The 65,171-nt window shown below is 45.1% G+C and overlaps 2 protein-coding genes across 4 annotated transcripts; one reads left to right on the top strand and one right to left on the bottom strand.

Moving 5' to 3' along the window:
* The first annotated feature begins 8,873 nt into the window (after positions 1-8,873).
* On the top strand, positions 8,874-46,521 carry RHCE (Rh blood group CcEe antigens). Of its 3 annotated transcripts, none has more exons than XM_059136819.1 (10): positions 8,875-9,087; positions 18,102-18,288; positions 22,117-22,267; positions 26,896-27,046; positions 27,873-27,976; positions 29,981-30,118; positions 32,363-32,496; positions 37,939-38,024; positions 41,361-41,434; positions 46,276-46,521. In XM_059136819.1, the coding sequence occupies exons 1-10, from the start codon at positions 8,937-8,939 to the stop codon at positions 46,300-46,302; spliced, it is 1,203 nt and encodes a 400-aa protein (XP_058992802.1). In that variant the 5' UTR covers positions 8,875-8,936; the 3' UTR covers positions 46,303-46,521. The 3 variants fall into 3 exon arrangements, with proteins under 3 accessions (XP_058992803.1, XP_058992802.1, XP_058992801.1); XM_059136818.1 differs by having other exon boundaries at positions 8,876-9,087; positions 27,810-27,976; XM_059136820.1 differs by lacking the exons at positions 26,896-27,046; positions 27,873-27,976 and having other exon boundaries at positions 8,874-9,087.
* Positions 46,522-47,705: 1,184 nt separating this feature from the next.
* TMEM50A (transmembrane protein 50A) lies at positions 47,706-63,282 on the bottom strand. The gene is made up of 7 exons (XM_059136826.1): positions 63,136-63,282; positions 61,252-61,358; positions 59,966-60,078; positions 58,503-58,570; positions 56,184-56,276; positions 53,202-53,262; positions 47,706-48,172 (listed from the first exon to the last, which is right to left on the bottom strand). The coding sequence occupies exons 2-7, from the start codon at positions 61,342-61,344 to the stop codon at positions 48,127-48,129; spliced, it is 474 nt and encodes a 157-aa protein (XP_058992809.1). The 5' UTR covers positions 61,345-61,358; positions 63,136-63,282; the 3' UTR covers positions 47,706-48,126.
* Positions 63,283-65,171: the final 1,889 nt, after the last annotated feature.

The raw sequence follows: 65,171 nt of genomic DNA, 5'->3' as shown, positions 1-65,171 counted from the left end.
ATTATGCCTTATTGCGAAGGTACACTGCATGACTATTGAATTGCGTTTCATTGTATGATAATCCATGCTAGAGCATACCGTGCTATATTCAGTGCCCGCTATCACTAGCACCGTATGAAATAAGGAGGCCTGGGTTTGCGGCATGTGCTGTTTCTGCGCTGACATGTGCTCCAGTCAGTCGCGTCATTATGTAAGGGGCTCGCAGCATCCTCCCCCTCCGGGAGCCTCCGGGGTCAGCGCCGGGGGCCCTTCCTGCGGATCCTGGAGCGTTTGCCAGGCCGGCCGCGTCAGCGCGCGACGGGGGTACGAATGACAAAGCAAACCCCCCACACACATAGACACACACACACACCCTGCCAGCTCCCCGCGACGTGGTGACAGGGCGGCGGCCAATCGGAGGAGGTGCGAGGCGGGGCTGCTGCGGTCCCGCCCCCTAGAGGTCGCGTCACAGGGGGCGGGGCCGTGAGTGCGCGCGACATCTCGCTGTGCTGCCGGGTGTGTGTGGGGCGGTGCGACCCTCGCTCCACGTCCGCAGGGCGGGCTGCGTGGCTGCCTCCGCTGGCATAGTGCCTGCTGGACACGGCGAGCGTCAGCGTCGGGGACGTGTCTGTGCCGCGCGAGGGGCCCATGCCGCGGGGACTAAGAGCGGCTGCTCCGCGGCGAGTGCCGGGCTTCTCAGATGTTGGGACACCGGCCAGCGACCCCCTCACCCGACCTTCCTGGAGCTCCGATTTTGTGCCAGGCACCGTGCTAAGTGCTTTACATATACTTACTCATTTACTCCTCATTATTCCCTTGCAACGTAGGTATGAAAAAAATCACATTAGAAAATACAGCAAAGATTCTTTTAAAAAGAATGTCATTAAAGAGAACTGGGCAGCTGTCAAAAAGTAGCTGAAGGGAGAAGAAACACTCATGGATCTCATCACCTTATCACGACCACTATCAGCATTCTAAATTTTTTCTTTTTTTCCTATTTGTCCCCATGGGTGATATTCTTTTTCCTATTGCTGCTATTATTACTAAACAGAGTAGTGATCATACTAGATATTCAACTTTGTGTTCTGTTTGTGTGTGTGTGTGTGTTGTGTGTGTGTGTGTGTGTAGATCAAAAGAAGTTTATTAAGTGAACATACAGAAAAAGCTCTCAAAAGTGCGAGGGGTCCCAACAGGTTGCCACTGAGGGCCTTTAAGGTCCATCTTTTTGTATTCTGTCCCTTAATGTAAACATTGTCCCATGTTACTATGCATTCTCCCTAAATATTTCTGATGGCTGCTGAATCTCCCATCAAGTGGCTGTACCAACTTAACCACACACCAGCAGTGGGACTGTTAGGTGGTCTTCCAGCACATTTTAAAAACTTCCAGGAAGTAGATGGTATCTGGTTTTGTCCTGAAGTGGGTGGACCTCTTCCTACCCTATAATTACCCCCAAGGAGGAACTTGTAATTTGTATCAAATTCGTCATTTTCATCTGCTGTTCTTTGTTATTTTACTCTGCTCACAAATCTTTTTTTTTTTTTTTAAAGATTTTATTTATTTATTTGACAGGCAGAGGTCACAGGTAGGCAGAGAGGCAGGCAGAGAGAGAGGGGAGGAAGCAGGCTCCCTGCTGAGCAGAGAGCCCGACGTGGGGCTCAATCCCAAGACCCTGGGACCATGACCTGAGCCGAAGGCAGAGGCTTCAACCCACTGAGCCACCCAGGTGCTCACAAATCTTTAAAGATCTCCCAAATCTGAAAACCATTCTCTTTGTTATGGCATCCAGAGCCGTCACAAGGGAGACCCAGTGTCCTTTTCCAGCAAGCCTTATCTACTCACTGTCCTCAAACCCATTGAAGCTTTATCTTCCCTTCTTCCTGCCTTTGCTCCCACACAGAGCATCTCCCCAGTGCTGCTCCTAAGTCAGTTTCCTGGGTAGGCTTGTTCATCCACCAAGGACAAAAGCTTCTTGGGAGATTGGATCCATATTCTGAAGAGACGCAATTTTGAAAAATCGCAAGAGTACCTGCCTTTTCAGACCAGCTTAGTCACTTACTAGCTTGGGCACGTCACAGAATCTTAGAACCTCTCTTTCCACTTGGGCATGCAATAGATGACAGCGAACTATTACTATTAATAGTATACTTGTTTTTCATCCCTCACTTCTCTCCAGCATGTTGATAAAGTGGCCCTGCGTGGCCAAGGATAACAAACTCTTTGAGTTCAAACTTCCACCAAGGCTGCCCATCATTGTGAAAGGGTCTGAATGGAACGCTCTGCTTGGAGCAGCAGGAAAAGGCTTCAGCTGCCAAGGTGAATTTGTTCATGGAGGAGGATACAGACAGGACCTAAAAATCAATATGCTGGTGGTTTGAATGCCTTAGGAAGTTTTTATGGTAAGATCCTGGCTCCAGACTCCATGGGACCCTAGATCTGAATAGCCATCAGCTCCAGAACCTCAAGGCTTCAGATTACCTGAGCCAGAGACAAACAGCCAACTAAGTAAGGTTATAACAGGGCCATATCCATGGGCTTTTCCACTTCCCCCTTATGTCCCTGTTATCTAGGACAGTACCATGACACACTGTGAAATGAAAAGGTGAGTAATCCTGGAAAAGATGACAGAGGCGCCGAAGCTCACTGTCTAGCCTACTATCCTGATAAGGACATCCCATGCCATGGGAGAAGCGTGGAGTGACTGGGAGTTACTCTCAAGCATAGGGCTACATGGGAGAAAGAGAGAACAGAGAAAATCTGGAGTTCTGGGTTCCAGTCCTTAACTCCCTGGTGTTGAGTTACCTGCATACAGTTGTGCCAAGATCCACTCTGGAGACACTTCAAGCCCTATGTTTAGAAGCAGGTCATATTAGCTCCATTTTGCAGATGAGAAAACTGAGGCTCAGAGAAAATAAAATTCTGAAGTTGGCTTGGTAGAGCAGTTTAGCTCAAGGAACAGCTGAATGAGATCAAGCTGTGATGCTATAGGTTGTATCTGGTGTTGGTCGGGTGATTGGCTTGAGTGGGATGATGAGAATGGTCCTCTTGCCAAGAGCCCACAGGACAACCGCCCTTCTCCATTTTGTTCTCTCTCACTCCTTCTGCCCCAGCCAGACCATCTCTTTTACTGGCCCACCCTAGCCCACACCCCCTTTGGCTCCAATCAAGTGCCAGCCTTTCCCCTCTGAGCCCTCAAATGGCTCTTTGGGATCCTAAGGGCACAGACCTGGGCAGATATGAGGCAGACCTCCCGCCTGCCACAGAGCACCCCCAACTCCCCATACCTCTACTACCAGTCAGGAGCCAGGGGAGGTCAGTGGCCATTTTACAGATGAGTAAGACAGGGAAGGGAAATCATTTGTTCTCATTCAAAAGACCAAGACCCAGTCAAGAATTCAGGGCTTTCCCTCCTCTTCTCCTCGGACGTTTGATGAGCAAGGGATTGAGATTTGCACTTGAGCTTCACCTGAGCTCGGAATGGCTCAGAATAGCCTGGAGAGTGATCATCACACCCTGTATCACAAACAAGAAAACTACACCCCCCCCCCCTTTCAGTAGCTTCAGTTCCCTCAAGCCCACCAGGCAGGGCTGGCCCAGCTGCCTCGAACTTGGTTCCCATGCCTCAGGAGTCACAGAAAAATCCAGACATTAGGATGGCCACCTCTCATACATGTATCTGTGTCCCCTAGAGAGCCCTGTTAATGGAGAATATTCATTGTAGTGTTTAGAACAGGAACAGTTTAGAAATAGCCCAGATAATCCCACAAAGGGGGCTAGTCAAACGGTCACACATTCTTACCACAAAAGTCCTGTGGCATGGAGAATGGTGACACAGAGCACTTACCACGTACAGTCACTGCTCTAAGCACTTTGATCTCATCCTTACAACAACCCCACGAGGTAGGGATGATTACTGATGCCATATTACAGAGGAGAAAACTGGCACAGAACAAGTCAGTTCTTTGCCTAAGGTCACACAATAAGTGACAGAGCCCAGATTCAAACTCAGAAATTCTGGCATCAGAGCCTGGGTTCTTAGCCACCCTGATAAACTGTAAAGATTGTCCTGGCTTGGAAATGATTTATGATATACTGTTCATGGAAAAAGCAATTACCCAACAGTATGTGCTGTATAATCCCATTTTTGTAGGGGAGAAAACAAGGTGTAAATTCACATGAATAGTAAAATAAAAATCTGAAAAATATACAAAAAGAAGTAGAACTGGTTTTTGGAGATGTTGAAATCATGGATGCTTTATGTAAACTTTTTGCCATGTCTGCATTTTCAGAGTTTTCTACAGTAAATATGCCAACCCTGTGCAATTATAATAATTACAAATATTTATGGAAGATTTTCTACACATCTGACACTTAACGCACTCTTCCTCATATACTCTTCATGACTGGGGTTCCCTGGGTGGCTCAGCCGGTTGGGCATCCAGCTCTTGGATTCAGCTCAGATCATGATCTTGTGGGTCATGGGATCAAACCCCACATTAGGCTCCACACCTGTGAGGAGTCTACTTGAAGATTCTCCCTGTCCGCCCCTCCTCCCATCACATGCGCACACTCTCTCTCAAATAAACAAACCTTTAAAAAAAAATCTTCACAACCACCCTATGAGGTTGACACTGATTTTCTCTACTTTAGAGATGAGGAAGCAGGGCACCTGGGAGGCTCAGTGGGTTAAGCCTCTACCTTCGGCTCAGGTCATGATCCCAGGGTCCTGGGATGGAGGCCGGCATTGGGCTCTCTGCTCAGCAGGAAGCCTGCTTCCGCCTCTCTCTCTCTGCCTGCCTCTCTGCCTACTTGTGATCTCTGTCAAATAAATAAATTAAATCTTTAAAAAAAAAAAAAAGATGAGGAAACAGAGATATTGATCATCCCGCCCAAGTTCACACAGCTAATAATTTGTGGAGTCAGGTTTTGAACGCAAATTGCCTGACTCCGAAGCTCACATTCAGTGAATGAATGACTGAGCCCCACTTTAACCAGAGCAGGATCACACACCCTTGGTAGAGGTAATGGAGGACCTCCCTACGTGCTTGCTCACTGCCCATGACCGAGCTTTACAATGCTTGACTCAGATGAGGATGACATGGTGAGTATGATGATGGAGTCCTGTTTTTATAGAAAATGCATGATTACATGTGAATTCCGCAGTCTCTCGGACTTGATTCGTCGTACCTGGAGGAGACCTGGTCACTTAGATCAGAAGGCCACAGGCATGCTACCACGTGCCTCCCTTCCTTTCTATAACCCAGCTGCCACTCAGGCTTACTCTTCCCAGGTTTGTGAGAACTCTGTGAGGAAAGTAGAGCAGGTCACCTTACTTGACTCATAAGGAAATTGAGACTGTGAGTGGTTTACTAAATGGAAGGCAGAATTGCAAAGTAGTTGACAGCATAAGCGGTTGGCATAGATGGAAGTGGTTGGGTCCCACCCCTAGCATTTATGAGCTGTGTGACGTTGAGCACTCACATCACCTCTCTGAGCAGCAGCTTCCTCATCTGTAAGACGGGATGACTGTGCCTGTTATCACAGGCTTGAGGGGAAAAGTAGATGGAATAATGTATGCAAAATGCTTGGTCCAGTGCTTGGCATTCCGAAAATGGCAGTTGTTATTTATTCAACAAATATTTAGGGGAGTCTGGGTGGCTCCATTAGTTAAGCATCTGCCTTAGGCTCAGGTCATGATCTCATGGGTCCTGGGTTCAAGCCCCACCTCAGGCTCTGGCTCAAGTGGGGTGTCTGCTTCTCCCTCTTCCTCTATGTGCTTTCTCTCTCTCTCTCTCAAATAAATAAAGAAAATCTTTTTAAAAACCAAATATTTATTGATCACCTATTAGGACGGAGCACTAGGTGTTGAGATACAACAATCAAAAATCCCTGTTCTGGGGCGGCTGGGTGGCTCAGTGGGTTAAGCCGCTGCCTTTGGCTCACGTCATGATCTCAGGGTCCTAGGATCGAGTCCCGCATCGGGCTCTCTGCTCAGCAGGGAGCCTGCTTTCCTCTCTCTCTCTCTCTGCCTGCCTCTCTATCTACTTGTGATCCCTCTCTGTCAAATAAATAAATAAAACCTTAAAAAAAAAAAAATCCCTGTTCTTTCAGTGCTTGGCTGGGAGATGGAGAGTGTGGGGGTGGTCCTCTGACAGGAGGAGGAGGCTTTCGGGCAGAGGGAGCAGCAGGTGCACAAAGTGCTTTTCCTAATATTTTGTTATGAAAAGTTTCTTAACAGAAGCCAAAGAAGTTGGAAGAATGATACAGTGAAAAGCCATTTACCTCCCACCTAAAATTTGACAATGAACATTTAACTCTATTTGTTTTGTAACATATCTGCCCTCAATCCCCTGTGCTTTCTTGTACCAGGTGAGCTGCCTTGAGGATTTGGAGACAGAATGTCCGGAGCCGGAATCTGAAAACAGGGACCTTTTGCAAGAGTCGGAAGGGTATTCCCCTTTGGACAAATCTGTTGGGAGAGGCCAACTGAGGGGGACACCTCCCTTTATTAAAGAAAGCCTGTTTGGCAAGGAGCTTGGCCCTCTTGTCAAGCAGTCAGTCCCTGACTGGGGCAGGAGCAGTCTGCATAGGGGTTTCCAGGGGTGTGGAACCAGCTGCCACCCACACTGTGCTGGCCAGAGGATTAACACAACCATCGGGGGGCTCCAGGCACAGGAGCCAGCAGTGGCTGAAAATCTTCATGTTCATCTGGCTGACCTTTGGTGTCCCTGGGCAGGTGAGTCCAGCTGCCTGGTTTACAAGGTGCTGGTACAGGACCCAGCCCAGCTAAGGTCATGTTTGTTTATCCCACACACAGGGGAGCCCTCTCCTTATGGAAACCCAGTTTACGGGAAGTGCTGAGGGTCAGAAATCAGAATCATGGGGTGACCATGAGGGTATGGAGATTTCTATCTCTGATCTCTAGGAGTCAGGCTACCTTCTGACTATTGCTACTGTTGAGGGGGACAGAGGACTGGGAATCCCATGTTCCTAGATGTTGAAGAGGACTTAGAAGTCGTCTGGGCCACAGTTACATGGCTGAACGCCCAGTTGCTCAATCTGGGCTTTGGGTCTGGATTAAATCCCAGTTCTCCTCCTTACTTGTCCTGTCACCTTGGACAAAATCACATGACCCATCTGCACCTTTATAGTGTAAGGCTAATAGGACCCCCCTCCCAGGGTTTAACTGGGTTCATACATGTGCCTAGAACAGTACCTACCAAGGGTAAGTGCTTGGTGAGTGTTAGCTCCAGGAAACATCTAGAGCAAAAGGAACTGGTGTTGGTCGTTCGCAGCCATTTTTCCCCCATGCATGCACTAACATATGGTTTTATTATTGTTATTTTTTACAAAAGTGGGAACATATTGTACACACTGTACCATAACTTGCTTTTCCACCCAATAGTATATTCTCTGTGTCAATTTGTTGAACGTTAAAAGCATTTTCCTCTGGATTTTCCACGTATGTTCAGGACCATGATGTGTGTCCTGTAGCTTATTTGCCAGTCCCCTATTACTGGACATTTAGGTTACTTTCAATTTTTTTTCCTTCTGCAAATAAAGCCACACTGAACAAGAAGAGAGTGATGTCAGCTGACTGTATGACCTTGGGTATGACCTTCTGGTGTGAGTTTCTTCATCTAAAAACAGAATGACAAGATTCTTCTGGGTGATTAAAATCTCTTGCACACTGCATATGAATCACTTCCAAGACTTTGCTGACATGTAACCATCAGCTTCTGTTTGCATTCCGCTAGGGACAGGGTGCTCACTACCACATGAATAGCCTGTTTCTCTGGACAACCGTAATGGGTCAATAAAGAATCCACCCATGGTGGGCCAAAATCTGCCTCCCTGCAATTCCTAGTCTAGTTTTATTACTTGAGGCCCCATAAATTCAGTCTACACTCAAAGGCCAGAAGCTGCAGCCAGTGTAGAAGGTAAGAAAATTTCAATCCTTCCCTTCCTTTCTCCCTCCCTCCCTTTCTTTATGCTTATTATAGACCATCTGCTAGGCCCATGGATGGGGACTACAAAAGTTAGCTGCAGGGTCAGAACTGGATCCCAGGTACCCTAAAGCGCATTTCAGGGGACTGCCTGCCCCCTGCTTTGGGACAGGGGTCCTGAAGCTGGTGGCCTGCCTCAGATACTATAAGTACATATGCCCCAGGCAGAGTCCTGGGTTGCTTTGTGAAGAGGTGACCAGACTTGGAGACAGCTACAGCCTAGGGCTTGGGCAGGACTCCCACCAGGTTTTTACTAGAGCTGGACCCAAGCCTCCTTTCTTCTTCCTCACCTACCCTTAAAAGATTTACAAACAAGTAGATTTAAATACAGATCCAAATATAAATAATTCCAACCATGTAACTCTACAGAGTTAGCTCCCCAGGGTTCTGTCTGGATCTTCCTCAGGACTTAGTGTTTTTGCTTTCACTTCATTCATTCTCATTCAATACATTCTTAGTAAGAGTTCACTGGGTAAGGTTTTAAAAGAGAAATTTTGTCAATCCAAAGCTCCCCCTGAGGTTCCGTTTCCCCATTTGTAAATTAGGAGTGCTGATCCACTCTCCACCTTGTAAGGAGATGGGGAGGTTAAACTGAAGTCAAGAGCAAAGGAGGGTTCTCTTGGGTGGGTGCCCAGTGAATGGACGCCCTCTTGGAAACTGCACACCGTGCCTGCCCTAGAGTAGGAACGTAGCAACTGCTTGCTGAATGAACAAATAAGTGAGTGATTGGATGAATGGGGTCGCGTTGGAATAAATGCATTTCTTCCCCTGCCCGTCCTAGTCCCTCTGCTTCTGTGTTAACTCCCTCAACAGGCCAACAAAGCCAGCCTTGCGGCCCGAGATAAGGTTTTTGGCGGGTATCTCCGCTATCGCTCCCTGGAGTGCGGGTGGGGGCAGAGGGGTGATGCCTGGAGCGGGTGCAGGTGCCACACAGACACACACGGACACAGGATGGGCTCTAAGTACCCACCGTCTATGCGGCGCTGCCTGCCCCTGTGGACCCTAATGCTGGAGGCGGCTCTTGTTGTCATCTTCTTCTTTTTCACCTCCTACGACACTTTGTCACAGGATCCGCCGAAGCAGCTCATGAGGACTTTTCGAGGTGAGTGTCCAGAGGGGAGGTAGTCACAGAGGCGAATAGCAGGAACAGGGGAAGTGAGAAGGTCCGTGGTCCTCCAGGGGCCTACATGTTCCTCTCCACAAAGTCTCCGAATAAATGGGTTCCCACACCTTCTCCTATAGGTTGCGCCAACAACTTAGGCTCCCCCTTTAAGGACCAGCGTGGACATCTCTTCCATGAAGCCTTCCTTGATTTTTCAGGGCAGTGAGGGGTCTCCTATTCTGTTTTTCTAGAATTTCCTTTGCCAAATGGTCTTCGTTAAGTCTCTGCTTTTCTGTCCCTTCCTCCTCTTTCAATTTCACATTCCTCCTCTTTCAATTTCACATTGTTCGGCTTTTAGTTTTTGTTTGCTTTTGTGTGTGTGTGTGTGTGTGTGTGTGTGTGTGTGTCTCTTTGCTCATTTCTGTACCACCCTCCTTTTGGTAGCGTGACTCTGTTGCCCATCCCCCAGCCCCAGGCTTCTCCTTCTCACTCATTGGCTGGGAAGTCTACATTCTGTTTGCAAATCCAGGGCCATAAGGTATGGCTGAAGAGGAGTGTAGGATGGTTGTGATTTTATATGCAGCTAAAAATTTTCACAGACTGTGATGAGAACAACTGTAAACAAGACATATGTCCCCAGTGGTGTGGCTTTTGCTTTAAAAAAAAAAAAATCCAGATGAGTTTCAAGCATCTCACTGGGCCAGTCTCTTATCTATGATAATGGATGGGCCTTGTTGAGTGTCCTCCCTGAGACAAAGCTGAAGCCCTAGTCTGGTTGAGTGCTCACTTCTTCCTGAGTGACATTAACTGGCTAGTTAGCTGAAAGCAGAGGAAAAGCCTTGCTGGGCTCTCGGCAGCAGTAAGCGGGACAAAAAGATGACCTGGGGAGAGAAGCCTCTGCACTAGCTCAGTAACGCGCCCAGAGAGGGGCCCTTAGTGCCTGACGAACAAGGCTTAGCCAAACTGAAGTTCATTTCACTTCACTTTCATTCTTTCCAGTCCAATACAATGTAATTCAATGCATGCCATTCATTCACGCATGTATTCATTCAACCCTGTATTACAACCAGTGGGGGATCTAGACATGGGCTAATCAATTAATATTTATTGAACTCTTACTATGTACTAGGCACAGTTTCAATGCTTTAGATTGAACCCTGACAACAATCCCATGAGGCAGTACGATTATGATCTGTTTTTCATATAAGGAAATGAGGCACATGGACGTTGAATAATTTGCACAAAGTCACTCAACTAGGACAGCACAGCAAATTGAAATTTGCACAGCCTGGTTTTAGTTTCCATGCCCTTAACCACTATGCTTCACTGCCCCATTTTCCAGCGAGCTTGAGTCACTTTTCACATAACCAGTGGGTGTAGGAGCCAGTATTTCAACTCTGTATGTTGGCACCAGGGTGCACGTTCTTCATCCCCTCTGCTCTGCTGCTAACACAGAAATAAAGTGTTCTCAGGGCACTTGGGTGGCTCAGATGGTTGAGCATCTGCCTACGGCTCAGGTCATGATCTTCAGGTCCTAGTATCGAGCCCTGCTTTGGGCTCCCTGCTCAGCGGGGAGTTTGCTTCTCCCTCTCCCAAATAAATAAAAATCTAAAATCTTAAAAAAAAGAGAAAGAAAGAAAGAAAAAAAGTGTCTTCGGACACTCACTTTACATGGAAGCACAGAGGAGAGCTCATAACCCAGGCAGGGGAGTTGATGGTGTCAGGGAAGGCTTCTAGAAGGAAGTAACTGACCAGCCATGTCTTGGAGGCTTGGTAGGAGTTAACCATGTGAAAATGGATCATCATCCAGAGTGAGAGGACAGCAAGAGTTGGTGTGTGGACTCCTTGGAGTGGACTAGGTTAGGGCTTAATATTGCAACATTGGAGCCCAAAAAAGGCAGTAGGGCATCATGGACCCACTGGGTTGAGTAAGGAGCCTGACCATCTTGCTGCTGAGCTGATAGGAAGCAAGGGTTTGGTGAGTTTGGGTTCAGGTTATGGAGAAAGCCATTCCAGGGCTAATGGGGGGATGGGTAAGGGAAAGGGCCATGACTTGAGGTGGGAGACCAGCATATGGCTTGTGTGTAGTATGGACCAGAGGGCTTCAAATGCTTCTGATCACATACACCATCTTTCAAGCATGTACCATACTTACATGTCATCACCTAGTACTGCTGCATGAATACGTTTTGTACATCGTAAGAATACACACAAATTAGAAAATTTGGAAGAGGTCGAATGAAATATACAATATTTTCAAATTACTGATGATTGATGGTGCCAGTCAATCTCAAGGCAAGGTCCATTGTTCCCATTACTGAGAGTGGCTGTAAATCCATTCCTAGATTCTTCTTGATAACTGCAAATTCTTCTGGTTGACTTCTTGTCAGATCTAATTAGACTGACTTTTTTTAACCTTGAATGTGACGGATGAAGGGTTTGCACAAGAAACATCGCTCTGCCCTTTTTTTTCATACGCTTGGCTGCCATTATGGTTTTGTCTTCATTCTGTGGTTTTAGGCAGGTGTTGTTAGTCCATTATGTGAAGGTTAGTTGAGCTAAAACTAGGTTACCTAATGTGTCAATTCACTTGATCTAATCCAGTCAATGTGAACTCAATGTTATTTAAAGCAGCCAATTCCAAAAAGACATTTTTGAGGCAATCAGCATGAATCCCGTATGGTATACAGGAATTGTTGTCAGTTTTGTTAAGTCTGATAATAGCATGATGGGGCTTTTTTTTAAGACCCTATCTGCTAGAGAGGTGTATTGAAATGAAGCAATGGCCGGGGCTTGCCTTATGCCAGAAAGAAGAAAAAAAAAAAAAAAAGGAAAGAAGTGGAAAAGATAATAAAAACCAGACAGATCGGCCCTGTGTGACAGTCATCAAACCTGGGAATGGGTACAGGACATTCACCATGCAACTCTATTTTTGAATATGCTTAATGTTTTCCATAATAAAGAATCGAATTTAAAACAAAAAGCCAAACAAAACCCTGCCATTCATTGCAACCTGATGAATACAGAGAAACACATCACCCTCTTCCCTGGGGGCCCAACATTCCCTCGGGACCCCTTCCAAAGCTAGGAGACTAGAAACTGTCTGACATCCTGAGCAAGCAGGGAAGGTTCCTGGGTCTGTGGGTCTTAAATACTTACAGAGCTGCAAACTTCACCAAGGCCTTTGGAGGTAGGATAGCCCAGATCAGTGATTCCCAGAGTGTGGTCCCCAGACTACCCCCCTCAGTCACTAACAGCTCAGGAATGTGTTAGAAATGCAGATTCCTGGGCCCTGATCCATATCTCCTGATCAGAAATGTTCAGGGTGGGCCCCAGCACACCGTGTTTTACCAAGCCCTCTAAGCAATTCTTACCCACACGAGAGTTTGAGAAATGCGGGAGCCAGACTGATTTAACCTCTGATTTAAGCCTCTGCCCCTTAGCTGCAAGACCTTGGGCAAATTATTCTATCTCCCTTGGCCTCTATTTCAACCTGGGTCACGTGACAACAGTACTTTTTCAATTTATTGTTGGAAGGTTTGAATGAATGAGCACACATAAAGACAGATTAAGAGTGTTCATTTGAATAGACTTCAATTTCTTATAGTTTTATAAAAACTGGAAGGACTCGTATCTTCTTCCAGGAGCCCCTGGGGATCATCTGGAGCACCTTCTGAGGTGTGTGCTCCCTACGCCGATGACCACTGGTCTGCACAGCCAGTGACGAGGCCAAATGGGGAGGGACACCGAAAAGGCAAGGTGTCAAAATAGTCAAGAGACATCTAGGAGATCAAAAGAGTTTTACCTGATGGATGTGAAGGAGGGGTTTAAGAATGGCTTCAGACATGTGCTTTGGTATATGGAAGTGCCAGGTCCTGAGAACAGAAGCAGAAGGGGATGAACTGGTTGGACAGTAAATGAACGATGATATATTCATTCTGGGCTTGGGGTTAAGGTGACTGCGAGATGCTTAGGAGAAGTAGAGTGCAGCAGCTAGCTATTGCTGCATAACAAACCACCCCCAAACTTAATGGTTGAAAAAAGCAACCATTTAATTTGTTCACGATCGTGATTAATGCTTCAGCAGAAGAGTTATAGCAGTAAAAGAGGATAAGCCCTCATGAGTGGGTGCTTTTCAAAACTCTGTCACATGTTGACTAATGTTGCATTGGCCCAAGCAAATCACAAGGCCCAATGTAGAAGGGAGAGGTCTATACTGGAAGGCATGATTCACTGGGAGCCATTACTATAACCATCTACACACAGAGCCTGCCCTCGGACTGCCACATTGGGGAAACATACTGGACCTTGCACTGTGGATACTATCCAGGTCCCCCTTCCCTCTGCTCCCCAAAGGGAGGAGAGCTACCAAAAGACAAGAGGGGCTTTTCCACTGACATGTAAACACAGTACCCCCAAATCCTACAATGTTCCACATCTTAGCCTTGGCTGCCCCCTTGACTGGGACATCTTTTTTCCTATTCCAGGATGCTGTAGGGGTGAAGGTAAGGTGGGAGTAGAGGCCACTGGGAAACGGAAGTCAGCCTAGGGCTCTATGGATGGTCCCAGTTTGGGGCATCAGAGGTCTTCCCAGTCAGCTGTGGATAGAAGAGTGTGGAAGTTGAACCTAGACCCTAAGGGCCAGAAGCTGGTTCTGGCTTCCAAGTTGTTGGTGCTTAAGTGCCTACAGACCAGAGGAAGGAGCAGAGGTGGGTGGAAACACAGAACTAGAATCACAGGGGCAGCTAGGCCAGAGGAGGGGGTGGCAGTTTTGCCCAAAGTCATATAACCAACAAGTGGCAGGCACAATATAATAGTGACTAACTCTGCGTATCCAGTGCCAGGCTAAGTGATTTGCATGAGCCAGTGAAATTATTCACAGCAATCCTCTGAGCAGGTGCCATTGTTTCATACCCATTTTACAGATTAGGAAGCTGGGAAACAGAGGTAGAGGCAGGCTCTGAGCCCTGACAACCTGACTCGGAGTCTTCACCGTTATACCCCGTGTTCTATGTGGGGAGGCATGACGCATCGTGGCTAAACCCAGATGGTCAGCATTCCGATCGCTCACCATGTGCTAGCTGTGTGACCTGGGCTAGTTACAGCGCCTCTCTGGGCCTCCCTTTGCTACCTGTAAGAGGTGGGTAATAAATAGTACCTACGGCATGAAGCTATAGTAGGTGAAAGCCAGAAGAATTCTAGAATGGTGCCTGGTGTGTGGAGGGCACCACACTCGTGCCCGTTCCTACAATGCCTCCTCTCACACCACCAGGCCCTCAGCTTAGACTCTTCCTGCAAGTCATGGGGTTTTCATAACATTTTCCTGAACGACTGTCTTCAACCGTAGTATTCCCCACTGGGACCTACTCTTTGGGGCCCCGTAGCACTTCCACACCTTATCACCAGCCAACACCTTAGAGTCCATGTGCCTATCAGCCCAGCAGCTGATCTGGGGTGCAGCGCAGAATCTGAGGGGGGAGGCTTGCACCACTGGGGATGCCCTGAGCTGGGACCCAGCCCTCAAGTGGGGCTCCCGTGCTGAGACTGAGGAGGAGTGGGGGGGGGTGCTAGAGCTCTGGGAGGCTGGGTGAGGTAGTGGGAGGGTGCAGAGAGTAAAGACAGGCCTGAAATCTCATGTTACTGACTCACGCATTTGGGGTGAATGGGCTCTGTCTGTCAATAGCTCCCAGAAACTGCCCCTGACTTCGCCCCACAGGTGGAGCAGAGCTCCTCCCTCAGGGACAGTGTGGGGCCTTGGGGAGGAAGGCCCTGAGCTCCTACACCTGGCAGCAGCGACAGGGATGGCAGCTGTGCCTGATAAACCCCCCAGCCCAGATCCTCGGACTCTCTAATCTTTAGGGCCCCACCTCTGCCCTATCCTGGTTAGCCTCTTCTCCTCACCCATTGATTCTCTCCTCAGAATATGCCAGAGCTGTGAAGGCCATGGAGAGTACCAAGTCACGCCCATGTTTACAGAGAGAGAAATTGAAGCCCCAAGAGGTGAGGGGACCTGCATGGGGTCCCTCAGGGGGGCAAACAAGAGCGCTGTACCTGGACAGAGAATGGCTCTGTTCCTAGCATGCTGTGTGGTCTTGAGGAAGTCACAGGCTCTCTCTGGTCTGCTTCTGTGAAATGGGAGGAAAATGAAAGGGCTTCCCCACACACGTGGTGGACCCCACGCATACGGTGTCGCTGCTGTTGGGCAGATGTGTTTGCTTTAACAGCAGGACTTAATACGAGATGGCTGGGTGTGCAGTCTCTAGTTGGCCACGGGCCGTACCGCTCCCAAATATGCATTGCGCCTTTCATACACAGAGTTTCCTGCTTGGCTCCTGAAGGAATCTGAGCAATCCCAAGAGGAACTCCCTATACAAAACATGTCCTGTCACCCCCACTCTTAAGAGGATGTAAGCAGGAGACAGAAACATTGCCTGCACCTCCATCTCCCCCACGGCACAGAAGGGGCAAGAAGTGGAATCAATGCCGTTTCTCACCCACTCCCCAAGTTCCCAGACCCTTTGGAGGTCCTCAGGGGTGAGGGTCCTCAGGACCACCTCAGGAGGTCCTGGTGTGACCAGATGGTTTGGGGAGCATCAATCCCCACCCACGTCTCAACACGCAAGACCCTGTGCATTTCTCAGTGAAGGTAAATTTAAACGTGACTTGAAGGGGCTTTCTGAGACTTTGGAGAGTTCTGGAAATGAGTGTTTCCTTGTCATGATCAGAGCCAGGGCTGAAAGCCAGCGGAGACCAGGTGGGTTCTTATTACTGTGATGGTGTGGATGGTGGTGGCAGGAGCAGGGGACAGCCACCATTCCTGAGCATCCTCCTTGCACCAGGTGCTATGCCAAGCCCTTGAACAAAGCATCACCTCTCAGCTCTCGGCTCCCTCTGAGGTGGGCATGATTGCCCTTATTTAATGGAGGAAGAAAGTAAGCTACCTACAAGGCCATGCAGCTATGAGGTTGAAGCATGTAAAGTGCCATTTTTGTAGGTCAAAAATGGTCAAATGTTGGCAATTTTAATATGGTTTAACCTAATGGGGAAGGATAGAGCTGGGATGAAACGGAACTGTCTAAACTAGAAGTCTGTGTGGTTTTTCATCTGTGTGTGTTTTGTTTGTTTTTATTGTCTGCATGCTGGTTGTAGAAAATTTAAACATCAAGAAAAAAGAAAAAAAAAAACAAAACAAGGAAAACCCTCCCAAACTCAAAGATAATAACCCATGGGGGGACAAATTCTATCAAGTTCTCTCTCCAGGCAGTTGTACATGGGAAATAGTTGGTGTTTGTTGCTAAAACAGTGAGCGATTGGGTACATTATAATCATTGAATTCTGGCCCCCAGATGAAGAGTGTGATTATTTTTCCCATTCAACAGATGAGAAGACAAAGAACAGATAGTGTAGGTAAAGGCACAGGCTTCAGAGCAGATCATCTGGGTTTTAATCTGACTGGGAGAACTTAGGCAGGTTACTTAACTCCTCTGTGGCTCAGTTTTCACATCTGTGAAATGGTGATAATAGTACCGACCTTGAAGGGTGGCTGGGAGAAGGAAGCAGGCTGGTCTGTATGACGTGATTAAAACCGGGGTAGTGGGGGGGGCGGGGGCGGCTGGCTAGAAAGCACATGACTCTTGATCTCAGGGTGGTGAGTTCAAGCCTCGCATTGGGCGTAGAGATTACTTTAAAAAACAACAGTGTTGGGCACCTGGGTGGCTCAGTGGGTTAAGCCACTGCCTTCAGCTCAGGTCATGATCTCAGGGTCATGATCTCATCAGGCTCTCTGCTCAGCAGGGAGCCTGCTTCCCTCTCTCTCTGCCTGCCTCTCCATCTACTTGTTATTTCTCTCTGTCAAATAAATAAATAAAATCTTAAAAAAAAAAACAAAACAGTGTTGCTACACGGGAAACAATAAATATAGGCTATTACTAAGCTCAGAGACTTTAAATAACTAGATGAAGCCACACATCTAGAAAGTTCCAGATTCCTGATTTCGAACCCAAGTTGGTCAAGGTGCTACCCATTTTTCAAACTTGGAATCGAATTAAAGCATCCACCCTTTCCCTTTCGCATGACCTCTCACTGCCCTTAGCCAGGTCTCTCGCACTCACTTGCCGCAGCAGCCCCTGAACAGGGTCCAAGGCTAGAAAAGGGGAGGGTCCCTCAGATGGCCCTGGTGCTTTCTGCCGGCCCACTGGGTCCCTCCCAGCAAGAGACAAAGGGAGAGAACTGCTTTCTGCAAAGGTAATTTGGTTCTTACCAAAGAACCTCTGAGTCTCCTTCTGACCCTCTTTTCTGGGCAGAGTCATCGGCTTCCATAATCTTCCTTTCTCATGCACACGATCAGGTTAAAATCTGCTCCCCGGGGGGCACCTGGGTGGCTCAGTGGGTTAAGCCGCTGCCTTTGGCTCAGGTCATGATCTTAGGGTCCTGGGATCAAGTCCCACATCAGGCTCTCTGCTCGGCGGGGAGTCTGCTTCTCTCTCTCTCTCTCTCTCTCTCTGCCAGCCTCTCTACTTACCTGTGATCTCTCTCTGTCAAATAAATAAATAAAATCCTTAAAAAAAAAAAAAAAATTTAAATCTGCTCCCCGGAAGCCACAGTGATAACCTTTACTCGATGTCAACTGTGCGCCAAGCACTGGTTCAGATGCTTTATCCATGTTTGTATTGTTAAGTTTGATGATAACAGTAATTGCCACAATTACTGAGCACTCACTATGGGCCAGGCCCTCCCTGCCTTTGTGTTTCCCCGGCATTAGCTCATTGTATCCTTACCTCAACCCTGCCTGGTATGCACTGCCCCCATTATTCAGATGAGAAGACTCAGGCTCATAGAAGAAAACTAACTTACCCAAGCACTCTTTAATGATCCCTTCCAGCTGCCGTCCCATAAATTCCTACAGAATGTATGTAAATTCTAATTCTGTAAGCTCTATAAATTCTGATTTCTGATTTCTAACTTTCTATCTTGTCTGCTTCTCTTGCTCCTTCTCCATATTTGCTCCTGGGCAGTCTTCCAGGATGTGACCATCGTGGCGGCCCTTGGCTTTGGCTTCCTCAACTTGTCTTTGCGGAGATACGGCTGGAGCAGTGTGGCCTTCAACTTCTTTTTGCTGGCCCTAGGGGTGCAGTGGGCAGTCTTGATGGATGGCTTCTTGGATCAGCACTTCCAGAACAAGGTGGTCATCAAACTGTCCAGGTAACCAGATGACAGCTATATCATTTCTTGGGTCCTTGAGGGTATGGGCCCCAAGAGGGCTGGTTCTAGAAGAGCTAGGAAGTCCCCTCGAAACCATGCAATATTGAGGATATCTGCTAAAAAATTATTCACTGTTTATCTAAAATTCAAATTGCATTGGGAATCCTATATTTTATCTGACAACCCTGGGCCCAGATCTCCAGCCCTCTCTAACTTCTTTCTTTATGATTGAGTATGATATTATAAAGTTACACAAGCAATACGGGTTCAAAGAAAAATTAATAGAGATTACAGAAAAAAAATAGAAATGTCACAGTCTCTTGAAACCAAAGAAGTACTCCTAGTCCTCAAATGTCAGTGAACAAGAAATAGCCATGCCTTTAAGTTACCTTTGATCCATTTAAATGCATATATATGAAATTCTAAAAGACTAACAACATTAACCATGTTGCTAGAGGAAGGTGATAGTTGTTGATTAGGAAGGAGCACAAAAGAACCTTATGAGGCACAGTAAATGTTCTCTGTGTTATCCTGGGTAATGGTTACACAAGGGGATAGATATCTATATCCATCAAGCTGTACACTTTTTTTTTTTTTAAGGCATTAGCATGGGGTACCTGGCTGGCTCAGTTGGTAGAGTGTGCAGTCCTTGATCTCAGGGGCGTGAGTTTAAGCTGCATGTTGGGCATGGAGCCTACCTAAAAAAAAAAAAAAAAAAAAAAAAGACAAAAAAATAAATAAATAAAGCATTGGTATTTGACAGGAGAAACTCGGTAAAAGTTACCTTGTACAGTGTTTTTGCTCTTATCCAACTCCGAATCTCTGTCCTGCCCAGATGATGGTAAATCCCACCTTAGGCATCTGGGGGAACGGCCACCTCTCCCAGTCAATCCATCCATCCCTCTGAAACCTGCTAAACCTCTGGGCACTGCTGTTGACCATCTCCCCACGAGCCAGGCACAGTGCCAGGCAGTGCACAAACGTTATTTTGTTTAACCCTTCCAGTAGGGGTCAGACTAGTGGAGAGGCAAGGAAGTAGAGGCTCAGAGAACATAAAGCATTTGCCAAGGGTCACTCGGCTAAGTGGTAGCAATGGTTTTAGCTTTTTACTATCTGCAACCCCTTCCCACACCCTCCAGGGTGGTTATGACATGAACCATAGACAAGTCAGTTCCCTATTGGCCCTGAAAAAACCCTCCACATTTTTTCTTCTAACAAGTTTTAGAGCTAATCCGCATGGGGATTCGATACCCGCTCACCCGCTCCCACAGCCAAAAAACAGCTGGGAAGAGGCAAAGGTTACTGTCTGAAAGAATTCTGACAGTGGTGGCCTTGGTCCGGCCTTTCTGCTGCCTTGGCTTAACGTCTCACAAACCTTCAGCCTCTTGCCCCTTACTGTGCAGGCCTAACTGGGCTGTTCCTTCTAAGGTACCTCGCCCACAGCAGCCAACTTGTTTTTGACTCAGTCCAGGGAGACAAGAAGAGACCATTTGCAGCCTGAGTGAGCTTCCCTGCCCCACCCTGGACAGCCTGGATCCTCCCAGCTGTGCCCCCTACTGGGACTGGCTTCACAGATTTGAACAATGAGCTCCTTCCTGACCTTTCTGAGGACATGACTGGTTCAGGGGGTGGGGCCCAGGCCTACCTCCCGACTGGGTCCTCCCCTTCTCCCTTGGCCTCACCCACACTGTGCTGCCTGACTTGGCACTGAATTGCCTTGAGTCACTGATGACCAGTCCCTTCGGGGCAGGGGCCTGTCCTGCTCAGCTTTGTCCTTCATTTTCCTCCTGCAGTAATGACTTCCTAAATGGTTATTGAAACCAAAATGAAAATAAAAGGAACCCTGAAAGTTGTGAATTTTTTTTTTAAGATTTTATTTATTTATTTGACAGACAGAGAGTACAAGTAGGCAGAGAAGCAGGCAGAGAGAGGAAGGGAAGCAGTCTCCCCGCCGAGCAGAGAGCCCAATGTGGGACTCGATCCCAGAACCCTGAGATCATACCTGAGCCGAAGGCAGCAGCTTAACCCACTGAGCCACCCAGGCGCCCCGAAAGTTGTGATATTTTTAACACTGTATTTTGAGAGGTTCAGGAGGGCTCCCTTGGAGGATAAGCAGCCATAAGCAACCCTCTTACTGTGCTTGACACATATTAACTCATTTTACCCTTATGACAGCTTCACAGGCCTGGCCTCCACCTTACAGATGAGGATACTGAGGCACAGAGTGGTTCAGTAATTTGCCCAAGATCACACAGCCAGGAAGGGTGACCAACCTAGGCTGGCTGGATTGGAGACTGCACTCCTGAACACTGCACTTCACAGTCTCAACAACTCCCCAGCGCCAACCGGCCCCTGGGGTCTGACATCCTACCACCCGCACGCATCTCTTGAACTAGACCCTTGCCTATTAAGTGAACACTCACCAAAAGACATAACATGGCCAGTCACAATGAAATTTTGTCTAACTCCTGTTCTAAATAACTCCTGATCCCTAAGAAACTCCTTCTCCAGGCCCTTGGCCCTCTGCTGATTGTCCCTCTGAAGTCCTTGGGCCTTAAGCAAGGTACTACGTTGACAGCAAATGCTGGGGAGGCTGTGTCCAGACTCCAGAACACAAGCTTTAGATCCAGGCCGACTGGGTTTGGACCTCACATTTGTCATTAGCTAATGTTAAGGCCAAAAGAGTTGCCTATTCTAGTCTCAGTGTCCTTTTCTGTAATGTAGAGGTACTGAATGGTACCCTCCATTTCTAGAGGGCCACTTAGAAGATTAAAACTTAAATGAGGTGGTGTAGTTGTAAGCCTGTTATACATAATGCTTAACAAATTATCATTATTTTGTAGCGGTGGTTGTAGCATCAAGGAGGGGAGTTGGTCTCAGAGCACGGTGACTGGAGAGAGTGGGCTGGTTTAACCACTATGATTATTCTGCTCATTGCCACCTCCCCCAGGAAGCCCTCCCTGATGAGTCCAGTACACATTGCTCTCTTCCTCCAGGGAACCCCTCTAGCCATGTAATATCATGGATAGTCTTAGCAGACAGACTCACAATGTCAGCCCCATCTCCACAGCTGGATCACAAGTGCCTTGAAAATGAACTGTTTTCTCCTAAATCCCCATATTGAGCTAGCTCATTTGTCAAGGAAAGGAAGGAATCAGCAGTAGTGCTAATAATGCGGGCTTCTACTCCTGAATTGGTTCTCTGTGCCAATCACAGAGCTGGACACACAAGCACAGATATTCCTTCTAATCCCCACAGCACTACCATGAGATAAATATTATCATCACTCCTATTTTACAGATGAAGAAACAGGCTCAGTGAGATTAAATAGTTGCTCAAGTGAAAAAGCTGGGACTGGAAGCAGGCTTGTCCTACTTCTAAACTGTCTCCATGACTAAGGAAACGGAGGCGGGTGGCTGAATGGCTGGCAGGCCAGCAGGTGAAGAGCGCCCTCTATTGAGCATCTTTGTGAGATGCAGACAGAAGAGAAGCCGTGGGCAGAAACCCAGTTGTCAGACACTAGAAGGGGTTCTTGAGGGAACATCAGCCTCTGTAACTCACCATGATATTCCTAGGAGAAATTCAGAATGGCCTCGGTGTGAGTATATGCATATCAATTTATCGCCCTGATGCCACCCTGATGGGGGAAGAAGCCCACGGAGACCCCAGATGGGGCAGCATCAGTTCCCATTAGGATGGAATCTTGTCTCCTTCTTCTCCTACCGTGTCCCTAGTTTTTTAGACAGTGCCAGGCTTGTTGAATGAGTGAATGAATGAGTAATGAATGAGAGGATCCTTTTCGGTCATTCCTGTCTCTCTCTCTCCCAGAATTAAGCTAGCCACCATGAGTGCTATGTCTGTGCTCATCTCAGTGGGTGCCGTGCTGGGGAAGACCAACCTGTTGCAGCTGACATTGATGGCATTGGTGGAGGTGACGGTCTTTGTCACCATGATGATGATTGACAGGCACTACCTCAATGTGAGTCACGGTGCTGTGAGGAGGGGGCTTTGGAGAGGAGGGGTGTGGAGGTGGACGGGTGTGGGTACTACCTCCATTTGGTGGAGTTTCTGGGATTTCAAAATTATGAAAACAGACCCAAATGGGGTTCCAAAATTGTGATCTATATTAAGTGTTTAAATATAGCAACCTAATGGTTTTAACTGGTGGTGGTGTAGTCACTCGTGATGACAAGGTCTAAGGTTTGACAGGGCATATGGGTGGCAGAAGTCTAATGTTGGCAAGTTATTAGAAGAGACAGGGTCAAGGAACAGAGAGAGAGAGTTGGATGGATCAAGATGATGACCTGGAGGGGTGATGGAGAGAAAGATGGTAAGGCAGGTGCTGAAATCCTTAGAGACCAAGAGGCAGGTGGATAATCAGCCAGGAGTGTAGTCTGCCGGTGCATCCTTCAAGGGTGCTGGAGACATTTGGGGAGGGAAAAGGAACAATGGTCTAGGGGCGCTTGGGTGGCTCAGTCGTTAAACATTTGCCTTCGGCTCAGGTCATGACCCCAGGGTCCTGGGACTGAGCCCTGCATCAGATTCCCTGCTCAGCGGGAAGCCTGCTTCTCCCCTCTCTCTCTCCCCTGGCTTGTGTACACTCTCTCACGGTCTCTCTGTCAAATAAATAAATAAAATATTCCAAAAAAAAAAAAAAAAAAAAAAGGAACAATGGTCTAGAACCTTAGATTTGAAGTTCTTATTATTTACTAATTTTTGGTTCTTTTTATCTGTCTATATGACTTTATTTTAACCCCTAACTACTTCAGCCTATATTTCCTATAAACAAGGGCATTCTTGAAGCACCTGGGTCATTCAGTTGGTCAGGCATCTGCATTCCACTTGGGTCATGATTCTGGGGTCCTGGGATCGAGCTCCATGTAGGGAATCCCTGCTCAGCGGGGAGCCTGCTTCTTCCTCTCCCTTTGCCGCTTCCCCTGCTTGTGCTCTCTCTCCCTCTCTCTGTCAAATGATTAAATAAAACCTTTAAAAAAAAAATCAAGGACAGTCTTTTACATAATCAAGTTTAATTAACAAACCTTGGAAATTAATACTGACATAATATCATCTTATTCAAATTTCACCAATTTTCCCAATAACATTCTCTTACAGCGATCTATCTATCTATCTATCTATCTTTTTGGTCCATCACACTTTGCATTCAGTTCTCATGCCTCCTTAAACTTTTTCAATCTTGAAGTTTCTTTGTTTTTCTTGGTATTTCATGAACTTGATGTGTTTTGAGGTTACAAGCCAGTTATTTTGTAGGATGTGGGTTTGTCTACTGTCTCCTCATGATTAGTTGGAAGGTGTGCATTTTTGGCAGGAATCATACAGAAGAAGTGATGTTGTGTCCTTCTCAGTGCATGTATCAAGAGACACATGTTGTCCATTGGGCCCATTACTAAGGATGTTAATCCTGGTCACCTGTTAAGATGTCCAGGCTTTTCCATTGTCAAGTTACTATTTTCCCCTTTGTAATTAATAAGCATTGTGTGAGGGAGACAACAGTGTGTCAGATCCTGTTTCTTATCAAACTTTCACCCACTGACTTTAGCATCTGTTGTTTTTTGTTTTTGTTTTTTGCCTGAATCAATTAGATGATTGTCAATATTGGTTTTCTTTGTCTTTTTTGGTGGAGGTGGAGGTACCTGGGTGGTTCAGTTGGTTAGGCATCTGACTTTGACTCAATCATGATCTCAGGGTGCCGGGGAAAAATCCCCATATTGGGCTTCCCACTAAGCAGGGAGTCAGCTTTTCCCATTTCCTCCACCCCTCCCCCTGCTCATGCTCTCTCTCTTTCTCTCAAACAAATAAAGAAATCTTAAAAAAAAAAAAAAATGAAAAGGGGGCACCTGGGTGGTTCAGTGGGTTAAGCCTCTCCCTTCGGCTCAGGTCATGATCCCAGGGTCCTAGGATTGAGCCCCGCATCAGGCTCTTGGCTCGGCAGGGAGCCTGCTTCTCCCTCTCTCTCTCTCTCTCTGCCTGCCTCTCTGCCTACTTGTGATCTCTGCCTGTCAAATAAATAAATAAAATCTTTAAAAAAATGTTATTTTTAATTAGTCTCTACACCCAACATAGGGCTCAAAACTACAACTACCAGAACAATAGTCGCATGCTCTAGGGATTCAGCCAACCAGGCGCCTCCAATACTGGTTTTCTAATTCCATCTTCCCCTCCACCACCGTTAGTTAGCATTCCGCTGTAAGAAAGAACTTACTTTTCTTCTCCATTCAGGCATGCATGCACTCATTCATTCATTCATTCATTCATTTCACTATGGGCTCACAGAGTCACGCAGATATACTTTCATTTTTTGCTTTTTCTCTCTGCTTACCATAAGGGCTAACTGCAACTCCTTGGTTTCAAGGAAGAAAACTGCACTGCAGCTTTTTTTAGGCAGAGAGTGGGCAGGAATAGCAGCCAGCAATCACAGCCAGACTCAGGACTGGAATTGCTTATGAGAAGTCTTTTAAAATCCCAGGTAGTTCATGTTCTCCATTTTTTGTTCTATTCCTCTCCCTACATCTAACTTCTGGGCACATCAGCATTCTCTTCAGTGGAGAACATGCTCTCTCCCACCCCTTTCGTTTCTGGGATTCTAACTACCAGATCCTGCGGGAAACAACGCTCTTCCCCATCAGCTGGTCCCAGTTCTACAGTCCAGTAAGAAAGAACCTGATTGGCTCACGCCGCCACGTGTCTGCTTTGGTCCAATCAGCTGCAGCAAGCGTGGGGGGCGGGGTCATGCGGTGAACACGTGGCAAGAGGTAAATTCCCAGAGATGAACTGGTCGCTGCAGGCGGTGCGTGGTAAAAGTTTTCCTACTTTAAAAGGCCGCAGTGATGTAAAGCCATCTATCTTCTCTCTTTGCGGCGTTGACTTTCTAGTTTAGTTGGTGCAGGGGAGCGTTCAAGCACTGATTTTGAGGGTTGGCTGCTTCACCTCAAGACGTCCGTTCAGCCGGGGTTTATTGAGTGGAAAGGCTCGGGGGAAAACCGTAGACAGCAACCAGAGCGGTTTCAGTGGTGGCAGCTCCAGAAACGAGTTCAGAGTTCCAGATCAGTCGTCCCCACGTGTGTTCCCTGGATTTCCGGAGCGGACCTCGAACATTAAAAATGCAAGACTACAGGCAACTTCATTTTCATGTATGCCTGAAATGTGTGAATGTATCCTTCCCATTCATTCATTCCTTTCACAGATATTTATCCCGCGCCTATTATGTACGGGGCATATTTTCTGCAGTGGAAAAATCCAACTGTGGTGGACCTTCCATTCCAGAGGGAAAGATAGCCAATAAGCAATCACATAGGAAAACCGTACAGCATGTTAGATAGTGATAAGTATCATAGGGAAAAAATAAAATGAGAAAGGGACTAAGAAGAGTTGAGGGGGGATAAAATGTTAGATAAGGTGGCCAAGGAAGGCTTCCTCTAGTAAATAATTTTGAGCTAAACATGAAGGCAAAGAGTGCACAAGCCAAGTGGTTGTCTGAGCACAGTGGCAGGTCAAGGGCAGCGGGGTGGGAATGGCCTGCCTCTTACAGGAGTATTTTATCACCCACACTGCTTAGAATTGTTGGCGGGTGGTGGTAATAAAAAGCAAACAGACTTTTAATAGCTTTTATTATTGCTTTAAATTCTCTCCAGACAATGCATGCCCTTACTGCCGGCACCCCTGGTGGGCCACTCCTCCACCTTGCATTCCAGGCATTGGAAAGGCCAGAGTGAAGTGAGACTGATGTGGGAGCATGCCGATGGGTTTGAGAAAGAGCGAGGAGAGTGTGTCAGCAGTGGAGCAGGAAATGAAGTCAGGGAGGTTAGGGGAGAGCAGGTCACACAGGGTTTACCAGTCATAGCCAGAACACAGACTTTGAATTGAGCAAGAGAGGAACCATTGGAAAATTCTGAGCAGAGATGGCCGTGAGCTGACATAGATGTTGGTAGGGTCACTCTGGCTACTGTGTGGAAAATAGTTGTGCAGGGACAAGGGTGGAAATGGGGAGACCAGTTAGAAGGCTACTGCAATAATTTGGGGGTAGTGATGGTGGGGCTTAAATCAAGGTGGGGTCAGTGAAAGCTGGTGGATACAATTCTGCCAATTCTGGATATCTTTTGAAGGCAGAGTTGACAGGACTTGCTAATAGTCCAATAAGTGGTTATTTGATACTAACTTTGATATTCATAAAGCAAAATTAGCCCATGTCAGGAATTTACTAAAGGCGCAAGTTTGGTATTATAACAAGTCTGGCTGCTTCCTGCTACCACGTTTATATCCCTCATCGCTCCATAATTTCTGCTGAAAGGTAGGAAGCAGTGGGGGTGCGCATCCACGTGACTTTTTGTCTCCCCTAAATAGATCTCAGCCAAAAACGGTGAATAGCTACTGATAAGGCCAACCAGCAACTTCTTTGGAATAAGTATGTGGCTGCTCCTAGGTCCCCTCTGAAAAGGGAGCTGCTAGGCAGGGGAAACTCCAAACACCAGTGCTGTGATTCCAAGACACACCTCCTGAGCTTAGGTGAAGCTCCGAATGGTCTCCAAGGTACAGGCAGTTGGCGCATGTGCGAAGGCTGCCGGCGCTCATGCCCTGCTGGCTTTGTTGCAGGTGGACGCCCACGTAAGCATGATGCATATCCACGTGTTTGCGACCTATTTTGGGCTGATGGTGGCCTGGTTCCTCTCGAGGTCTCTGAATGAGACAGTGGTGCAGGAGAAGACTCAGACAGAAAAGAGGTCCAGTTTGTTTACCATGCTGGGTGAGGACAAGGTGGGGTTGTGGGGGGTGGGGTGGGGGGGGTCCCAACCCGGGGAGTGAGTGGGAGGCTCTCCACTGGCTCTGTGGGAAAATCTCCCTCCTTTACCAACCTGCCTGGGGTGCTTGGAGCCACTCCTTGATGACTTAGCTCCCCAAGTAGTGTTGGATGGATTCACAATCCCTTCTAGGGCAAGGCTCTTCACAAATATCCACAGGAGATGGGCCACTCCTTACCCTTGAGTTTAAATCGATTTGTCTCATCTTTTTGTCTTCATGTGAAGGGAGGGAACTGGACAACTGGAGAAAGCAGAGGCCAGCTGTGGACAGAGGGATAGCACGGGGAAGAGAACAGAAGTACAGGTGTTATTAGGCAGAGCAAGAGCAGAAAGGCAGAAGCTAGACTGTGGGAGAGGCCAAGAGGAAATCGGGCAGTGAGCTGGATGGCAGGTGACCCAACAACCAGCCAGGAGGCCAAATCAAAGTGGCACATCACGTTTTCAGAATAAGCATTTGGCCATCACAGGCTGGGCTCGGGAGGCCTAGGGGTTAATGATTTCAACTCTCTGGGCCTTCGTGTTTTTGCCTGTAAAATATGTTAGCTGGGCCCTATCAACTTGGGAATTCAGAGGAGACATGATTTGCCCCAAAAGTCATAGAGCTAAAAAGGGACAAAGCTGAGACTTGCCTGTTCTAGGAAGCCCCTGCAGGCTCAGGGTTTGGGGTAGCAGGGCTGCCTGTGGCCAATGACCCTCTCTGACCCCCAGGAACCCTCTTCTTGTGGATATTCTGGCCGAGTTTCAACTCTGCTCTGTTGGATTCTCCAACAGAAAGGAAGAATGCCGTGTTCAGCACCTACTATGCTCTCGCGGCCAGCACGGTGACAGCCATCTCTGTGTCAGTCTTGGCTCACTCCCAAAGGAAGATCAACATGGTGAGGATGGCCCTCCCCCTCGGGCAACACTCAGGTCTTCTAGGCTGGACAAATATCCATGCCCCCTGTCCCAGAACAAGCCCTGCAGGGTGGGAAACATTACTGTGGGTGGCAGAGCTTTTTCTGCAGTGTCTTGGGGTATCAGAAGGGGTACTGGCTTATCAAAATGGGAACTGGAATTTGGAGACTAGGAAATGATCCAAGGCTCTCTGAGGGGAGTGATTAAGTCTATCAGTGTTGACACCAAACAGACCCATGTTTGAACCCCGTTTCTGCTGGTTACCGGCCACCATGAGCAAGAGTCAGCAGAGAAAAGCTAGAATAGAATCAGGCAGGCTTATTCTTTCCCCTGAGATATTTCAAGAATGGGATGAATAGAATTGGAGGTAAAGAAGGATGTCATCACCCTCGCTGTGTGACCCTGGTCAAGCCTTTTAAACTTTGGGAGCCACAACTAGCTCATGTGTAAAGTGGGAATTAAGAGACAATGCACATGACATGCTCTATGGGGGATATAGCGCTGAGCAAACATTAGCCATGTTATCAGTGTAGCCAGGAGACTGTGTGAGTTTCGAGGAGAGCGAGAGAGATGGGGGAAAGGATAGAGCTAAAGATGAAACAAGTTTCCATGATATTCAGCTATGACGCCAGCCAGCCAGAGGTGGTGGGGAAAAGTCTAGAGAGACAACAGGGCCGAGAGTGGACAGAACACGGCCATGAGTGACAGGTTAAGCACTAGGGGAAGTGGGTGTCTTTCTGGGGGAGCTCCATGGTGGCAGGGAGTCGGATCAGAAAAGGTGGGGACATCTAGGGAGGCAGGTATAGCCCGAAGGTCAGGGAAGCCCAGAAGCTGGTCCCAGGCCCCAGAGCCCAGACCTGGTTGGAGTTGAGAGGGCAGAGGGAGGTAGCATGAGAGCAAAGCAAGGCCCCAGTTCTGGAGGAAAAAAGTTCATAGTGGAAATGAGACCCAGGAACGAGAGCTAGCTGATTAAAGCTGGGTAGTAGGACAGGGGGGCATAAGCACCAAATAGTCAATAATAATGATAAAAATAGTAAAAACAATAATAATGGTTTATATTTCTTTTTTTTAAAGATTTTATGTTTTTTTTGACAGACAGAGATCACAAGTAGGCAGAGAGGCAGACAGAGTGTGGGGGGGGAGAGCAGGCTCCCCGCTGAGCAGAGAGCCCAAGGTGGGGCTCGACCCCACGACCCTGGGATCATGACCCAAGCTGAAGGCAGAGGCTTTAACCCTCTGAGCCACCCAGGCGCCCTGGCTTATATTTCTTGAGCCCTTGACCCAGAGTCTTCCATGTGGTAACTCATTTAGTCTTACAATGGTGGTATTAAGCAGGTACAATCAAAACCAGAGAGGACAGCATCTTTTTTTAAATTTTTTTTTTAAAGATTTTGTTTATTTATTTGATAGACAGAGATCACAAGTAGGCAGAGAGGCAGGCAGAGAGAGAGGAGGAAAAGTTGAAGCATGAATGGCTCAATGCCCAAGGACATATCGCTAACAGGTGTGAGGGTGGCTAGGATACATTTTCAAGTTCAATGCCTCCTCATCAGGGTGACTGCTCCCTGAGCCTGAGAAGTGGCATAAGATAAGACCACTGATGAAGGTCATATAGTCTCAGCAGAGAGAAGGGGATGGTTTCAGGGTCAGTGAAGCAGGGAAGACATCACAGTGTCACTGGCTACCAGCTTACAGAGTGAGCCTGAGCAAGATGCTGTCCTCTTGGGGCACCTGGGTGGCTTAGTGAGTTAAAGCCTCTGCCTTTGGCTCGGGTCATGATCCCAGGGTCCTGGGATCGAGCCCCACATTGGGTTCTCTGCTCAGCAGGGAGCCTGCTTCCTCCTCTCTCTCTGCCTGCCTCTCTGCCTACTTGTGATCTCTATCAAATAAATAAATAAAATCTTAAAAAAAAAAAAAAGAATTAAAAAAAAGATGCTGTCCTCTCTGGACCTCATTTCATTCGCCCACAAGCTGTTTCTCTGCAGACTCATATCCACAATGCGGTACTGGCTGGAGGCGTGGCTGTGGGTACCTCGTGTCATCTGATCACTTCTCCGTGGCTTGCCATGGTGCTGGGCTTTATGGCTGGACTGATCTCCATCGGGGGAGCCCTGTGCCTGCCGGTAAGGAGCTGGGCACCTGACACCTGATTTGGCTTAGACCTGCAGGGCCCTGGGAGCATGGTGGGCCGTCGTGTGGTGCCACGCGCGACAGTAGGCAGGCATTGGCACCTTCTCAGGCAGGCTACAGAGCTTGGGTGAGTGGGGCCCCCCTCCCAGGCTGCACTGTGTATTTGTTAGGATCTTGGGAGCAAGGAGCAGAACCCGTTCAACTTTGCTCAGGCACAGGGGGGAATATTGTAGTAAGGCTGCTGGGGTGTGACAGAACCCAAGCACAGGGATGCTGCTGGGAACCCAGGAATGGTTGACACCAGGGACAGGAATGTGTGGGGAGCCCAAGCGGTCCCTGCTCTTCTTTCTTTGCTTTTCCTGAGTATCTGCTTTATCCTCATTCTGTAGACTTCCTTCCCCTTCTCCTCATGCTCTACATGGTGGAATGTAGTCTTGCTCTTTAGGAGAGCAGCTAGATGGAATTTCTTGGCTCCATTTCCAAGTGTTCTGGAGAAGGGACTCATGGGTTTAGTTTGGACAGGGTGCTTATCTTTGGCTGGGAGTGTGGGGGGTGGGAGCATAACGTACATACATGGCTGCTGTCCATGAGCCGCATGAATGAGGGTGGGAGGGGCAGCAGCCAGAAACGGATGCTGGGCTAACCGAGGTCATGCCCACTTCTGATTGTTTGGTTCTTCGGAGTGGATGGACTTTTCCTCCTTCAACATCCTGCAAGTACTGATTATACCAGCATGCCCCACAATAACCAATTTGTTATAAAACACTTAGAAGAGAAATAATTTCAGAGCAACAACTCTTTGTGGGTTTGAAGCCTTGGTAGAGGAGAAAGGAGGAAACTTCTGGATGGCTCAGGAAACTGAATTTGGATGAATAATGGGTATTCAAGGAGGCAGTTGCTGCCTCCTTGAGGAGTTTGAGTTTCTACTCCTAGAGTTTCTACTCCTAGATTAGAAACTCTACCAACAGTCTCATCTGACCAGTGATGGGGCAGTCTGCTTTTCATCTTTGGAATTGCAATGAATGTCTCTTATCTCCTGTGCTTTGAGACCCTATGGTGAAAGGCGGAAGTGTGCAGGGAAACCTGCATAAATTCTCATCAGGCTGGCTGTCCACTGCTTTCTTTGTGCCTGTTTCCTTGACTCCATCACTGGGGGAACGGTTCAGAGATGATTCACTCATTCATTCATCTGTCCCTTCATTCATTCATTCATTCACGGAGGTTTTAACACGTATCATGCTTCCCAAGCTATGGTGTAGTGAGGGCAACGGACCACTGAACATAACACAGGTCACCTAAGCCAGCCTGAGTTGGATCAGGAAATGCTTCCTAGAGCAGAGGCTGTCTCAGCCGAGTGTTGACAGATGACTGATATCAGCCAGGCAAAGGAAAGGGAAATGTATCCCAGACGGAAGGAGTAGTGTGTTCCAAGGCTCAGTAGTGAGAAGAACAGAATGCCCAGGCAGGAAACAGACGCTACAGCAGTGGGCTCACCTGGGAGTGTGGTGGGACCACAGTCCTGAGAGCTGGGAGATACTCAGGTGTGGTTACTGGGCAACATGAGGAGTCTGGGTGTTTATTCTGAAGACAGTGGGGGATGCCAAGGGGGAAACTCACATGTCCTATTTGCATTCGTATCCACATTTGTTGGCTCATGGTCCCCCAGGGAGGCTAAGTGGTGAAGGGAAAGGGTGATGAAAGCAAGTCCAGAGTGGGGTCAGATTCTTTTCTTCTCGTTAGCCATGCTGTCTTTGGGATGGCAGTTACGTTTAGGCTGGACCAGCGGGTCTCAGTCACCCTCCAGGGACATTTGACAGTATCTGCAGACACATTTTGGTTAACACACGGTGCGGGGGCTGCTCCTGGCATATCGAGAGTGGGGCCCAGGCGTGCTGCTGAACATCCTACAGCCTTTTCACAGCACAGAAGTATCAGCCCCGCATGTGAGTAGGGCCCGGGCTAGACCCAGGTGTGGTCAGGGGGCCAGCAGCATTGGCATCACCTGGAACTTTGTGAGAAATGCAGCATCTCAGGCCCCAGGCCCACTAAACCTGACCCTGCAGTTTCGCATGCTCCCCACGTGGTGCAAGTGCACATTCAGGTCTGAGGAGCCCAGCTGGAGGGGAGCACCAAAGTCTGACCCCTGTGGGTGGCCCTGGAGGCCAAGGATCCGTGGAAAGGCTGGAGAGGGGCTGTCAGTCTTCCATGTACAGCTGCTTATTGGATGTTTGTTCCAGGGATATTTTAACCAGGTGCTGGGGACCCACGATACCTGCGGCGTGCACTACACCTTCGGCTTGCCAGGTCTGCTCGGCGGGATCACCTACATTCTGCTGATCATCTATGAGGTCAACTGGACCACGAAGTCCATGTAGGTGACTTGGTTTATCCCCTTCACATGCGATCCAGCTTGGGAAGAAATGCACCCCAAGCCGTGCGTGTGTTCAGAGCCAGGCACTCAGTGGGCCTCAGCAAATGTTTCTTGGCATGTTTAGCGATACATTCTGCCTAGCCTCTGCCTCTCCAGGCCATGTCTTCTTTCCAAAGAGGACAGCTTGAGTGCTGGTCAAAGGCAGACAGTTGTGAGTCCTACCCCTCAAACACAGACAGAGCAAGCTGATGGGGCCCAAGCCAGCTGGGTCTGTGGTTTAACCCCTGCTGATTTATTTAGGTCATGGTGAAGAGCATGTCACGGAGTCAGACTCATCTTGACCTCTTGCTAGCTGGGCATGCTACCTAATCTCTGTGAGCCGCATGGCCTGGTGTAAATGCAGGTCATAACAGGGCCTCCCCTCATAGGGTAGTTGGAGGCTGTTTGAGGCCAGGCCCCTTGTGGTTAAAAGTATTTAATACTTTAATGTAGACGAATGCTAAACACAGACCATCTTTGAGGCCCAGAGAGAGAAGGAGCTTGGCGAAGGTCTTGCTGTGAGGCAGGAACGTGGGCCTCGGGACTAGGATCAGATCCTGTGTCCTCCAGACAATGGACTCCAGTGACTGGTTTGACATACGTTAGCCCCGGCCATCACCTCCCAGAGGTTGTGTTAATATCTTCCAGGTGTGGCTCACATAAAATGAAAGAGTGACTTGAGCATGATACAGGGATGGATTTTTTCAGATGACCTGTTACAGTGATAACAATAATAATAGTACTGGTAATAATCACCACTGTTTATTGGCTGCTTTCTAGGTGCTAGGCTCTAGGCTAAATGAGCCACACACATCATCTCATTTAATCCTCGCCACCACCCTGAGAGGTATTATTACCATACTCTAAGAGATGGTACATATGGGGAGTTACCTGTCCTAAGTCCCTTGGCTGGAACATGGCTGTCCAGGTGATGAGCACCAGAGTTTGGTGATGAGGAGCTCATTGTGTTTGGAGGCATCTCAGAGCAATCATGGAGGGCTGGGTCCCTTGCAGCTCTAACAACAGAGATGGCCATAGCCCCACATTATAGGAATCACATACGGCGTGGGAGACATCGCTCCTTGAACTGCTTGGGGTAAGAGGGATCCCACCTCCAGGTGGGGAGAAGATGGTCTGTGTGAAGCAAGACGCCTCAGTGATGGGTTCCAATGGCGTTTCTGCCACTGTTTTCATAGCTGTGCAACTCAGCAAATCCTTTCCTCTCTCGGAGCCCCCAAATCCTTCTCTGTAAAGCTCAGGTGCTTGTAGGGGCCAGGCAGGTAAGGTTACAAAATGAGAGCAGTGAGAAGAGGCTGGGAAGTTATGGGTGACTGGTCTGAAATCAGTCAGCACCAGGTAGCCATGACTGTGCCAGGACCCAGGCTCAGTGTCCCCAGATCTAATGACTTTTTAAGAGAAGCCAGAAATCCAGAGTTACGCACTTGCACTCCCAAGCACTGGCAGGAGATTCAGAATCATTAGAAACATCCTGTGGGTCAAATTCTGCTCATGGGTAGCCAACCTGTGCCTTCTGAACCACCCATCCTTCTAGCTCCCCAGTTCTGTGCTTCTGTGGCTCTCCTAGGGCGGTGGTTCTCCACAGCACTAAAATCACCTGGAACTTGCTAGAAATGCAAATCCAACCCTAACTAGACCTGCACTGTTAGAAACATAGTAGTGTGGGCCCAGCAACCTGTGGGTCAACCTGCTCTCTATGGGATTCTCCTGCAAACTAGTTTGAGACTCCTGGCCTAGAGCAAACAACAAACAAAGAACAAAATGAAAACAAAGGTCAGCTGACCAAAGGTGTGCTGCTTACAAGGACTAACCAACTACTCTCCAGGAAAACAAAGCCCCAATTGCAGATAGTGGCCAAGTGCAAACCCTCCAGGGACTATCACTGAACTGGGAGTTGGGAAGGGTTGAGAACAGGGGTCAGGATGGGACTGTGGAGGACCAAGTAGTTGTCCCTCTCCTCTGCAAGAACCCAGACAAGGGAAAGGCATAGCGACAGAAATGACACCTCTTAGGGAGGCCTCTGGTCAGCTGGAAGTCAAGGGCAGAGGCTTCAGGAAGGAACGAACCTGTGGTCCCCTTTACCAGCCATGTGACCTTAGGCACAGTATACTCGGTTTCAGTTTTGGTCTGCATGATGGGAGGATAAGATCTGCGACCCCGGGCTGCTCTGAGGATTCAGCAGGGAGCGAACACCCTCTTATCTTCATGATGATTCTTGCTACTGTGGCTTCTACAGGAAAGAGGGACAAAGGACTAGCTGGGAGGGAGTCAGACCACTCAGTGTGACACGTGGAGCAACTGTTTATGGGCGTGGCGTCATTGAGCCAAGGGGCTGGCTTTTCATTCACTCCGCCTACAGGGTGTTTGTTGAGCTCCAATCAGGGAAGCAGATGGGAGCCGGTCACGTGCTGTGCTTGCCGCGGGGGGAGGGGGTGGGGTTTCCCGAACTGTAGCATTTAAGTGGTGCAAAGACACGCTTAGCTAACCTTGAATCATGCAGACCAGACACAGTGCTTTAATTATTCAGTCTTTCGGTTGCATCAGGGCGAAAGGCTGCACTCAGGTGCTAAGTGTCCTCGCGCTTGTGCCGATGCCAGGTTGGCAGGCCGCCGAGGCAGCCTCCGGCTGAGATCTAAACACTCAGGCTGCGTCTGGGGAAGACTTCAGCCACACTTTGTTTGCACTGCTTCTTTTTACAGTTACCTCCCATTTCTCTAACATATTGACTCAAAGTTTCCTTTTAAAGATATTTATTTAAAAGTAAAAATAAGTCCACTCGAAGAAAATTATTTAAAAATGTATGGCCAATGTCAATATGGCCAAATTTGTGAAGGAAACCCACAAATGCCAAACTTTGGGAGAGATCTGCCTGGTCTTCGTGGGTAGAAAGGGTTTGAGTCCCAGGAGCCCCGCATGCCAAGCCATGTGACGTTGGAGGGCCTGGTTCACTTTTCCAAGCTGGATCTCCCCATTTGTGAATCAGAGACACCAACAGCTTGCCCAGAGGGCTGCTCCAGCATCATGTGAAATCAGATAGTAAACACGGGGGAGCAGAGGGCGTGGTGCAGGGGATCCCACCCTGCCTGGGAACTGTCAACATGGCTGGCTCTGTGCCATAATTGCTGCTTTCAGGTGACATCAGGATAGAGTGAACTGGGGGGTTGGCAGTTAGCAGATTCAGGGTCAGCTTCCATCCTACCATCTAATGTCACTTTAAAAAACAACAACAACACATTTTTGTAGTATAATCTACAGCCAGAGAAGTACAACTATCATCAGGGCTCCACTTGGTGAATTTTCTGACACGTCCAGGTAATCAGCACCCAGAACTCCTTCATGTCCCATCCTAGGGCACCCATGAACCTGACTTCCAACGCTGTCCATCAGTTTTGCCTGCTTTTGTCCTTCATGGTCATGGACTCCTACAGGAAGTCTGTGCTGTCGTGTGCCTGGCTTTGACTCTATTCTGTAGTTGTGAGACTCTCCCACATTGTTCCTTTTTATTGAGGTAGTGGGGTAGAGTGTAGAATTTTGCTTGGGTTTACTTCATAAGGGTGACTGAGTGATGACATAGAGAGGTCAATGTCATTGATGGAGAAGTTTAATGTTACAGTTCTCCTGGAAATGAGAGGCACAGCACACCATATAGGGCCCCATAAAACCTTATCAACCCAGGGACCAGGCAGCCTAGAGAGAGGGGAACTGAGACTATGCCTTCAGGTAGATGGCAGTGGGGGAATTGGGGGAATGGGGGAGTCCCCTGTTGGGCGGGAACTGAGAGCATATGTTAGAGTTTGTGGTTGGGGGTTTGTAATATGAATTGTGCACTCCCCAGGAAATCTGACTTGCTGGAGAGAGAGCAATAAACAATTTCAGCCATTAGTTGGGCCTTGTGATAAATGAGTGCCATGTAGACAAATACAGAATCTAAGAAACACAGTTAAAATAAGTGTCCCATTGTGTGAATACGAAACAATTTATCCATTACTGACAAGCATTTGGGTTCTTTCCAGTTTGGAGCTATTATGAACATTCTAGTATTTCTGCTATGAACATCCTAGCACTTTTTTTTTTTTTTAAGAACATACAAATGCTCTTCTGTTGAGTAAATGCCTAATAGCAGAATTTTTGGATCACAGCTTTCATATAATCCATTTTAGAGGATATTACCGGGACGCCTGGGTGGCTCAGTTGGTTAAGCAGCTGCCTTCGGCTCAGGTCATGATCCCGGCGTCCTGGGATCGAGTCCCGCATCGGGCTCCTTGCTCAGCAGGGAGCCTGCTTCTCCCTCTGCCTACCATTCTGTCCGCCTGTACTCGCTCTCTCTCCCTCTCTCTCTCTGACAAATAAATAAATAAAATCTTTAAAAAAAAAAAAAATCATTAGAGGATATTACCCATTTCCCACTGTAGTTTGTGCCAGTCCAATCCCCCTTGGCACCCAAGAGTTCCCTTTCCCTCATATATTCTCCAAATCCCATATTTTCCTTCATTTTAAGTTTATCCAATTAGGCATCAAACATCACTTTAATTTTAATTTCTCTGATGACCGGTTAAGTGCAACAATTTTCATATGCTTTCTGGACATTTGAGCAACTCTTGTGAATTGTGAAATGTCTGTCCAGGTTTTTTTGTCCATTTTTCTCTTGTGTTCTGCCTTTTTCTTATAGATTTGTAGGAATTCTGGATATAGAGTCTTTGTCATATAAATGTATTGTGAATATCTTCTCCCATTTTGTGGGTTATATTTCACCTTCTTAATAGTATATTTCGATGAACAGAAGTTCTTAGTTTTAACACAGTTCAGTTCATCATTGTTCCCTTCAAGTTTGTGGGTTCTGTTTAAGAAATCCTTGTCTACTGCAAGATCATGTAGATGTCCTCCCAGGCCACTTCATAGTTTAAAGTGAGTTCCTGGGATCACCTAGGAGAGAGGACAGGGAAGTATGTTCAACAGGGGTGGGCTGGGGAGGTGAGCCTGACAGCCATGCTCTACTCCATCTTGTCCTGATGGAAATAGAACTTTCATCTTTCATCTTTAATTGCCTCATGAGGGAACAGAGAGGTTAGGTGACTTGCCCAGGATCATGCAGCTAGTGACAGTCCTTGGACTTGAACCTGGGTTTTCTGCCTCCTGGTCAAGTTGATCATCTGTTGTTTCTGAGAATTGAAGTCAGCCAAAGAGGATCTTGGAATCCCCTCTTTCCCTCCTTCATGTCTGTGTAGCTTTGCAGGAACACATGAGGGGAATGTGTTACCTGGGGAGAGGAATTATTCTTCTGGGAGCCCTTCCTGACAGCACCACTGCTGTTGCAGACAGTCCTTCTTGACCCCAATGAGCTCTGCAGTCTTGATTCCTGAATGTGACTACATCCTACTTTGTCAGTTCTAGGATCGACATCCAGTTGTTCTTTGTCGCTGGGACACTCAGCTTGGCCATGGCTTCAGGTATGATAGCTGGTGTTTTGACAGGTGAGTATGAGACATCCCTTTTTCCCCCATGGCCCAGGGCACAGGACTTGAAGCCAGAGGGCATCTGGCCCATGGCCGCATGTGTCTGTGCCCTCCCCTTCCCTGTGAACCTCCGCAGCTCAAGCCAAATGATGCAAAGGGGCTCAAACCTTGATTAACAACAAAAACGGAATCACATCATTTCAGAATTAGAAAGGCCCTCAGAGGTTACCTGCTGGAGGTGTGGACTCTGAGGATCAGAGAAAGTAAGAGGCTTTCTGGAGCTTACAAGTAGCAGGGAGTGGCAACAATGCAGGCTCTTGAGCCCAGGGCTGGTGATTTCACCCAATTTTGTAAAGTGAGCCAAGGAAACCCTTATGCCAAAAAGTTTACCTTTATTATTCCCTGAGAATACATATACTATTATTTTGTTCAGCAAGTATTTATTCAATAGCTACTATGAGCCAGGGCACTATTCATAGGCACTAGGAATGCAACAGTGAACAAAACACGTTCCCTGATCTCATGGAGCTGATATTCTAGTGGAGGGGGAGGGGACAATAAATAAACAGATAAGTAGAGTGTTTACTATGTCAGAGATGATAAGTGCTATAAAAAGAAATAACTCAGGGTAGAGTTTCATTTCATTTCATTTATTTCATTTCATTTCATTTCATTTCATGGGATGCTCTTTTAGAAGGTTGGAAAGGGAAGACCTATCTAAATAAGTTGACCTTTAAGCAGAAACCTGAAAAGGAAAGAGGGAAGGAGACATACCATGTGTTTATTTGGCAGAAGAGCATTCCATGAAAAGGGAGAGCAAGTGCAAAGGCCCTGAAGCAGGAGCAAAGCATGCTCAGTATGGCAGATATGGATAGAGTGAAAAGGAGAGTGGCAGGGCTTGAGGACAGAGTGGTAACAAGGAGCCAGATCATTCTGAGAGATGGGAAACTACTGGAAATCTTCATATAGAGGATTGAAGCATACTTTTGCTCCTGCAATGTGACAGAATGGCAAAGATCCTTAGAGAATTACTAATTTGCCAGTCTTATTTATATGCTAGGAGAAAATGTGATTTCTGTCCTGAAGTGCTCACCTTTATTCTACAAACAAATAGCCTTATTGGTTAGACACTCATATACTGTGTCCCTAAGAGGGAATGAATACAAAGGAAGAGACAAAATAGCATAATCAGTCATAAAGGAGTTGTGTGGCATTGGGCACATTAGTTTTGTCTCTCTGGGCCTTGGTGGCTTCTCTGTAAAATGAAAGGACCAGGGCTTCTTTTCTGCTCCAAAACATGTAGGAAGGTACTTTTTGGAATTGCCTGGGTGACGTTAGAGAGCAAGACTGACTAGAATTGCTCTAAAGTATCCACTGGCCTCAACGTTCTGCAGTCAGGGTGACTGATTAAATACAGAGGAGAAAAATGCCTCCCTCCGTAAGTTTACGTTCTCTTCGTGGTGGCACTGTAATCCTGAGTCGGGTGACCAGATTTAGCAAGTGAAAATACAAGATGCCCATTTTTTTAAGTTCCACATTAACTGAGCATCCTGTATTTTATCTGGATATTTTATCACCTCCTCTGGACTGTGACACCATTCACCATTGTCACTAGTATTCACAAAGTGAAACTGACTTGCACTGTTTAGTAAAACCCCTCAGAGGGTTTTTTGTTTTGTTTTGTTTTTTGTTTTTTGTCTTTTTGGTTTTGTATGCTTGCCTGGAGTTAAAAAAGAGAATAGAATAATGTTTCTTTAAGAGTTAAGACCAGGAGCATCTAGGTGGCTCTGGGTGCCTCTGGCATCTAGGTTAAAGCCTCTGCCTTAGGCTCGGGTCATGATCCTAGGGTCCTGGGATCGAGCCCCGCATTGGGCTCTCTGCTCAGTGGGGAGCCTGCTTCCCTTCCTCTCTCTCTGCCTGCTTCTCAGCCTGCTGTGATCTCTGTCTATCAAATAAATAAATAAAAGTTTAAAAAAAAAAAAGTTAAGACCAATGAGCATTCCTCTTTACATGTGGCTTTGAACGTAAGAACACTGGTGAATAAAAAGAACATGAACAATGGAAGGGGAAAGGAGACCACCAGGCAGCCCAGATAGCATCAAGTTGACCCCCTAAAGCTGAGCATTTTGCTTGCCAGGAGGTCCCCCGATTTGGGACCTGTCTACACTGACACAGGAAACAGTCCCCCCCAAGCATGGTTATTGGGTTTCCCAGCTGCGACCGATTAGAAATGGCAGGTTAGAAGTGGGACAGGTTTCTAGAGGTAAGGCCCACTGGGAGAAGTGAGAGGTGAAAGGAGACAGCCTAACAGAAGAAAAGAAATTCTTAAAGCCCGACACTAGAACATGAAAGCTTGAGCTGCTAAAAGACACCAACCACCCTCAACAGCTACATATTTCCTCTGCATTAGATAGCACATTTCATAAATGGACGTTCCTAGCAATTGTTCTGATTTAAAAAAAACAACAACATCCTAAATGTGTTTAGTGTTATGTCATAAGACAAGAAAATATAGTTTGGATGCATTTTCATTAGTGATGACTAAGCCTCTGCTAGCTGGAAAGTTCATGTAGTTGAATAATCCCAGTTAAACGAGGTGTGTTGGTTACACCCTACGTGTCAATATCGGTTAAAGATGTGCATTAAAAGAGGAAAATGTAAGTACACGCCTACTCTTGTTAATCTTACTACTTAATACTTGGGGACCAATCACCATTAAAAATACACAGATACATCTATCAATGGCATTTCCCTGGCTCATATAAAAGTTGAGCAATCCCTTCGTGTATCCTGGGAAGTTCGGCCGACTTTGCACCGCTGCAGGAATACACAGGGCCAAGGTCTCTGGGCAGAGGCTGGATAGGTGAAAAGAATAGGCACAAAAGCAAGCTGTTATAAACTACTTTCCCAACTACACTAGTGGCGTCTTGAGCAGAGGTCACAGAGTTTATTGGAGCCAGCAACGCCACACTGACAGGAACGCGGAACTGGAGTTGCTGTCCATGGTAGCTCTTGTGTCAAGTACAGATCAGCTTTTCAGCGGGAGCGCGGTCTGACAGGGCTCTTGTATTCCAACTTGGGAAGCATGTCAGATCAGTAGCTACTGTACATCTCTCAGTATCATCTAAATCCTTTGGAGATAATTGCTCTCACCAGTTTTCTTTTAGGAGATGTCTATAGAATTAATAAGGCTGGTCCAGGAAGGCCAGCGCTTCAATTTGTCCGTCTCTTGGCTGTAGAAGAAGAAGGGATTTTTGTTGAACTAACCAGAGCTGGCCTGTGATATTTTGATTAATTTTGAGGTAACAGATGCTGTGCTCTAAAGGTTTAACATGCAATATTGAATTTTAACAGGTTTGATCTTAAGCCTCAAAATATTTAAGGCACCTCCTGCGGCCAAACATTTTGATGACCAGGCTTTCTGGGAGGTAAGATTTTGAACATAATGTCATCAATGCTGAGTGAATGAACTTAAAAAGATATCTGTTACATCTCTATATAGGTTGACTTGGTGTTTGTGAGAACAAACTAAAAACAAAGTTGTGTGTGTGTGTGTGTGTGTGTGTGTGTGTGTGTGTGTGTGTGTTGGTGAGGGCTGGGGGAGTGATAAATGTTACCATTCCCCTGATGCCTCAGTCATTGAGGGTCAGAGATGTGAGAATGGCCACTGGCCTTACTTCCCCATCTGGGGTCATCAGCGTGGGCAGGTGGTTTGCCCTAACGGCCATCAAATCATGCAGTGTCCGAGCCAGCATGTCCAGTCTCATTCGACAGATGCACTGACTGGAGCCATGACCGTCTGTGTTTTCACAGTGAGTGTGCAGCAGAGCTGGATCTAGAACACAACTCTTAACACTCAGTAGCCAGTGGACACAAGACCACTTGTACTGTAGGAGTCCGGGATCATTTAGCCAAAGGACAGAGAGCTCAAACAACGCAGCTGCTGCCGAGGGTCTCTGTGTCCTGTGTAGCATTTGTTGTCATGACTAGTCTAGAAAGAGGCTCTAGAGAGAAGTTCCCTGTCACCCCACTGCACACCTCCCTTTAACCAACACTCATGGTTCACCAAGTACTCTGATGTGTCACCTTACATAACTCCCATTTGATGCTGAAGTTGGCTGGGCAAACACTGCAAAATTATAAATTGGAAGTGGAGGCTGACTGAGGTCAGGCTAATGCCCAGCATCATCCCTTTGTGAGCGGCAGAGATAAGACCAGGAGCTAGACCTCCCGAGTCCCAGGCCAATCCTTTTTCCACCTGGCATGCCTAGATACTGATCACTAGAGGGGCAGAAAACCAGCCTCATTATGGGCCTTGGCCTTTGTAGAGAGAACCTGCCCTTTCTTCTCTGTCTCTTCCTTTGCTCTTCTTTTTCCTCTGCTTCCTCCTTTTCATGTCAAAGAGCTTTACGGAGGTCTGATTACAACACACATATTTAAAATATACAATTTGATACATTTAAACATATTTATATGCCCATGAAACTATCATATCAGTCTTATCAGTCAAGATAATGAACATATCCATTGCCACCATGTTTCCTTGTACCTCTTTGTAACTATCCTTCCCTATCAACTCTATTCCATCCCAAGCAACCGCTGAACTGCCTTCTGTCCCATAGATTCATTTACATTTTCTATAATTTTATATAAATGAATCACACAGTACATTCTTTTTCTGGCTTCTTTTACTCAGCATAATTATTCTGAGAGTCATCCACGTTGTTGCTAATAAACGGGCTCATCCTGTACCAGCATCTCCCTATAGCCAGTCTCTCTCAGTCCCTGCAAGCGTGCTTGCCCCTTTGGTGGTAGCAGGGTTAAATCTAGTGAAAGGACACAGAGAACTGGTTTAATTCATCCGTTCAATCCACAAGTATTTACTGAGTAAACCGTCTCTACCAAGCATGCTGCTGATTAACCAGGGATGCCACAAACGGGACCAATATCCAGCTCAATTATTTGAATTGCAATAAATATTTGCTGAATAAATGAAGGGAACTTGAGGAACCTAGCCTAACGCTGGGCACTGCAGCAGCAGGTGAAGTGGACCCCTGGGTATGGATCTAGAATGGGAAGACATGAATTCCAGTCCCCATTCTGCAAGGTCTCATGGAGGCAAGTACCATGACCTTTCTTTCTTACTGGTAAAATAACGGTAATCTTTGTTCTACCTCACTGGGTTGTTTCAAGGACCAAAAGAGGTAATAATGGCTGTAACTACATTTTGTAAACTATAAAATGCAAAGCACTACACGAACAGGAAAGCTTATTACTGGGAGTTTAGGTAACCACGAAGGAATACGTAAGCATGACAGTTATCTATCGTAAGCCGATGGGTTCCAATTTTGTGTTAGATGCTTTTTGGCATTATCTGATTTTATCCTTACAATAACTCTGCACAAGAGTAAGCATCCCTGGGACGCCTGGCTGGCTCAGTAGGTTGGACAACTGCCTTCGGCTCAGGTCATGATCCTTGAGTCCCGGGATCAAGTCCCGCATCAGGCTCCCAGCTCCACGGGGAGTCTGCTTCTCTCTCTGACCTTCTCCTCGCTCATGGTCTCTCTCACTGTCTCTCTCTCTCAAATAAATAAATAAAATTAAAAAAAAAAAAAAAAAGAATAACTTGTCCAAAATGACAAAGCTAGTAAATGGAAAAGGAGCAATTTGAACTGATATCTGTTTGGCTCCAAAGAAACCGCTGCTGCTCCTAGAGGACAGTTACTTCTCCCCTCCTTCCCCCACTATTCTGATTAATCCTCTTACAGCTGAGCAGAACATTTATTCAGCAGTAGAACACAGCTTTCATTGGAAAAGCCAAATATCCATTAAGAGGCAAGAATTCAAACTTCCAAACCTGATAAATCCAGGGGTAATTTTTTGTTTCCTTTTTTGGTAAACCATCCGAAAAGACATTTTATTTATTTTTTTAAAAAATATTATTTATTTATTTATTTGACAGGCAGAGATTACAAGTACATAGAGAGGCAGGCAGAGAGAGAGAGAGGAGGAAGCAGGTTCCTTGTGAGCAGAGAGCCCGATGCAGGGCTTGATCCCAGGAACCTGGGATCATGACCTGCGCCGAAGGCAGAGGCTTTAACCCACTGAGCCACCCAGGCACCCCCGAAAAGACATTTTAATCATTATCAAGTGACCTAATGCATTTCAGAGAACCAAAGACCTAGGGATTGGAAAGGATATTCCTTCCCTTGTTGCCCAAACCATGCCTGGCAGTTCACCACTCCTGAAAGTTACCCCTGTCATCCTTGGATGATTCTGTTACTAATTAATCATTCATTCACTAATTAATTTCATTTAATGACTTACTAATATACGACAGAGCTCTTGTTTAAAGAGTTGGAGAGATAAATCTAAATGAAATGCAGTTCTAGCTCTCAAGGAACCACATACACTAATGCTCTGTCTTTAGATTAGATTACAATGATCCTTCTGCAGATACTGATTTATAAAAATTCAGTTCCTGACACAATTTTTCATAAACTCCCTCCTTCAACTTTTTATTTCAATTTAATAACCCATGGATTTTATTTTGTGCTTTCCAAAGCACAAGGACTCCCCAACATCCACTCATTAAAATTAATTCCACAATTAACCTTTCTGAAAATAGGTTTTTGTGAGTCTATTGCAGACAAGCCCCTGTCCTGGGTACTGTGTGGGGGATCAGAGAAACTAGGGCTTTCACTGTGTATGACTGGATCTTTCTCTGTGCACAGCTCTATCTGTTAAGCACTGAGTGAGTAATCCTGGCAGCAGCTGCTGGACAAATGAAAAAAGGGAAAGACCATGAGTTTGGGGAGGTCAGGGAATGTGGAACTTGGGAGTTGTGTTGGACTTGGCTAAGTGGCAGGAAGTGAAAGACATTCCAAGCAAGGGGCAGGTTGTGAGCAAGAACGGGAGAAGCAGGAGGCAACCTGGCTCAGCAGCATGGTTGGTGAAGGGAAGGATGAAAGACAGGCACGAGCCACTTGACTCAGCCTCCAGGCATTTGGAGGCTCCTGAAAGTTTAAGTGGGAAAATTACAGGATAAGGTTTTTAGAGCTGAGTAAAGACTGAGCTCGTGGGATGGATTCTGAAATGAGCACAACATGCTGAAGATCATCCATTGGCTTCTGAACGAGTATTTGCAGTTTATTTTTAAAATGATTTTATTGCCAAGAAACATAAACCCCACCACTGTTTTAGCACATAAATACCCCAGAATGTGTTGAGTCCCTCCTGCTGTGTTGGGCAAAATTCTCAAGAGCTAGCCTCACCACACTGGCATCACCCCTGCTTCTGATTTCAGATACATGTTCCAGACACACAGTAAAAATTCAACAAATGCTTGTTCAACAGAAGTGAGGAGAGTGGGTTTCTAAAGCAGAGTAGGAAAACAGATTAGGAGCCTGTCAACAGACTCCTCCCCTCTTGGAGAGGTCCGAAACAGCCTTGTTCTGGAAGGCAGTGCCTTCAGGGACGTCACTTTACTTCCCTGGGGCTCAGTTTTTCATTTGTAAAATGAGATCAAATTCCGCATTGTGGAGTCAGACCGATCTGGGTTCTACCACCCCTTGTTCTGTGATCGTCAGAGCCCCAGAGTTCTCATCTCTGTGGAGATAGGAATACTAATATCTCACCAGGTTGTTTCAAGGGTTAAAGGGAGATGTGTGTGAGATGATAGCACACATCCTCAAAAAACACCCCATAAGTTAGCCACTCTGATTTCCACTTCTACAACTCTGTGGCCCATGGTACTAGATGCAGTGATTTATGGCACAGTGGGACGTGGCACCCCCTAAGAACTTAGAAGATGCTCAGCTTGCAGAAGAGAAGACCCAAAGGAGATCTAAGAATAATCTTCAAATACTTCAAAGATTATCATGTAGAAAAGGACAAATATTTGTTTCCTATAGGCTTCTCCAAAGAATTTAACTAGGTCCAGAGGGCAATGCTGTATAAATTGCTAACAATTTGAACTTGTCTGCAAAATGGAATGAATTACTTCATATGGTAGTGCATCCTCTGTCACTGGGGACATTCAAACAAAAGCCAGATCACGATTTACCAATGACTCATGTAAAGAGCTGTAAGATATGAGATCTAAGAGTTCTTCCCATTCAGATTTTGCGGAAGACCCTCAAAGACCTTTGTGATGACATTTTTTTGTCAACATGTCAGTTTCCAAAGATCAAGCCAGAATCAATATGTGTCCAAATTTTAAGACTGTAAGGGTTCATCTGTAATAAAAATGTTTGCTTTGCTTTCACAGTTTCCTCATTTGGCTACTGGATTTTAAGCAAAACCATCCAACAAAAACAAGGCCTGTCTGAAAATGAGACAACTTCCTTTCACTGTTGCCTCCCCTTTTTTGTGGGCGACACTCATTACAGCAAAGTCTCCTTATATACAATGAAACAAGGTCAAAGAGATGAATTTGATATTAAAAAGTAAGATTAAAAATGTATTTGAATGGTAATTTCATAATAGTTTAAAATAAATGTTTGGTTTCATTAAAGATGATGCTATCAGTATTTTCTTGGGTGCAGACATGAAGTTAAGGCATTGGTTCAATTTTATTGACAATTCTTAGATTCTTTCTCATGCTTAACAGAGCGTCCTATGCCACCCAGTGAACTCTTGTCTATATCAGCAGAACACAGAATATTAAATAGGGAAAAATTAAGAATTCACTTGTATTTAGTCCTATAATATGGACATTGTGTTTCTACTCCAGCAGTTTCACAAAGTAGTTCTTATACCCTGGGTATATTCTGAATTTGACTGCAGGGAAAGATGTGGTCAGTTGTGGAAATACAATGTGGCCAAGATTACAAAACTAATTCTGTGACCTTGAGAAAATCATTCCACGGCCTGGGTTCCCCCATCTGTAAAAAGAGGTGAACCTTCAACCTCTCAGATGCCCTTGAACTCTCTAAAAACCCACCATGGGTGATTGGCTATGGGATGGCAGCAACGTGGCATTTCTCTGTGTGTCTAGATGCCTAGGCGATATTCCAGATGTACAAGGTGAAAGATCACGGCTGGTGTGGACAAGAGCACCACAATTTAAACCATCTAGGAGATATTCTGTGTTTCAGGAAGGGCTAACTGTAGCAAGTTTTATGAAAGAAAACATTTCAAGCTGCATTTCTAAAGAACATGTATCTCATAGTTAACTAGCTCATTTAAAAAAAGATTCCCATTTTGCCAAGGGGGAAGGGAGCCTGAAAGAAAGCAGGGTTCCAAAAGGACAGACTGTGAGAGTTCTCAGTAGTAAATGTTTGTAACTTTAACTGACCTTGCTGGTCTATTTTGAGGTTAGTGGTTCAATACAGAGATACAAGGAAACTTGGAATTCAATTTATTGTCAAATCAACAACAAAAAAATTTGTCGCCTGAGTAAAGACTAGTGTCCAGTCTCTTTTTCCTCTTTCCTTCATTGGTAGACAGGGAGTGACTGTCAGCATCCCACCATGACCACATGTATGGGCTGAGTGGCTGTCAGGCCTCAGCCCCGATCAGAGGCACCAAAGGGACCCTGTTGAGCAGCCTTGTGGCTGAATCAGGAGCTTCTCTCTTCCAACAGGAGCTTCTCTCTTCCAACTCACCCCTTGGCACACCCTCAATGGCTACTAACACTGAAATGTTTGCAGATAGATCAAACACAACGTATAGCAAGAAAGAATTCTGACTACTGCATAGATTTAAAAACAAGAAAATGTTTATATTTCATTTAACATTTGACACAGAAGAGGCCACATTTAGACACATTAAATCTTCAGAGCACTTTAATCTGTAGTTTTGGACCTTGGCTATGACAAATGCTCGTATAAGATGCATCCATGATTCTTTTTGTAATTTATGTTTACAAATTACACCATGATAAAACTTAATAAAAATTACTCATGTGGCATATTTTCAACATTTTATAAGTTAGTCCAATGCACACAATAGATTTTTGTTGTTGTTTACATAGGAAGTTCTCATGATTTCAGTATTACACAAATTGAAGCTGAAGACTACACTCAAAAATGAGTTTAAAAAATGGCATTACAAAAAACTGGGAGTGAGTAGTAAAAAACCCACACAAGGTTGCTGTGCAGAAGCAAACTGGACGCTCTTACTGCCATAAGTCTTCAGTGCGGCCAAACTTAAACACCAGTCCTCTGCAAATAAAATAAGAAACATCACATCTAGTTGAGTTTGGGGGAGAAAAAGAGAGTATGTGAGATGGGGAGGATGGTGGGAAACTAGCAACAAAGGATTGATGAGTTGTACTACAGAAAAACACCAGGAATGTATCAGAACAGAAAATGAACGTGTGCTTCCCACATCCTCGACTTCTGAGAACTGGAGCCTTCTGCTACTCTTAAAAAGTTAACCAATGTTTAGTATATAATGATAGTATGTCTAATTTTATCATATTCATTCAACAAACCTTTTTTGAATATAATGTGCTAGATGGCTGGGCTATAAAAATACATAAGCTATGGTGTCCTTGCCCTCAAGCTGCTCACATCTCACATTGTTGGTGACACAATGTGCTAACAGCGGAGGAGGGGTGTGTGTGTGTGTGGGGGGAAGACATGTGTTGAGAAGAACAAATGTTGAGAGAACACAGAAACACATGGAATTTATTCCGCCTGAATGTGTTAGGAAAAAAGTTACAGAGGTAGTAATATTTGGAACGGACTTTGGAGGATAAGCAGGAGTTTCAATGGGAGACTGGTAGGAACAGGAGCTCGTGTGACAAAGGAAGCGGAAACAACGTATCAAGAGGCAAAGGGAATAAAAGACCACAGGGCCTCAGGGAAAGCCCAAGTGACAGCTGTGTCAGGAATATGCCCACAAAGAACTTGCCATCCACGGTTTAGGTGGGGACTGGTCTACAGCTGTCCTCCAAGTTTCAGCTTAAGAGTGGCAAGATGGCAGTTATAGGCATAAGGAGATACAGGTCTCCATCTAGATCTCTGGATACACGTGGATACCCGAAGTGCATTAGAGCAGGGAGGAGTCCAATATGGCTGGATTATAGCTTAAGAGACAAGGAAGATAGGGAATGGCAGTGGCCAGGATTTGGTAAACCAACTGACCAGGGTGGCTAATTGCCCACAGGGGCCTTACATGCCTTAAATGAGTGAAGAGGGCAGATGTCAGCCTGTACGTTCTGCTATGGGGGCTACTGAGACTCAGTATGAAACGGAATTATACGGAGATGTGCCCCGACTTAAAGGAACAACTATCCATCTCCAGCTGATTGTTGTTATGCAAGGCTCGGGACTGTCAGATCTTCCACTTTTTGAGGAAAAGCCCAAACTTCAGATTTCAATGTAAAAGTCTCTGGAGTTTTAAATGTTGGCTCAATAAAACAGAAAATACTGTATTGAATAAATAAAACAGAGCCGTGGACAGAACTTGGCTGCATGGCCACTAGTGTTGAGTTCTTCTGTAGAAAGCTCCAAGTTTTGGAAAATTTTAAGATGAGAAGTGACAGAATTAGAGCGATGTTTTAGAAGAGAAAGTGACACAGGAAAACTGGATCCAAGGGAAGAACCATCAGGGATGTGAAGTGCTCAGGAAGGGATGATGGTGACCCAATAGAAAGTGAACAAGTCTGGGGCGCCCGGGTGGCTCAGTGGGTTAAAGCCTCTGCCTTCAGCTCAGGTCATGACCCCAGGGTCCTGGGATCGAGCCCCGCATCGGGCTCTCTGCTCAACAGGGAGCCCGCTTCCCCCACCCCCACTCTTTCTGCCTGTCTCTCTGCCTACTTGTTATCTCTTTCTGTCGAATAAATAAATAAAATCTTTAAAAAAAAAAAAAAAAGAAAGTGAACAAGTCTGAGATGCTTCCGAGGCCATCTGAGAGGCCCTGGATGTGCAGGCAAGGGGGAGGGAGAAACTGAAGAGGGGGGTAGACAGTGGCATGGGCTGCTTTGCATTTGTTTTCTCGTGTTTTCCAGGCCCCAGTGTCTACTCAAGGTTAAGCCTATAATTGTAATGATCAATTTAAAATGGCTTTCATAAGCCTTTCTGGAGGTAAATACTTCAGTGTTTTTTGATGAAAACAAAAATGCAACTAGAAAATTGTACCCTCTCTTGCAAGAATGTTAACTTCTCTTTATAAAGGATTTCATAAAGCTCTAAAAGGTGTTCTGATCTCTGATCTTTTGGTTAATAGCAGGCTTCTACCCTCCAGATAGCTTGAATGAGACATCCTTCAAAATACTAGTCAACAGATGTAAATTGTAATCTGAAGAGTTTCTTGGACAAAAGCCAGTCCCTCCTACACTGTCAGATGGTCACCTTTGGTACTGACATCTGTCTGATTTCTGAAACAGTAATTTCTCAGGGGCTGCTGATTATTGTCCTGTTACAAATCAGAATGGTAGGCAATCTGCTACAACTATTCCACTAGCAGTGCTTATTAGTTGAATTTAATTTCAATTTGCTTATAGTATTTTCAGAAACCATAGTTTTAAGTCTGAAGAAGGCTAACAGTACCAAATGAGAAACCAAACTTGCTCCATATAAATAATCATCATAAATAATTTGAGACTTGGGGCGCCTGGGTGGCAGAGTGGGTTAAAATCTCTGCCTTCGGCTCAGGTCATGATCCCAGGGTCCTGGGATCGAGTCCCGCATCAGGCTCTCTGCTCAGAGGGGAGCCTGCTTCCTCCTCTCTCTCTGCCTGCCTCTCTGCCTACTTGTGATCTCTGTCAAATAAATAAATAAAATCTTAAAAACAAACAAACAAACAAATAAATAAATAATTTGAGACAAGTCAATGATTGGTTTCCAAGGTTTTGTATCATGTGAAAACTGCTACGTGAACTCATGTGTTTCCCCCTCAATCCTCTGTTCCCCACTCCGGTGACACGGTGACTTCTCTGCTACAGCAGCGTCTTAAGGTGGAACTTGCTTTATTCTTTCTCTCTGCCAGGGTAAATGATAAAGAAGGCTGCTGTTTGCCCCTCCCTGGCTGGTTCTCAGTAGATACCCCTCCCCACAACTCCATCCTAAAGCTTTTCTTACACACCCTCACACTACCTTCCCTTGGCTGAAGTTGTGGGGCCCTGAGTTCCCTGTTCACCTCCCACACTGTGGAGACACTGGAGTAGTGAGCTCAGATGCTTGGGGGCCGTCTGTACAGATGTCCAGGCCCTGGCACTGCCGCTTGAAAGGAAAAGAAATCCTACCTATGCACACCGACTTTCTCATAAACATGCTACATTACCCTACAAAATAAAAAACATACCCAGATTTTATTTCATAAGCTGAGAAATGAGGTTTACTCATGCTGTATTTTTGAAGTATTATACTCCCAAACTCCCCAACTCCCAGTGTTATACTCCCAAAAAAGGGAAGAGGGAGGAGGAAAAGAGAACTCATGCTAAACAACCAGCAGAGGACAGCAAAAAGAGAAAACGTCAACTGAATTCACCCCGAATCTCAAACGTCTTCATCCTTGTAGTTAGAGCCTAAACTCTGGAGTCAGACAGCTTCCATTTTAGCCACATGATCTCAAACAAGGAGCCTGTTTTTTCTGTGCTTGCTTTCTCACATATAAAATAGGGATAATCATGGGGCCACCTTCAGAGTTGTTACAGGAATTCACTGAGCATACAGGTAAAATACTAAGAATGGTGCCTCAGAGATAAGAATTGCTCAATAAACTCTGGTCATTATTGTTTTCTGCATAATAACAGCGGCTGATTTTTTTATTCTTGTTGTTTAAACTCTTTGGGTTTTCTCCAATAGTTTCAGGACATAAGGAAAGACCCAAAGACGCTGTATACTTTGCCACATTTAAGTTCACATTTTTCTTATTTCCAAACTGATTTTATAAAACTGCAAGAATTCCTGGTGGAGGAAAAAGTCTGAATATCACTGCTGCGCATTACTGAAGGGTAACTGTCGGCATTTCATGAGTGGCTCAGATAGATACGGGGCTTAGGGGGGTCAGTAGGAAGAGACAGAAAAGGAACAGTCCTACAATAGACTGTCCTAGAATAGAGTAGTTTTTTAACCTTTTTTTTGGATTAGGGACTTCTTTGAAAATCATGAAAGCCATATAAAGCCTAGAAACAAGCAGAAACAGCAGTGTCTTGTCTACGGAAATGTCTGGTGCTTTCCCATCTTTAGAACCCTCCACAGGATGATGGTTAAGAATCCCTGATGCAGGGCGCCTGGCTGGTGCAGTCGGTTAGGCATCCTACTCCTGGTTTCAGCTCAAATCATGATCTCAGGGTCCACGCTCAAGATGGAGTCTACTTGAGATTCTCTCTCCCTCTGTCCACCCCCCAACTCTATTTAAATAAATAAAATCTTTATTTAAAAAAAAAAAAAAGAATCCCTGATGCAGAGCATAAAAAGAAGATTTGGGGGGCAGGGTGTGGAGGGGGTGGTGGCAGTGGCAAGGGTGGAAGGCTAAGGGTAGGGAAAACAGCAGGCCCTTAGTACCCAGAAAGGAATGAACATCAGCAAAGATCATTAATAAAAAATATTGAGGTTCTCAGGGGTTTTAGTAATCGCTTAATTTGTCATTGCAGCAGAAGGATAAAAAATGTTAGGGCTTCTCCTGCATACCTCAAATTTCATCATGCATAAGTTCTAATAACACTAAGTTAGAAAGACCTATATAATGCACTTAGAAACAAAATTTTAAGGAGAAAAGGCTTTAAGCAGGCTTTCACTGAAAATAACTGTTAGAAATACAGATTTTAAATGAACACTGTCAGGATTATGTAACTAAATCTACTTGAGTCACAGTTCATTAAAGGGGAGTTGGTGGTGGTTAAAAAAAAAAATCAGTGTATGTTCCCAAGGTTGGTAACAACAAACCCGTGTTTTGTTATTTTTCTCAGTCTCGTTCTTCATTTTATGACATAACATGGGGGAGGGGCACTGGACAGGGTAAATTAATCAACTAAATATAGTAAGTAACATAAACAATTATAAAAAAAGAATTCAGGGGCACCTGGGTGGCTCAGTTAGTTAAGCATCTGCCTTTGGCTCAGGTCATGATCCCGCGGTCCTAGGGATCACACCCATCAGACACCCTGCTCAGTGGGGAGTCTGCTTTTCCCTCTTCATCTGTCCCTCCCCTCCGCTCGTGTTCTATTTCTTACTCCCTCTCAAATAAGAAAAACCCTGAAATAAAAAAAATAATAGGATAAAGAATGTAAAAGAAACTTACCCAAAAAAGATAAAGGCATTTTGAAAAAATACAGCAATTCCAGGGTATACGATGGCTTTTTCTGTAAAAAATAGTTGTAATATTCAGAGGTTCATGGTCTCAAAACATTTAATTTCTGATACACTGGTGAATAGCAAGTTTCCTGCCTTACATAATTGAATTTTCTGGTAAACATGGTTGGTTTGAGTATTAAATGACATAATACATGTGACAGAGTCTAGCACTGGTGTAGTAGGTGATAGCTCCCTCCCTTCATTTCACAGATATTGAGCAAGTGCGTACCATGTTCAGCACTGTAATGTGCTGAGAATATGGCAGTAAATAAAACAGGCAAAACTTTTTTCATCTTCATGAAGCTCAACGTAGAGAATAAGTAAGTGAGGAGAAAAAATAAAGCAAGAAAAGGTAAGGGAAGTGCAATGAATGATGACATTTTATCCAAGCGGCCAGGAAGACCTCATGAGAAGGGGACAGTGATGAAAGGACAGGCAGGAAGAGCGGGCAGCCCCACGCAGAAGCAGCAGAAGAGCAAGGGCAGCAAGCCAGGGGTGGCGGTGGGCTGGCACAGAGAGGAGTGGCCGAGTGGGCGACAGAGAGAAAGCAGGACACAGATCAGAGAAGAATGAGGGGTGGGCTGGAGGGTGTGCGGCGCAAGACCACATGGAGCCTTGCAGTCACAGGGAGGGCTTTGATTTTCGCTCTAAGGGAGATGAGAAGCCACTGGAGGGTTCTAAGCAGGAAAGTAATGACATATTTTAATAGGATTCCCCTAGCTGCTGAGCTGAGTAGATGAAAGGAGGTAAGTGGAGAAACAGAAACCAGTGAGGTAGCTGTTCCAGGAAATCAGACAAGAGACTAACAGATTTAACAAGGGTGGTAGCAATGGAGATGGTAAAAAGTGGTGGGATTCAGGGGGTACCTGGCTAGCTCAGTCAGTAAAGCATGTGACCCTTGATCTAGGGGTTGTAAGTTGGAGCCCCACACTGGGTGGAGAGATTACTTAAAACAAAAACCAAACAAACAAAAACACACACACACACAAAAAAAAAACTGTATTTAAAAAAAAGTGGTGATGGGTGGCTCAGTTGGTTAAGAATCCAACTCTTGATTTCAGCTCAGGTCATGATCTCAGGGTAGTGAGATCAAACCCCACATCGGGCTCTCTACTGAGTGTAGAACCTGCTTAAGATTCTGTCCCTCAGCCCCTCCCCCTTCCCACCCCCATGGCTGTGCACAAGGACGTGCCTGTGGGCTCTCTCTCTTTCAAAGAAAAAAAAAGTGGCAGGATTCAGGATATATTTTAGCAGCGGAATCAACAGGATTTGCTGATGGACTGAATGTGGGGTACAAGAGAAAGAGAAGTATCATCTCTGATAAGTTTTAATCCCCCAGTTTTTGACCTGAACATTTGGAGGGACAGAGAAACCATTAGCTAGGATGGGCAAGACTGCCAGAACATTTTCTTCTAATTCATCCCAGATTGAAGTTGAAATCCTCATAAACTTCTACTACTGGAGCTATCAATGATTACTCATTAATTGACAAACCAAGCATGATAAGTAGATGAATTATCAACTATTTCTCAGAATCGTTTTAAATTAATCTGATTACTATAACAACTGGTTTGCAGAAGCTTCACTACCTCAAGGCCAGATTAAATTATTCCACATTAGTGTGTAACTACTAGCACTAGAATGGCTCATAAAGATCCTATAGAAAGGCAACTTATAAAATTATAGATCTCCTGCTAATAATTCTTAAGGCATAACCTGGCTCCAGAAGTCTTTAGAAAAATACCAAAGTTTTGTGAGATAAACACATTTCTACAAAAAGGGGATCTGTATCAATAGTTGCATCTGGGAGAGAAGAATTATCAATAATTTTATTTTCTTCTTTGAGCTTTTTTATATTTTCAGTATTCTACAATGAACAAGCACTATGGAATTCACATGATAAAAAAGTAACATTTTTGTTTTTAAAATATGATGGTGATAAAGATTTTATAGCAGCAAGAGAACTACTTAGGATATCATGTAAAATGTAAAAACCTAGATTCAAAATTTTATTTATTCTATAACTACACAGAAACATAAGAGACCAGAGGAAATATACCAAAACACTTAAAAACAGTACATTATTATAGTTTCTTTCTTTGCTACATTTTTGGGAACATGGCTTTAGTAATAAATTATATAAGCAACAATAACAAAAATACATATTAAAGTGCCTATCATTCCTGTCTGTAAGACTTAAATGATCTTAATAAAAATTCAGGAAACCCATAATTTTAATCCAAGAATTACATTCTGTTCAAAGAAATAAAGGGTTAAAACTTGGGCTAGATTAGATCTCTGCTGGTTTAGTTTTTGCAGATCATTAATACCATACTTTTACTGTAAGAAGCAGAGTCAATTTTACCTGGAACAACAAGGGGTTTTCATATTTTTCTGGGGTCTGTAAAGGTGAGATTTCAAACAGGGATCTAAAAGCAGGCCTCTTCCTACAGGCCTTGCTTGACACTGGCCTTCCACAGCAGACGTATGTGAACTGTTAATTTACTCGCTATTTAAAAGGAGATGATGTCATAGGACAAGGGAGGCTTAGCTAAATACATTTTAATTCTAGGATGTTAGAGCTTTCTATGCATATCATTCACCATGTCAAAACTTGCCAAATAGCTAGAGAACATATATATTCTGCTTCTGAGGTTTTGGGAAGCCAAAGAGAAGCCAAGGTTTGGAGCTGTGTCCCATTACTTCCAGGCTCTAGATCAGAAGAAAAAATACAGAAGAAAGGAATAGTAAAAACATACCAAATAAACGAAACAAAATACTGATAGGGTGAAGGGAGTTCCCAGGCATAAATGCTAGCAGCTAGTAGCTGACCCATCTGTATGAAAAAAAAGCTTTGCTCTAAAATAACCAACCCTAATGCACAACTTCAGTATTCCATCAAAGTAAAACGTAAGCTGTTTTCTCTTACCTTTAGCAACATAGCCTCCAAAGAGAATCCACATAGATGCAATCAGAGACCCAAATGCCAGCATGAATCCAATGAACAGCCAAATGCGAGCCCCTTAAAAGAAATAACATTTTACCCGCATTTTTTCTCATATGTCAGCTGAGCCAGTTCAATTAACTTTTCAAAAGGAAAGCAAAAACCAAAACAGAAAAAATGTGTAGTTGCCATTTAAAGTCTAAAATAAGAATGGAAGATGTGCTGAATATCTTTCATGAGTGCAGACGTTGGCCTTTTTCTTGTTGGCTGGTCTGTATATTCTAAGTGCCTATAATTAATCTCCTTAAATATGTATACTGAGAAAAATTCCTCAACCATCCTATAAAAAATCTCACAAAATATGTCTTAACATATTTACAGGCTCATTCTCCATATATTTTTAGAAACTGTACTCCAAAACTTAAACTCCTCCAAGAGAATTTCCAAGCAATAACATAGGTATACTTAACTAAAAATTCATATTCAGTGATATGTGAATCTAAACATACTACCATACTTCACTTCCAGGTAAGTCAGGCAGTGAAATAAATTCAAACTAATGTGACTGGCACTTAGGAAAGCCTCATTAAAATTATGTTAACAGAGGAGGACAAATTTTAAATCACATTTATAAAATATTTATGACTTGCTATAAAATAAACAGTCCTTAGACTTCCTAAAATGAACTGAGATGAGTTTAATTAGCATAAATACATATTAATAAAATAAAAGCACTGCCTTGTTCAATAAACCAAACAGAATGCTATATTTAACTTCTGATTTCATCTCCAAAACATGAAACAAAAGAAGAGTTAAGAAATAATAAGCTGGGGCACCTGGGTGGCTCAGTGGGTTAAAGCCTCTGACCAAGGCTCAGGTCATGATCCCAGTGTCCTGGGACCGAGCCCCGCATCGGGCTCTCTGCTCATTGGGGAGCCTGCTTCCCTCCCCCACCCCCCTCTCTGCCTACTTGTGATCTCTGTCAAATAAATAAATAAAATCTTTAAAAAAAAAAAAAAAGAAATAATAAGCTGACAGTCACAGATGTAGTCTTAAATACAACTGGCTCTCGATCCCCAAAGCTCTGTTGGCTAACAAATTTTAGTTAGAGATGTGGTGGCCATAGTCGAGTCCTAGCCCTCACTATTACTAGCTTATTATTATTAACACTAACTGCTACCATTCATCTATTTGTTTATAGTTTATGATCATGCCAGATTAGTGTTTCTGTATCTCTTTTACAGAGACGGTGAACCAAAGAAAGTATAGATCAGGGCTGACTACTGAGGTTTCTCCTGTTTCATTAAAAAAAAAAAAAAAGACAGGGGCGCCTGGGTGACTCAGTGGGTTAAAGCCTCTGCTTTCAGCTCAGGTCATGATCCCAGGGTCCTGGGATCGAGCCCCACATTGGGCTCTCTGCTCAGCAGGGAGCCTGCTTCCCCTTCTCTCTGCCTGCCTCTCTGCCTACTTGTGATCTCTCTCTCTGTCAAATAAATAAATAAAAATCTTAAAAAAAAAAAAAAAAGACAGAAAAAGAAAAAAAAGTCACTTGAATTCTGCCTATTTTTTGTATGGATATAATATAAGTTTATCACTTAAATTGTTGAATCAATGATCCCTCAAGTCCTTGTGTAAGCTGGACTCTCAAGGAAGCTGTGCCACACACATCCTGTACTCAGCCTACCTCACCCAGGTGCGTGGCAATGGAGGCCAGGGGACAGGAGCTGCTCAACTGAGAAGGAACGGACTCGGTGAACCTACGCACCAAAATTCTATCATTCTACTCAATTTTGCGAGATGAAAAGAATTCCGGAGGTTGGTTACACAGCAATGTGAATGTACTTAACACTACTGAACTCTACTCTTAAAAATGGTTAAGAGGGTAAATTTTATATTGTATACTTCAAAACATACCCAAATTACTACGATTCTGAACTATTTCAAAATGCGAATCCAATCAAATAAAGTTGACAAAAAAGAGAAGAAAATAATTTATATGGTAAAACTTAAGGTCCTATAAAGTCTATTTTGCACTTACACTCTTTATTGCACACTGTCCTTTGCTTTATACTATATACATTTATATCTACATTTTACTGCACAAGCTATAAACTCAAGACTGCATACACTGTGCTCTCCAGCCAACCTAGATTGTGACTTGTACCTTATGCCTTGAAACCTATAACTTCTGCTCTAGATGTACTTCCATCCTATCTCTGATCTGTCGGAGTTAGAATGATGGCCCTGCCATGTATATTCTCACTTTCAAGGATGTATAGTAAGGCACTGTTTACGCCTATTTACCTGTTTGACCCAGGCAACCTTCACTGTAACTGTCACCTCGGACTTGTCCATTTGATACTGCATTAATCCTGTATGAATAAAATAAAGCCAAGATATAACAGTCTTTGACTCCAAGAGAAAATACCCATGACATCAAATTACCAGATACAATAAACTAGAGTACCTCAAATTTAAGGTTAGGCTTCATGAGTCTTGAGTAATGGGTTCAAGTAAACTTAAGTCCCTTCAACCACATCCCTCTAAGCAGCGGGGATAGTCCCCAGACCAGCAGAATCATCACCTGCGAACTGATTAGGAAGAAAATTCCCCAGCCCCAACCTAGCCTGCTAAGGCAGAAACTCTGGGTAAAGGGCATAGCAATTTGACTTTTAACAAGTCCTTGAGGTGATTCTGATGCTTGGTAACATTTGAGGGATAATTTTTCAAGATTATATCTCACCTGTTAAAATTTGAGAGTGAAATTCTCAAAATTACGCCTTGCTGAGATGGAATAATCCTGCCTAGCTTTTCATGTGTACACAGGGGACATACTCAACATGTAATATGCATGCATGACAAAACACAGAGACAGAAAAGTCCCTAGACAATCCGAAAACTACTTAAAATTGGCTTTGGAATGCATTTTTTGTGATAATTCTATACTAATATCCAATGTTTGGAGAAATTATATAGTAAGCAAAACAATAACTTTTTACTCTGAAATTATTATCAAAGTGATTCAAGTGGTAAAATCTTGTTTTTTGATCCCCAATGCAGGTTCCAAACATAGGAAGTCTTTTGCTGACTCTCACAGAGTACTATTCTAAATTGAGACAGACTTGCTTTCTTTAGAAGTATCCTTTCAAAAATTTAAATAGCATGGGAGAAAAAAAAAAAAAGAAAAAAAAAATAGCATGGGAAAATGTTCACAATATATTATGTTAAAAAGTTTAGAACTTTATACATATTTTATATATATATGTCTCAATTCAATTGTGGGTGTATGTGTATGTGTCTACCACTACAATGGAAGCTTCGTTGAGGGCAAGGGCTGTGTCTATCTTGTTTCCTATTTTTATTTTCAGTGCCTACCATATAGTAGTAGGTGCCCAATAAACATGCTGACTACACTACATGCACCCTGACTTTTTAAATAATAATATGAAGTCTTAATTTATTCATTCAAATCTAAGTTTTAGAATGATCAAATGGTCTCTGTATCAACCACATTATTTGGCAAACAAATACATTTTAAAACAAGCTTTGTATTTTAAAAAAAAAATGCAGATGTTCTTAGGTTAGTGTTTCTTTGCTCCTGTTTTTTCCTTGCTGAGCCATCTGCCAGTCCTTCTCTGCAAGCTGACCTTTAAACCATGTCCAGTACATTGATGACATTGAAAAATATGAACTCGATCAACTATACGAAAGACATTTTTATTGTGTGACAATCTATGTTAAGTAGTGTCACGAACAATAATGCTTACATCAGGAAGGCTATGGTTGCTATAACACCACAGGCATGGTATGAGTGGTTGAACTCTTCCATAGTTGGATAAATGACAGCTGCATCTATGATAATCCACCAGCCTGTAAAAAACTAAAACAGACATAAAAAAGCAACACTAATGAGAAATTACAGTAATTTCATATTATCATCTAAAAAGAAAGCAAAGTATTAAAATGAAGAGATCCCTTGAGCTCGCTTCAGAAGCACATATACTAAAGTGAAGAGATCTCCTCTAATGATTTTTTTTTTTAAGACTTTATTTTTAGGGGCGCTTGCGTGGCACAGTGGGTTAAAGCCTCTGCCTTCCGCTTGGGTTGTGTCCTGGGATAGAGCCCCACATCGGGCTCTCTGCTCAGCAGGGAGCCTGTTTCCTCCTCTCTCTCTGCCTGCCTCTCTGCCTACTTGTGATTTCCATCTGTCAAAGAAATAAATAAAATCTTGAAAATAAATAAATAAATAAATAAATAAAACCCACTATTTACAGCATATGACAACATAAAAGTATAAAACACAAAAATCAGATGCCCTGAGGAATTTGCAATGTAAATAAAAATTTTATACTACAAATTACTTCTAGGCAATACACTTTAGTGAGAGCTTCCTGTGTGGTTTTTTCTTTTGTTTTTGCTTTTTAATGAGATTGAGAAGAAAACTAACTCTGGATTATGAAAAAATACAATCATATCTCTCCACTGGTTCTGACCTGTTTCTTTCTTAAACACTTCCTGGTGGGGCACCTGGGTGGCTCAGTGGGTTAAGCCTCTGCCTTTGGCTCAGGTCATGATCCCAGGTCCTGGGATCGAGCCCCGCATTGGGCTCTCTGCTCAGTGGGGAGCCAGCTTCCCCTCTCTCTATCTCTGCCTGCTTCTCTGCCTACTTGTGATCTCTCTCTGTCAAAGAGATAAATAAAATCTTAAAAAAAAAAAATAAATAACACTTCCTGGTATCTTAACAGACTCATAAAAAGGAGGCATTATCCATATAATGAATAAATGTATAAAGCATACTATCTTATATACGATTTTTAACATGCATTTAAAGAAAACCAATCACTCTACTAATCATTTTTCAAACCGTAATAGCAACTCTTAAAATGGAGTTATTCTATCTCCCTCATAAACAAAACATCAACGTTTATTAAAATAAATTTTGTGGTCAAAGATAAAATAAATAGTACATATTTAAAAACATCTTACAGAATTCAAAACACATAAAAACAAACACAACAAAATAATGAAGTCCCAAATTATCAATGACACTTACTAGAACACCAGCAGCAATGGAAGCAATAGTATTGCGCTTTTCCCCCCAGTCAATGCATTCTGAGCATCTCAAGCCTTCTAGAAATCCAGACATTTTTTTTCAAGTCACTTAAAAAAAAAAAAAAAAAAACTCCATTAAAGTACTTCTATTTACTTACTTCAAACATTGAGTTATGTTCCCTGAAAATAATTAACAGTTCAGGAATAATTTAATGAAAGTCAAATACTTTATCTTGGCTACACATACTTTTTCAGAATATTTAATTTTTGATCAATTTCCACATTAAAACCTTGGAAAACAAAATCTGTACTCATTTAGCTTTTTTTTTAATTTATAGTTTTGGTATATTTAAGAAATATGAACAAATGTGGGTATCCAAATATGGAAAAATTTTATAATGGTTATTAATTTTAATTCCAAACTAAGTTATTATGTGATTTTAACACTTACAATACAGGAGCACTAACATGGAGGAGAGAAAAAAGATAAACTTTGGCTTAGTTACAGCATGCACTCAGGTGGAAAAATATTTGTCTTGGGAATTTACACATTTTAAAACAGAACATGTGTTTCTTCACACTCAGGCACCTGGGTGGCTCAGTGGGTTAAAAAGCCTCTGTCTTCGGCTAAGGTCATGATCTCAGGGTCCTGGGATTGGGTCCCACATTGTGCTCTCTGCTCAGCAGGGAGCCAGCTTCCCTTCCTCTCTCTCTGCCTGCCTCTCTGCCTACTTGTGATCTGTCTAATAAATAAAATCTTAAAAAAAAAAAAAGAAATTAGACACTGCACTGCAGGTCTTCTACTCACATCATTTCCTTTCACTTCATTATTTTTTCCAGAACCAATCCTGATTTTTGGTGTCATTTCTATATAAACAAGACCCATTTCATTTTAATATCTCTGTCTCTGATTCTAACAGATGTCTCCCAGTCAAAAGAAAGCACAAAATTGAAGCTAATATTAATTCAGACAAAAAAAAAAAATCCACTGCTGAATTACCATATATGAATTACCACAGCCGACCTAACAAATTACATAAAGCATTCCTCAGAGCCTGGCTATGCAGACCCGGCCTAAGACACATCCGGAAACCATCTCTGTTTCAGAGTACTGAAAACGCCTGAATTATGTATAACTTGCTAATTATCAAGACACACCCAAACTCCTACAGAGAACCTGAATCCTTCTGTCAAGCTACTCTGTAGTCAGCAATCCTGATTGGCCAAAAACCATGATATTCTAAAAAAGAGCAAAGAGTCCAATCGTAACATCCCTTTTAAGCATTAAATATTAACACCTGGGATTATAACCAGTGCTAATATGCTCTGGAACCAAGCTCAGTTTTGAAAATTCGCCTTTAATTTTCCCTGGGAGGAAGCGCAATCCAGGATGTGTTACTTTCGGTTCATCCCTATGCCCCCGCCCCAACCATCCGTGTCCATTTTTCTTGGGTTTATCACCGGCACCCTGCTGCGCAAAGCCCGCCCCCAGACCCCGAGACCCCAGGTCTAGAGTGGTCGCGGGCTGAGAGGATGTGGGAACTCGTTCTAGCTCGGCCACCCCCCTCCAAAAAAGAAGCCCATGGGTGACAATCCCTCTCGGGGGCTGCTTCTCTAACCCTCAAAAACGGAACCTCGGTGATTTCCACGGATCCCGAGACGTTCCGGGGAGGGACGCCATCCGGTAGCCCAGCGAGATGCGCACGCGGCCGTCCCGGAGGAAGCAGCCGGGAAGGGTCTAGAGAGACACAGCCCGAGCCCGCAGCCTCCCAGAGGGTGGAGATAACGACCCTGTCAGCACACGCCCGGCAGACAGCCCCGGGCCCGAGCCCTCTGGAGAGGCTGTGGCGGCGACCCCCTCCCCCGACTCCCGCCCGGCACTTACGTCCAGCCCCGCCCGTGCAGTCGGTCCCGGGCCCGGTGTCGCGCTGCGCGGGGCCGCCTCACTTTCTCCTAGTTTTCAGCCAAGAAAACAAAACAGCCACCGGCCACCGGGTACCCGGATGAAACAGGACCGCCCCCGGAGCTCGGTCGCGCATGCGGGGAGCGGGGCTGAGGAAGAGGCGCGGGAGGGAGAAGAGCAGAGGGAGGGCCAAGAGCGGAGGGAGGGCCAGAGGGAGCCACGCCCACCGCGCCGAGGTCTGCGCGTGCTCCCGGCGCCCGCGGACGGACTGGGCAGTCTGGGACGCTCTGTCCGCGTCTGCACGTCAGGAGTGGTAGGCTGAGTGCACCCGTCCAGGGGAGGCGTGGCAAGTCGCTCTTCCTTTGAAAGGAAAGTGGGTGTTGGGCCTTGGTATCCGTTCAGGGTGAGATGGTAAGTGTTCTAGTGCTGCGGTCGGCTCCTCAGTTATCTCAGGGTGACAGGACGAGTGACGGGTCACACGTGGTCCGAAAAGTGAACGTTCGCGGTACCCGCCTCCGCTCGGTTTTTAAGTCTTGTTTATTTTCTCAGCTCCTGGCCCCGCCCTCGCTGTAGCTCCGCCTCCAGGAGGGGTGGAGTCACCCCAAGGAGGCAGGGAGGTCCGGGGTGAGTGTCTGGGGTGCGGTGCAGTCCGAATCCCGGCGCGCTTCTGGGACTTGACCTTTTTTCCCCTTGGGGAAGGGCCAGATAATTTCCTTTATGAGGGCTTGTCCTGTTGTGCACTATAGGGTGTTTATTTGCATCCCCGACCTCTGCTCCCTAGATGCCAGGGTCATTCCGGCTGTTGGGACGGCCACAAATGTCTCAAGAGACCAAATACCCCGTTTACGGGAAGGTCATCCGGGTTAGAGCCGCTGTGAAGGAGACAGTCTGGGTTTTGGGGAAGTGACCCTTTTCAAAAGCTGGAAGCAATGAAGTCTTTCTTACATGAACGACTTGTGGAAGGGCTCGCCCGCTCAGAACTCTCGGTCCCGCTCCAGCGGCTCGAGTCGGGAGGGGGTCGGAGTCGCAGCCGGCCCCCGAACCCGAAAGAAGGCAGCGGTTGAAGGAGGAAATCCAGGAAGAGATCGCATAGCAGAACCCCGTTTTGCTTAAGTTAAAGGTTGCATGGGTCATTTGTCGTGAAGAGGGACGCAAGGTTCACCTCTTTTGCATATGAGGCTACAGTATTTGAGTAAGCTAGGAACCAAGATTATGTCGTTTAATTTCTTTGATTTCCTTTGATGCGTAACATCTGTAGCTTTGTGCTTTTGAAGGGGGGGAATTGGCTGATTAGTAGGCAAAACTGGACAATACAATCCATATAACCTATTTTTAAGTGGACGTCGTTCTTACCCCTCAGGGTTAAAGATTATGACTGTTAAATGGCTCGGGGTTGGGTGGGGGTAATATACTGCAGGCAGTTCGTAGAACCTTTTTAAAGCTTTTAACGACTTAAGGTTCGCTTAGCAGGTCTGAGCAGCCTGTAACAAATCTTGCCTTCGGCTTTTTTTTTTTTTTTTTTTTTTTAAGATTTCATTTGTTTATTTGACAGAGGGAGAGAGTGAGAGAAGGAACACAAGCAGGGCGAACAGAACAAAGAGAAGCAGATCCCTGGAATCATGACATGAGCCGAAGGCAGATGCTTAAGGACTGAGCCATGCAGGTGCCCCTTGCCTTCAGCTTTTAGGTCAACTAATGACTAGGAGGAAAGGTATTAACTTTTCCTTTCTCTCTCTCTCTCTCTCTCTCTCTCTCTCTTTTTTTTCTCTGCCCCTCCCTTTTTTTTACATTTACTTTAGTTAACAATGTATGTCAGGTATTTTGTAAACATAAGTAATCACCTTTATGTTGCTTTTATAATAAAGTACATGCTTGATTTGTCATTCTTAGCCTTCTTGGAATATGTTGGAGTGCTTGTTTTTGTCTTTTCTACATACATCGGAGCTATTAGAAATAGCAAAAGCCAGCACAGCTGACTCTTTGGGAATAGCCAACCTTGACTTGCTAACTGGTCTCAG

Source organism: Mustela lutreola, chromosome 10 (genome assembly GCF_030435805.1).
Source record: "Mustela lutreola isolate mMusLut2 chromosome 10, mMusLut2.pri, whole genome shotgun sequence".
NCBI lineage: Eukaryota > Metazoa > Chordata > Mammalia > Carnivora > Mustelidae > Mustela > Mustela lutreola.
Note: the sequence above shows the minus strand (reverse complement) of the source record. Positions and strands in the feature narration are given on the sequence as shown.

Excerpts from the sequence above, each read along its gene's own strand:
- RHCE (XM_059136818.1), top strand. The coding sequence starts at position 8,937 with ATGGGCTCTAAGTACCCACCGTCTATGCGGCGCTGCCTGCCCCTGTGG. Across the intron at positions 18,289-22,116 it reads GTGGTCATCAAACTGTCCAG|AATTAAGCTAGCCACCATGA; the intron begins GTAACCAGATGA and ends TCTCTCTCCCAG. Across the intron at positions 30,119-32,362 it reads GGGGAGCCCTGTGCCTGCCG|GGATATTTTAACCAGGTGCT; the intron begins GTAAGGAGCTGG and ends TGTTTGTTCCAG.
- TMEM50A (XM_059136826.1), bottom strand. The coding sequence starts at position 61,344 with ATGTCTGGATTTCTAGAAGGCTTGAGATGCTCAGAATGCATTGACTGG. Across the intron at positions 58,571-59,965 it reads GCAACCATAGCCTTCCTGAT|GATTAATGCAGTATCAAATG; the intron begins GTAAGCATTATT and ends TTATTCATACAG. Across the intron at positions 48,173-53,201 it reads AATGCCTTTATCTTTTTTGG|AGGACTGGTGTTTAAGTTTG; the intron begins GTAAGTTTCTTT and ends TTTTATTTGCAG.